This window comes from Lepeophtheirus salmonis, chromosome 6, assembly GCF_016086655.4.
Source record: "Lepeophtheirus salmonis chromosome 6, UVic_Lsal_1.4, whole genome shotgun sequence".
In the NCBI taxonomy this organism is placed as follows: domain Eukaryota; kingdom Metazoa; phylum Arthropoda; class Copepoda; order Siphonostomatoida; family Caligidae; genus Lepeophtheirus; species Lepeophtheirus salmonis.
In genome coordinates, this window is record NC_052136.2 from 36,849,456 (window position 1) to 36,921,544 (window position 72,089).

The 72,089-nt window shown below is 30.9% G+C and overlaps 1 protein-coding gene across 2 annotated transcripts; it reads left to right on the forward strand.

Annotated features, from left to right (window-relative positions):
• Positions 1 to 27,086: 27,086 nt before the first annotated feature.
• On the forward strand, positions 27,087 to 59,241 carry LOC121119505 (protein couch potato). Of its 2 annotated transcripts, XM_071889294.1 has the most exons (8): positions 27,087 to 28,209; positions 32,828 to 32,905; positions 33,433 to 33,486; positions 35,469 to 35,531; positions 40,025 to 40,166; positions 57,190 to 57,320; positions 57,415 to 57,468; positions 57,547 to 59,241. In XM_071889294.1, the coding sequence occupies exons 1-7, from the start codon at positions 28,144 to 28,146 to the stop codon at positions 57,436 to 57,438; spliced, it is 558 nt and encodes a 185-aa protein (XP_071745395.1). In that variant the 5' UTR covers positions 27,087 to 28,143; the 3' UTR covers positions 57,439 to 57,468; positions 57,547 to 59,241. The 2 variants fall into 2 exon arrangements, with proteins under 2 accessions (XP_071745395.1, XP_040570108.1); XM_040714174.2 differs by lacking the exons at positions 57,190 to 57,320; positions 57,415 to 57,468; positions 57,547 to 59,241 and adding an exon at positions 51,696 to 51,925 and having other exon boundaries at positions 27,094 to 28,209.
• Positions 59,242 to 72,089: the final 12,848 nt, after the last annotated feature.

Genomic DNA, 72,089 nt, shown 5'->3' on the forward strand with positions numbered 1-72,089 from the left:
CCAATCTAAAAAACAAAAATTAAATTAAAAAAATAGATAAGATATAAAGTTGAAAAATGCCCAAATTTTTCATCAATACCCATAGATCCTACAAGTTTTAATTGAAGAACAAAAACAAATTGGGGGTCGTAAGATATAATTTCCTTCTTCTTTTTCCTTTTCTTCCCTTCCTTTCTTTCCCACCCCCACGTAAAGCAGGTCCTTTTAAATGGTACACAAAGGAGAGAGAAAAAAATAAAAAAACAGAAGAGAAGAACACTGAATAATAATAATATAAAAAAACTGTGAATACTTGTGACGACAGGATTTTAACATAGCTGTGTGCGGGCACGCATTTATTCCTTAATCAATTCCGGTATTATTGAACTGTTTCACTTGACTCCCTGGCATTTATTTTGAAAACATTAACAAGGAACCCCAAAATAAGTGTCTCTATCTTCATGTCTTTGTCAGCTCTTGGAGACATTGTTGTGTCTTGACGAGGTTGAAGGATACAAACTATTCAATGCTGGGAATCCAAGACGACCGAGAGAAATAAGAAGAATACGTGGAGGAATGAGACTAAAAGGAGTTATATATAAACAAGTATATTATAGACATTATTTGTACTCGACACTACTCTGACACATACATGAGAGTTACAGCTATTTATAATATTAAGCTAGAAGCTAAAACAGTACTTTACATATACACATATTAAATAATAATAAAGAATAAGAAGAGGAGAAGAAGGAAGGAAAGAAGAACCTTTGTAGTTTCTAAACACCCCCAAGCACCAAAATCATGCAGCTCCTTAACAAGATTCCCCTCCATAAATAAAACCATGTTGATCCACTCCATCTTTAACCAGTCACTGACAAACCATTTAAAAAAAGACGATCCGGGCCCATGGGCCCATCCAGGGGAGAGAACGAGCTCTTCTCCACCATTACACGTTAATAAACAATGGGGTGAACGGAAGAGTAGGAACATCCGAGAACAGGAACTCCTGAGGTTCAAATGAATAACTAATAACCTAACATGATATTTTTCAACTCCATGATTGTTTTTTATGTTTGTATATATTCCCTGTATGTGGCAGGGTTGTATCCAACCTATGAATTTTATCGATCCTAAAAAAAACAAATACCGATATTGTATTTTATAAATTATAATGTGTTTAAATTTGAAGGACTGTTCATTACCAAGAATAATTTTTAATATTTCTGAGTTTAGCCTAATTAAAGTATTTATAATATACACCAAAATCGATAAATCTTTGATTATGATGACGTCATTGAGAGACATTTATGGTCACGTTGGCCCTGGTTGTGTTGTGGGTCAACCGAGGAAGAAAATTTATCCCTCTGTTTCATCCCACGGGCTCCCAACCAGTCAAATTTGAAGACGAAAGTGGTTGATGCCATCAATAAAAATTGGGACAACTAGAATTATCACGAAGTTAAAAAAAAGTTATTGTCCCATGTTCACTTCATTTTCGGCCCGATGCTTTTACTTATGAGTCAAAGGATTGGAATCCCGGTAGAAAGAAAAAGGAAACCCAAGATGGAAAAGTAAAACGTCCCTTGTTAAAAGAAAATGCTGTTCCTTCCATTTACCCTAACATATCCAGCTATATATCCCCTCCAGCTCTCTTGACGTTAAGGACACCATCCGCATCTACAGCTACTTAAGCTTATCGCTTTGAAAAGGAGAGATAAAAAATAGAATCGACTTGTGAAGCTTTTTTCAAGGATGAACACATCTGCGTTTGAAACTATCTGCTCCTTATTGAAAGGTAATTCATCAATCCAATTACTACCTCTGCTCATATCCACCATTTTGTTTAAATTTAATTAGTGATGCAGAAACGTTAGAGTTGAATATCAAGTTTGTCTTTCTTCATTTTAGAAGGGAAAATTTCTCTACCCAGTGGATTTCAAGTTTATCAAATCAAACCCAAAACTATAGATATTCTCTAATTTCATGAGGGTGAAAATAGACTCCTCGTGGTTGAAAAATGAATTATTAGTAAAGAAAATCTGAGTTTCAGAGCTTTTCTTCAGAGCTCATTGTATCTACATACATATCCTCTCAAGCACCTAGTTAATAAATATGGAATACGGTAAATTCAAAAACATTATATTTCTTTTGAAAAGCATTCAAGCATAGAATGAAGAATTTCTGATTAAAGAGGCAAAGTGTCACTTTACTTCCTTATGAGAACAAGATGAAGTTGGAATTTACGATTGATCAATGCAATTTGGTTCTCTGAGCCAGAAAATATATGATATGTTTATTATTTTATTAGGTTCAATTACAAGGGGCTACATCTCGAGCAGAATGCAGCCACATTTTGAGGTCCCAAAAGTAGGGGGCCTGGGTCTTAGCGGTGCGATGACACGGAGCTCCGTCTTTGAGTGAAATTTTATCTGGCCCAAGGTAGCACATTTTATTCAGAAGTTCAACGTAAGCATCTGCATTGAGCCACTCCTTCCTCTCCGCAAAAATGAGAAGGCCCTTGCGCTGGGGACTGGTTTTTTTGTCCTGTATACATGTCCGACAAAAGCTGAGACATTGTCTAAATGTTAGGTTGTGGTGTAGTGCTTATTTCGCGTATTCACATTGGCATCAACCCTAGAATTTTTTTCTTCAGTAAAGAGCAAAACTTTGCCAAAATTTTTGTAGACCTTGAGAAAATTGTGAATATTCTTTGCTCTTGCCTACCATTTCAGCTTTTTCAATCAGAGATAATACGTCTTGTTGATAAAATGTTTCCTCTGTGATTTTGCACCAATTTCATTCCGGATTGAAAATAATACAATTTCTACCCCAAGATAAGATCAACCCTGTATATTCAATTTAAGGTAATGAAAATATCTTAATGCTATGGAGAAAATTTTGTTGCAATTGGTGGTTAAATAAAGTGTTTTGTTTAGAATAAGTTCTTACATAAATTAGGAACTTTTTTACTCAGATAATGAGTATATTATGGAATGATTCAATCTTTTTATACAAAAATAGAATAGAATATTACATCATAGTTGATTTTTTTTTCATTTTTTCACAAATATATATAGAGTATTTCAAATATATGTATTCTTGGGGATGAATTTTTCTGGAGATGAGCTTTCCTAGAAATGAACTTACCTTGTGATCAACTTGTCTAAAGTAAAAAAAGTAAGGTGAACTTTTCTGTTAACAAAAATTGTTTTATGAAAGTAATTTTGTTTCCAATTCGAGGCTGTCCTTATCGTTTAAGGCGGACCTGCTTCATCCCTATTTTATTTGTTATTGTTATAACATTAAAAAAGGTCAGTTTGACATTTAAAATACCACCTTTTATATGTACAATGTTATCTTTATTTTTGTTAAATGTGGACTATTTTTGCAGAGCTCCTAAGAGAGACAGTTGGAAAAGAGTAAATAAATCATTGGAGCCCGTTAATAAATGTGTGTGTGACTCAAAGATCAACTCAAATCTACATTTGCAAAAAAAAAAACAAAAAAAAAAAACATCTCAACTCATTACGTTTTTATTTTGGATTTGCAATGCTGAATACTTTAACATTTGTATTCATTTTATTTATATATTTTTGCAAATTCTTAACCATTCTAAATATTTATTATATACATACATAAGTCTTACTTATATAATTGCATGAAAAAGTACAATCTAAATGGACGTGATTAAGCATGGTATTTCGACATAGAATGTCGTGATGATTTTATAACAAAAAAAAAATATACAACATAAAAAAAATGTTTATTTATATAAATCAAAAATTATTATGTAACTTTGCCATTTTTCATGTTTGAGTCATGTTTGGCAATTTTCTAACATAATAGATATATGTGCCATTAACACAATAGCAAAAATTGCAAAATGATCTTTTTTCAAAATTAAGTATGAATAACATTTGTATTCTTTGGCGAATTATCGCCCATTTCTTTCAACAAATTATTACTTTTTTACTTTTTGAAAGTATTTATACATTTCAAGTAGCTCAAAATGATTGCCATAATAAAAGAAATTGATTAATCTTATTTCGAAGGCTATATCGTGGCCAATATAGGTTATTTAAACCAAATTCTCGAAAATGATATTTCAGATCTGTAACTCTATCCAGCTATAAGTTCTGAGCTCCTTTTCATGACAAATTTATCGAAAATTGTCTTGAATACCCTTGCATTTTGGATTGTAGTTCAAAGACTAAGGGGCATCCGTAGGGGGTGGGCTGGAGGGGCTAAGCCCCCACCCCCAATATATAATCCTGTGTACGCCCCTGAGACCACTCATCTGATGGATGCATCTAATGCATTTTTTTGATAGCTATAGGGTCAATCTAGATGAATGTACTCTAGGGATCCCACTATCCAATCAAAGTCTGTCAGGATCTTAAATTTTAAACACTATGAGGATATACCAATTTCTGTCAAAGTAAATATCCGTGATATTTTTTTTTGTGATACAAAAATTGCTTTGAGCTTAGATTTATCAAATTTCGTAATGTTTTCAGTCTTAATTATCGTTTAAAATTCTATTGAGTTTTACCGCAATACTTGCGCCATGCATCTGCATACCTGTCGTGCCGGACATTTAAGAGTCTCTATTGATTTATGTAAAAAAATATATAATATTTAAATAATTTTTTGTTGCTGGTAAAAAAAATAAACATAGTTGATCTTGAACCTATTGTTTGACCTTAAATATCTCAAACATCATATCCTCTGATTTTTATTATAAAATTGTTATCCGAAGCAAATCAAATCAATATCTCTCTTTAGGGAATGGTTCCGCTATCGAATGGTGGCAACCTCATCTATTTTCACTTATAAATCTGAGGAGGATGTGCTCCTTTTGCAGTTCAGCAATCGAAACCTCGAGGCATCTATTTCATGATTTTCCAAGAGTCTCCCACATTGCAGCTTTGGCCTTTCAGATTGCTCCAAGAAGTGTAAGGGACTCCAATCTCATTAGATGAGTGGCTAGTAATGTCTTCTCCAAATCATAAAAACCACTTTAAACGAGAATCAGTTATAATTAAAGTTTTAGTAGTGGCCAGGTCTTACAATTCTAACATACCTATGAGGCTCGAGACTCATAGGGAAGTCAATCTCCATTTTATACACTTTTAGGGAAGACGGCTCTCGATGAGTTCGTATAAAGCTTAACGACGGACAACATAGTTCTCTAGGGATTCGAGACGGCTCTTATTTGCTACTATTTAATTAAATAAATAAATAAGATTCCCGCTGTGTGATGTCATGTTGATCCATACTACGTCATATATGTAGTATATGACGTAGTCCATACTGAATGATATATTGGAGAAAAGGAAAAGAATGAGCGAGGATTTAAAGGAAAAAGAGGAAACACGCCTTCAAAAAAAGATGCTTACCTGTTTTTATCAATAATGTAATAATTACGATCTTGGACTGAATAAATCAATATGCACTCTAAAAAAAATAAAAAATATAAATATAAATCTCACTGCAGAAGAAAAGATTGCAGTGGTAGGTCTATAGGCTTGGGATATATGATAATTTTAATTAATTGATACAAATAAAATTTTACATTTATTGGTTTTTAGAGATTTAATGTATATAAAGTTAAGCAAATATTGTGTTTGACACCTAATTTACGTGTAATATTCATTCACTTAAATGGTTATTGTTACCCAAAAGCAATGCTCTAATTAAAAAATTAAAAAAGCTATGTGGTTTTTCTCAAAAGTAAGCCTGGAATTCATTTGTATTTTGAATCTAATTACCTTAAATTTATATTAATAAACCTTAAAGATTGAGAATTTCTCTTTCTTTTAATTTTTGTTCAAGGTTCATTTTGTGTTGAATCCAATATATATTTTGTATCATATTCACTCATTAGTGAGGTAACTAGGTTTTTTTTTTTTCATTCCTCTTATATTTAACGAGGTGTGATGGTACTGGAACCGGATGCATGCTTCAACATACGAAATAATTTATCAATTTTTAATGGTACGGAAGAGCAATTATATGGGGCGTGGATTACAAATAAGTGCCCCTTATAGTTTTGATCATTCAATATTGAACTACTTATTATGAATGTATTGTTATTAGTGTTGGATTCGGCATTAAAAAAAAAACAAGACTACAGTCAATACTCAAATATTATACGTTCTAGCTATTATTTACTATTTTCTTAGTTTTAATATTCTTCAATCATTGCTGGGAGTGAATAAATTAAAAAAGATAGCTTGTAACGTAGATTGAAGAACCAACTAATCCGTCCAAGGGACCAATAAATGAGGAAAAAGACCGGACCGATTAGAAAAAAGAATGAAAGACAAGAAAAAAGACTGATTACTACTGTTGTGTCGGTCTTTATTTATTTGGTATAATCCAGTTCAGTCTTATGACCAGTCCTTAAGAACTGAAATTTAACTACGCCCTCACTTCAACATCAATCCCCCTCTCTATTTGTATTCAATTATGCCAGAAATGTGTAACATAGATTAATTAAAACATATTTACCCCAAAAATGTACAATTTATCCCTTCAAAAAAGTGTGAAGAAGGTCGAAATACTGACGAATGTATAAAAAATGAATAAGAATGCAAGATAAAGGGAGGAACAACATAGCGTCAGGCTATAGACGTAGTAGAATGGTGGGCGTGCTTTCATTCTTAAGACCAAATTTTAAAGTTTCATTGGAAATACAGTTACCCGTTATCTCAATTTAGAGTAATGAGGAAAGGGGATTTGGTCGTCGAAAATAAACATTCCCAAAAATGGTTTAACTGAATATTTTGTTCTATTAAACTAACTACAATTTAGCTCCTAAGTTTTTTTTTTGGTACAATTTATGAAAATTAGTTAATTCCATAATTTATGATTATGATTTAATTTATTTATCTATATTTTTAAATTCATTTCCATAGTTTGAAATTAGCATAATTCTTTGAAATTCTGCTAATATTGATACTAGAGGGCTTAAATTGATGTATTAGATTTGATGGAATGCAAGAATTTTAAATTGGTGTGGTTTTTTTTTACCTCAACTAATCAATATTTCTTTTTTTCCGGAAACTCCAACATTTCCAAGACCATTCTAAAATTGCCAACAACTAACTATCTAATATACTTACATATACTCCGTGATTATAAAATAAGATGCGTTTCCTATTAACGTTTGCATCTTTTTGTATGAAACAACTATCCCTCTAAAATCTTGTATAAAAAGACACAATATTTTATTTTAGCAATAAGCTCAGAAAATCACGTGACGCCACCATATTTTCACTTCAGTAACTGTAAGGTCAATGCCAAAAAAACAAGTTTCTGAAAGATCATGTCAAGGATTGGATTAAGGAAGTTTCAGCTAGGAGCTGATATCAAGACTCTACACTATATCACAATGCAAAGAAAACGTTGACGGGGTTGACATTTTTTTTTTTTACTTTATTGGGCGTAGTGTTTGGCTTTCAAGCTCATTGGACCTCAACCCCAATGACTTCTTTTGTTTGGGCTGCAAATGAGCGACACTCAAAAATATCCTCTAGAATAATACAAAATACGAGATGATGCCCAGGGTCCAGGAGGAATTCCAAAATCTGCCAAAGGAGACTGTCATCAAGATTTGCTCCCCTTTACTAATATTTTTTTTTGATTCAGCTTTCATTTGGTTTCGTTTTTTTTTAATCTTGTTGTTTCTACAATATAAGCTGTACCTTGTACGATGTGGTTATGTGAACCAAGATAATACACAAAAATCGAAAAATGAGTTCGATTTGATAAAATAACTGTTTATTTTTAAATCAAAGTAGTATATATCTGGCTAAAAATGAATTATTTATAGCCAGATCTACTATACAACTTTATAAATATCCACGCAACCGTATGAGGAACCATACTGGAATAAATGTGATTGAAGAAGGGCTATAATGGTTATAAAAGTATAATCAGTTGAAAATATTTCCTATTTATTGTTATAAACATAAGTCCAAACTTTAAATCCGATATTCCAATCCTGGTATTTCTAAATATGTATACTTAATCCTTTGTGTTTATATGTGTAAGCTGAATTGCGTCATATATTTAATCAATCACAATGGAAATATTTAAAAATATATTTGAACATCCAATTCCTCTAAAAACTCAACTTATAGCCATTACATTTTAATGTTGTAATAATATTACATACATTGATGTAGAGGAGGGATTCTCAAACTTTTTACATTGTTTACCAACCAGATGATATAAATAGAATAAAAGTTTTATCCCCATCATTTAAAAGATTTAAAATTTGAGAACGTTTAACTTTTTTTATAATGACCTTTTTAGTCGTATCAGTCCAGATCACTCAAATTGGCAGTTTCAATAGAGCTGAAATTTTGTAAGAAGGACTATGAAGCCACAAAAATGGTTAAAAATATTTTTAATCATTTAATTAATAACTAATGCCCAACAAATTTGGGACAAGATATTTTTAAGACTTTTTTTGGCTACCTTTTTTAGAAATATAAACCTCTTTAATTACATTTTTTATAAGTTTTTAAAATTTTTTTAAATTAAATTAAATATTACTATTCAATCTTTCTCCTTTTAAAGAACACGCAGAAACGAATCAAACCCTGTCCCCTAACAATTATGATTACTGCAACACATTTTGTAATGCGACAAAAGAAATATTATATGAAGGTAAAAGTACTTCTGCTTGATATCAATGAATTGAATTTTTTGTGTATTTTTTGTTTATATTCATGTGTTCCATTACTTGAGTAGGTATAGATATGAATATTGAATATTTTACATAGTTGGAACGGATATTACGTCACTGTTTATAACCACAAGGCAAATCGACAATTTAAATGTGTATTGAAATGATGGTTCATTCATCCATACCAACGAAAATAAGAGGTTGTAAATGCTTTTTTTAATCGGGTTGTTTATTTAGTAAATTCAGAGCCACTGCGCTATCTTGCGGCTATAAATGTTTTGTTAGTGTGTTCATGCCATGTTAGAGTATGAACTTTATATACTAAATCAGGATCTATGTACCATCTTGGTACTATAAATATTTTTTGTGTCTACTCTTACTCTATTGAGATATGACCGTTTTCTACTGGATAGTTTGTTGGTTGAATAGACTCAGGATTTAAGCCCCATCTTGCGGCTAAAAACGTTTCCTTAGTTTGTTAATATTATATTTAATAAAAAATACAATTTTCTAAGTAAAGGGTATTCTTAAAATAAAATAAGACAGTATTTAAAAAAATTAAGAAATATTACTAAAAAGGCTAGCCGAAAATATATCTTTTTTCTTCTCAAAAAAGTTAACTTCGAAATGTTGAGAAAATGTTTAAAAAAAAAAAAAGGCAAAGGAAATACTCAATTATCATTTAACTATCAAAAACTATCATAATACCATCAAATAAAAATTTGATACTTAATTCTCATGAATAAAAGAAACTTATGTGGAAATGAGATAAGCTTGAGTCTTTAAGGAGGATCAAGAATTCTTATTACGACGGTCAAATGTAAAATTTTTTAATAAGTACTATTTTTAGTTGACAGTATTATGATAGTTTTTGATAAGGCACGGTAATTTAGTATTTACACTAGTCATAATTATTACGCATAATTTGGATCCCCTCGATATGTCGTCAATAAAAGTTAAATAATATTTTTAATCACATTTTCTCAGGAATCATTTTTACCCTTACTGCCATTTCGACAATTTTCACGTGATTTGTAACAAAATAGGAGCTTACCGCCTGCAAGATTTTTTTTAAATAACAGGGATAATTTGTTTGGGAGGTATTATTAGGTATTCAGGACTAAACAAAACGGGACTATAGTTTTTAATCCTAAATAAGGACGCACATAGTACCATTGGTATCTCTATGTGTAAAGGTGTTTTTTTTTTGTCAATGTATCGACAAATATATTAATTTTATTCTGTATAATATCCGTTGTTGCGCAGATTATATAAAAATACATTCAGTTGAATTAAAAATAGATAAGGAACAACAAACCCAATAAAATATATTTTGAAATTAATGATTAAACAACTTTAAAAGGAAACCTGAAATTTTTTTTTAGTAATTTATTAGAGAAAATAGTAAAAATATTTGGTTGTTTATTGCAAATTACTAAAAATTGTATGCAATAGTATCATCTACAGTTGTTTTGTTCAATTCAATATGAATTTGAAGTACTCAAATCTATATTAACAAAGTAAAGTGTATTTGTATGAATGTATGTTTGAAGGAAATACAGTTATTTTTTATCTAAGAAATTAGACTGTAGTCATATTAATGAATATTGCAGGAGTTTTGCATATAGCATCGAGTGTGTATACAGGATATACTGTATATATTGTTATTCTTCATGTATATATACATATTTTTGGATGTAAGAAATAACAATTAAGTCATATTCATAAAATCTCACGGGGTTTTTGTAGGTTGCATATAGCGTGTGTAGCTAAAGGTCATCCAGGCAGGGCTCTAGAGACTAAAGTAAGTCATAACGTCATATCAGGGTGTTTTTTTCCACGATTTCATTTTCATTCTTGAGGAGAGAACATCCAAGTATGGAGAGGGTACGTGTCGTGTGCTCATGAAAAGTGGTGAATAACACAGAATATTTCTTGAGTAGTTATCTTCTATATGTTTTAGTAAAGTTTGTCGGTTGAACCAAGGTTAATGGAAATACAAGGTTAGGTTATCATATAATCGGGGTTGCTAGATTTTCAATTTGATGTATCGTACCGACTATTCTGACAAAACACGCCAACAGTCATAGTCTTTGACGTAATTATTAAAAACCGTGGTGTAAGACAAACATCAGTCATACACGCGCTATACTTTAACCTTGTATTTTTATTAACTTTGGGTTGGATGACACCTAATAACACTGGGCAATGCAGGGTACTAATATTAAGTGTATAATAAATATGAATAATGAAACTTAAATTATTAAAAATAAATTAATTCACTTCACTCTCAGAGGGAGCCCAGTGTCCCATGATTTTCTTGGTAGAGGGCATGAGTTATGACTTTTTTATAAACCTAAATAATGTTGGTATACTCCTTGATACCTAAAAAAATCACTATTATTCAAAAATTACATTCAGATACCTTATGGGTTTGAAAGGGTTAATTTATTTAGGTTGCACCGCCAAACTACATATTGCCACACCACCTTCCGCGTTTTTTTTTTGTGTTTTTTTAGTTTACTGTTGCTCAAATAAAATAGAAAGTTATTGATTTTTTTATATTTGAGAAATAAGTGATGAATAACAATTAATGCATGGGTTCTCTTCCGGAGGATGTTTCCTTCAGGTGTTGATTCCTTAAGGGGACACTAAGATGTCTTATTGAAATGTGATAGAAACATACATATATATTTGTACTAAAAAGCTACCACAATCATTTATTATATGTCACCCGTCAACACAAAAATAAGCTAGAATGTTTTTTTTAAAAAATAGAGTCTGGATAATACTTATAACCCAAGGCGAAGAACTGTCGTTTATTTCTATCAACAAGGGCTTTACTTATTAATCCTTTGGAAATGCCGCTATTTGCATTTAAATTACCAAAAGTCACTCGTCACAAAATAAAGAGAAATTATAAATTAATTTTGAAAGACAATATCGGGTCGAAATTAAGTCACATAACTTAAATAAAACTCCAGGAATTTAAATACAAAGCTTAAAATTGTCCAAATATGTGATTGTACAAAAATATGATGTAAATTTTTTTTAGACATTTTTCCTTTTCTTGAGGTTTGTTCACTCCTCAACCCATATGCGGTACAGTAACATAGAAATTGTTCCCTTTATTTGAAGGTGCATTCTCAGTTTAATGCACGAGATTTAAAGTCTTCTAATGACGTCATGCCTGTATTGTAACTATTATGTTACTATTGTTAGCACAAATAAAAAACAGGAAACATTTTCTTCCTAAACAAATTACAACACCATCATCATGCCTTTATCTGAAATCTTTTTTGAACACTGCACCCTCTTTGTGAAACTTTCTCAAGGTTCAGTGAATACGATGAACTTTCCACGAGTGAAATCTCCTCCCACGATAAATAGTCATTACTCAAGTATAAAATTATTTGTAGTTGGCAATCTGAACAGTTCTTTTTACTATCCAATGCTGTAGTCATTATCCTTTCATTCTTGAGGAGGGAACATATAAGTATAAAGTGCGTGTTCTCATGCATGAGAAAGAGTAATCCTGAATAGGATTTTCTTCATAGCAAAGCTGTTATCATTAATATTTTATTCTTGAAGAAAGAGAAATAAGTATAAAGTGATCCCTAGTGTGTGAAAGACAAAAGTATCTCTGAGGATTTGTGATGGGGTTATAAATATAAGTCCTTGTTGGACTTAGAGTAAGATCAAAGATACGGTGTGGGGTTTGTGTTTATATTTGATCCTTTAGCTGCTCGTAGCTAATCTAATTAAACGTAATGACAGTTGGGCTCCTACCCTTCTAAACATGATTCAAATTGTCAGGGTGACCACATGTATTTTTGGTTTCTTCTTTTTTTTTTACTTAACGACGTTTCATATTATTTAAATATCTGGTATAGATGGAAAAACGCAGAGAAAAATAACGGTTTTTAGTTTAGAAAAGGAAAAACAGTTATGGTTCTTTTTTTTAAATTTTTTGTTCATTCTTTAATAGATCGTTGTAGTGTTAACATCGGTTCACAAATTTGAATAAAAATCCTATGACTATCTCATTTAATATGTCAATGAAATATCGGACTGTATTTATGTACGTCAGAAAAAAAGAAAAAGTGTATATTCTCCTTTTTATTATTTTGGTTCAAGATTGCTTTTGATTTGACGCATCACATATACGTATTGTATCGTATCAGGCGGAATTATTTCGTGAGACTTTCATTTCGTACGTTCGTTGTAAATACTACTTAGTATAGATCTGGGTCCTTTTTCTATCCTATTTCAATATTAGATGTATTTAATCAATGAATATGTGGCAATTGATATAAAAAATTAGGAGTTACTCCAAAGTTTTGATAGAACGAAGGCAAGTACCGTTTAGTCAACTACCGTTGTAGGTAAACTTGTACCAACGTAGTTTTGTTATCAACAAATTACTAATGCTTCCCTGTCTCTCAGGAGTCAATTATCTTGTGATATTTTGAGATGACTGTATCTATGAACGAACTGGGTTATCTATGACGAATATCCATCTTCCTATTAGTGGGAAAATGTCAGACCCGGGACTGAATAAGTAGTATTCACTTCATTATTATCGAAGGGTAACATGTATATGGCGAAAATTTTTAAACCTCATCGAACCATCAATATTCCTCTTCTGTTCTCAACGATTTTTGTACAAAGTTACAAAAATAAATATGCTCAGTTTGTAATAGGTGTAGTCAAAATTAATCCATTGTTTTTCAAAAAGTGTCTTTAGTAATGTGTATCTCACGTTGTATAAGTGCAATCGGTTTACACGTGATGCCATTAGAAAGATAAGATTTCGTTCTAAAAAACCTTTTTAGAATGTTTTGTGATGTTTGACATAGTATAGTTTGAGCGCGCGTCAAAAATGTACGCCATCAAAGAGAAAATACGACATATTTTACAGTTTTTCTTCAATAAAGGCGAGCCCGTAAGGTTAAACCGCTGAAAATGGAAATAGTATTTATGGTCCCGATACTGTAACAGTTATTCATACTCAATTTGTAAAATAAAAAATAATGGATTTTTTCTTTCTATACCTTATATAATTTAATTTGAAGAATAATGTTCTAGGACCTATGTTTTTTTATAATGTTAGTATATTGAAATTTTCTCTTTTTCTTGATTTTTGCTCGAAATTGTTTTTTTGTTGACGCAGAACATAATTTATGTTTTTATATACAGAAATTTTAACAAAATTTAAAGAAATTCATTTTTTACACAAATTTCGTCAAATCAAAAGAAATCACATATTTATGATATATTTTTTTTCTTTCAAAAAACCACATATTTTACAAATCTCTATCATTATGATTTTTGTATATCTCTACACCTTACAGACATAAATACATACATCTAATGATGGATCAACGTTTTCATGCATAGAACAAACCATTTATAATCTAATTATTGTACATAAAAATAATTAAGGATCTCAATTAACGACGTATTTAATATCTATAATAGTTCCATTGTATTTTCATTGTTTGAAAACATTCATTCTTTTTTGTGGGGATTGATATATGGAGTTCGAAAGTAGCACAGTAGACTGCTCCGTTTTTGGGATAGTATTTGAATCCCCCTGCACAAAGACCTTTTCTACTCGGTACATTGAAAAACTCACCTTGGCAAAGTTTGAGGCCGCTCAGACACTTTTTGCGTGATACAGGGCATTTTAATTTGAAGGAAGTGGGATTTGTTGTTAAAATAGGCCTTTTTTAGGACTCTCATAGCGTGTTCCAAAAAGAATAATGCTTTTTTTAAAGGTAGGAAACTGTTTTATCTAGAAAAATGTTTCTTTTTTTTCTTCAACAATGGTTAAATTTTGCAATGTTAAGTTTTGTTTTTGTTTCGATTAAAAAAGGGAGAAAACTATTGAACATATGTTATACTCCTTAAATGATTAAATATACGTTTTTACTCATAAACTAAAATCCATATTAATAAAGCAAAGGTTTTATGCATGAAAATGTTGTATAATGTAGAGGAACTACTGTATAAAATGAACTTCATAAAATAAAATAAAAAATGAACGTGACATTAGATGAGGTTTAGTTTCGAGCTAAAATACTCTTGTGTTGTATGGAACCTTGTTTAAGACTGAAGACTGCTCTCTCTTCCAGTTCAGTCTCGGTCCGGACGAGTACAGTATTGTATATCCGTCCTAAAACTTATAAAGTTCGGTTCTTGGTGATCGAACTCAACTTTATTTCTTCTTACATTTTTAATCATTTTTTCGTATTAAAATGTGATACATATATGCCACGTTGAATATAAGGCCTGCTATTTTGCAAAAGTCAGTTTTTAAAAGCTCTTTGTGCAAGATAAAAAATATACACACATCATGTGTATCATAATTCTTGATATGTTTAGCTAAAATAGAATCATATTTTATGGTTAGATTTAAAAAAAAATTGAATACTTACTGTGAGATAGTACAAAATTCAGAGTTCCATTTCGATATTCGTAAATACTTTTCACTGATAACTTGATCATCATTTGGTGTGGATGACTCAAAACATTTTTATATTTATTTCTATATATGACATCAGTACCAACATCCTCCATTAATTTAATGATGGTTCCTCGGGAACCAATATGTTTACCCTTGTATTTCTCCATAAATTTTTTGAACGTAGATGATTAGCAATGGATAAGGTTATATTACATGCAATAATCATCGTTGTGAGATCAAAATTAAAGTCTGACTTGATGTATTTATCGTCAAATTGATTTTATAGATGAATATCCATACTCTTGTTATGAGATGAGGATAATGAGTGGCGTGTAATTCTAGACAGGGGACTAAAGGCACATTTATATCGACAAATCCGACAAACCATCTGTTTCTCATCCGCTAAGTATTTTCCAAATTCCTGGGCCTCCATTTTCATAAATCCAGACAGAAGGCGACGTCATTTTGGGGATTTTATTCAGTTCTCTATCGACTATCACTATCTCATATTATATTAATATTGAATAATAAAGGCGGGAATGATAACGTTCATGATTGATAGAAGAGGATGTATATTATTTAATCAATGATGCCATAAGTAATTCTTCTTTTCTCCTCGCACGCTTTTGTATTCTTACCAAAATTATCACCCTTAGTTATAGGGTTTGCTTGTGTGTGTTTGTGTATTTCCATACTGTTGGACCTAGGAGGCTGAAATTTCGCATGGATGCCTCATATGAACCTTATCAGATTAAAATAGGTACCCCGATTTTTTTGGATTTTTTTTTTTTTTTTGGGGGGTAAGTCGTATAAATGGGACTTTTTCTATACCAGAGACGCAAAAGTTTTTTTTTTTTTGGAGCTCAAGGAGATTGGATAAGGGGTTAATTCATAAATCAAAAAGTGATTGCCGTTGCAAAAACAACTATATTAATAGCAACGTTTTCAAGATTTTTCAAATCATAAAAGTTATGGGCAAAATAAAAAATCGGTGAAAATTTGAGGATTTTCAATGGAATATTGGATTCGTAAATGAAATAAATTTGAAGAAATTTATCTCAACATTCGTTTGCATATCAAGTTAACACATAAAAATAAAAATTTGACCGAAATATTTGTCATTTTCTGAATAATTTTCAATTTTATTCACTGCATGTCAATTTTCAATTTTTAAAAAGAATTCCCATAACACGATGTATTTTGAACATAACATGTTTGATTCTAACATTTAGCTATAGTATTTTCAATTTCTGGAACATTTTACAAAAAAATTATTGCAACATTTGCAAAAATGCACTAATTGTGAGGTAATTTTTTCAATGATATTAATCTCTACAACTTTTTTTTTTTTTACATAAAAAATATTGGTAGGGTTGTGTTTCAACTTTAATATGTCAATAAATGGGATTAAATACTTCTTAACGCAATTAGTAGAAAGCAGTTTTCCGTAATTCTTTTCACGAATTTTTATTATTTTTTTGCAAAAATAAAAGAATGACTTTTCACATTGACAAATTTTTCATGGATATATGTTGCTATATTATTTGAAGTTTATAACACAATTTTTTTCCTCAAATTTATAATTTACATACAATTATTAATATACAAGAGCCATATTTAAATTATTATAATACTCGCCAGCACTTGAGATTTTTAACATTAAGAAGAAATAAAATTGACCATTGTCTATGTAATTTCCCGCTCCCTCCTTGGCCCTAGCATCGCGGGTTACCCTGTGAAGGCTTTATATATATTAGTTTAAAAAGAGCGAAGCTAAATGCCCATTTGGTGCTTGTGTCATTGTCATTACACCAATATTTTTTTTCCGGTTCCAAAATATTTTTTCGGTATTTCGATAATATTAAATACTTTTTTAACTTAAAATATAAATAAAAATGCCATAAAGGGGAATTCACCAGCACTTACTGCAAATTGGTAATTAACTTTATTCTTTGTTTCAAAAAATTTGTCTTGCCTAAAAATAAGGTTATTTGTGAAATTCTGGCTCATAGAGTTACAAGAAATTATGTATGTCAAAATTGTCAAAGATTAGCCAAAATTCTTGGTTACGCTGAAGGTTATAACATTAGACGTAGAGAAATCAAGTTTGAGTTATTCTTGGATTCATATAACTTTGTGTCAAATTTTTACACGCCCGAGTCGGATCAGACACGAGTTTTTAATACTCAAATACTATGTAGTACTTTGAAATATATAACCTGCAGGCTTGTAAAAATAAAAGACACCAAAAAATGATATGGTAACACTGACAAATTGAAGAATATTTCAGAGGAGAGAATTTAGCTATCATGACATTTTAATGAATTAGTTGTGAGGGAAAGAAAATTACCACAAACTCCCATCCGTATCCAGCAAGGACAAGGCCAGGCATTACTCCGTTCTCGATCATCAACTCTATTTCGAGTCTAACAAAAGACTTGGACTTATTCAGCGTTACTCTGCGTCGTTCATGTACTTGTGGTTAATTTACACATAGGTGTTCTTTTTTGAAGAATGGAAGAATAGTGATAACTGCTTTGGAAGTTAATGCACTGTTCAGTTTATAACTACAAAAAGTCTCGCGCTCATCCAATGTCTTCTCAATCTTTCACGAGCACACGCAATAGTAGTTACTTTATACTTAGATCCTACAAGGATGTTCTCAAGATGTTCTCAAGAATGAAAGAATAATGATTGTAGCTTTAGAAAAAAAAACCTACCACAAAAAAATCTCGAAAACTACGGTGATATTGTATACAACTCTAGTCTTAGGTATCAACTTTTTTTTAATGTCCTATTTACATACACAAAGAAACGTTGTCATTTTTTACCCTTCCAAATCCTTAGATGGCTTCATTTCCTAATCTACCTACCACATCCTAAAGTCAACTAAATTAAAAATAGTGACAATGGCTTCCTTCCGTATATGAGGATTTTGGACCAAAAATAAAATATTACGAATCATTGTTATAGCGTTTCCCTGATCATATACCAGTGTATAGTTATAAAAAGTCCACATAAGATATACAAAAATATCATAGGAGTCAAAGGAGATGGATTTAGAAACCCTATCTTGGACCTATATTTCATCAACTCTTCTGCAACATAAGTCTTTCTAAGGATCCTTTAGATATTTGTGTATGATAAGAAATGCCATACACAATCAAATAAATATATACATTCATATGTTTGTAACTTTCGGTTACGAAATATCTGCTGATCGAGATCAGTGATCACTATATAAACTATAGTGATCCTTGCTTCCTAACTGTTTGAATATTTAATCAATGGATGCATAATTGATAAAAGCGTTGATATCTTGCCGGTAAACAATATATACGCTATTTCTTAATATCGCTCAGACACTTTTAATATGTAAGCAAATAAATGGTTTTTTCTACTTCAATTAATAATTAATAGGGATATACTGATGCGGCACGAATCAGCCTTTTTTGAAGTATTGGAATCCTTTTAATACTCCCGATTCCACGGACACCCATGTATAGTTATTCATATATACATTATTAACAAAAAAAAATTATATATATATACGATAGACTATCTTATAATTAAACTTTAAGGTCTGTACCTAAAGAGGCTCAGGATAAAATTATTTTTCTTCAATTTTTATTTTATCATGTAAGAAGTTCAATAATAATAGTAGATCTGAACAATAAAATTTATCTCATGACATGTCTTTCTAATGAGATTACACTTATTATTGTCATTGCAAGTCATAAAACACGAAAATGACTCTTATGTCCTTCAACAGATCCAGGTTTGGTCTTTAAAGCCTTAAAAAATCCCGCCTTTAGGATCTTTCACGATTCATTTCATGCTGTGAAGGAATCATCTATATAGGAATCAACGATTGATCAATAACATTAAAGCATTTCAAAAATGAATAATAATCTTTATAATATAGATTAAAATCTTTTGCTTGTACAAATCTCACGTAAAGATAAATTAAAACGTAAGATCCCTTTAAATACCTCTCTCAATGCATTTGATGTGGGTCTCAAAATGCTCCCTAAGGGAGTCAGAATTTTGTGAAAAATGAAGCAATTGAATTATGAAAAAATCTTTGTAGCAGTAGTCCCCAGCCTAAGGGTTCTCAAGTCTCACGCATACAGGGCAAGAACCATATATAACTATGATTGATATATTTATGACTTTTCTTACCAAACCCTGACTCATAAAAAGTACATTATTTTGTTTTTGTTTATGTAATTCTTTTATACATAACAAGGAATCGTCAATGAAGATGGTATTGGAATCTAAATAGGCTGAAATTTTGGTATCGGTACACCACGAATAATTATCTTTATATTTATTCCCTGTTTCTAATTTATTACTTTATATAATTAAATTATCATCATGAATCTTTTAAAAAAATAAAAATATTTATATGTATATTATATAATCAATATGTATCAGATTGAAAATGAATTGTAAAAATCTATGAACTATGATGATGTAATAACATATATTTTCCATTTTTGCAATAAACAAATTGTAATAATATTTATATATAAACTCATTACTTCTTAATTTTTTCATTTATGTACAGATAAGTAATAATCCTTTGAATTCTAATCCTCCTCTTTAGCCTCGAAATCTGAACTTCTTTTCATAATAAGACCGTAGTAGATAAATATATTATCAGCTCGATTTCCATCCGATTTAGTCTGAGTCTTTAACTCAATTCAATATACTCAAAGCGTCTTTTGCCTCCGAATGTTTTATTAGGTGTAATGTTGGTTTCTTAATAAACATGCGTCTTTTAAAACAAGAATCATAATTAATAAAGTTATACTAAGAATATGGAATGATACGAGTTAGATGTTGAATATTCTTATAGATTGAGAATACAAGTCCCAAGAAAATCCAGCATTCCTTGAAGATCATTTTTCTTATCTCAATCCTGCTCTCTGAATCGTATTGTGATTCAATTAGCTTCATAATATCCGTGTCCTCTGTAATCACAGTTTTATTTTTCTCTTCATACTAGTAAGCAAAAACATGGACTACCTATATTTTTCTCAAATATAGTCATTCGAACCTTTTGACCAAGAGAGAAAATGCTGTGCATACGTTGGTCCTCAATATAAAAATAATCTTGAACAAAAAACAAAAATAGGAGAAAATCCTCATTAATTTTTTGCTTCATATGGATATATATAAATATATACAAGCCGTGTTTTATAGGCATATTTGTCTCAATTGTATGCTTTGTATACAGATTTACGAGATGAGTTATGATATCCAATAATTTTGGATATCATTTAAAATCTTCATTTCATTTTTTCAGAATTATATTGGGATTTTAAATTAAATCGATCTAATTTTCATTTTTTTATTGTGACAATCAATTTTGGGTGCTTTAAGTAGAATTTTCCGGGACCTCCAATGGGTTAATACAATTTTTTGATAGAAATTGACAATAATTTGACAAGGAATACAAATTTAACCCATCTCAATTTTTGGGAAAAAACATTCTTGCTATTGGCTTTGCTGAAAGCTCAAAATCGATATATATACATATATATATAATAATGAATGTGACTTAAGATTAAGTTTTGCATCCAGCGTGGTTAGCTGAAGCTCAGCACGTCACATTTAAAAAGAAAAGGGGAGAACGAAATATGATATAATTATTAAAACAGTATTTATCGACGCCTAATAACTCCAAATAATGCAAGGTAGTTGCATATAAATGTAAAAATGAAGAAGTTATTGTTGCATTTAACAGTGACTGAGTGATATTGAGACATATTGTACGAGGTGTTCAATTTTCGTGGGCAAGGTGCATTTGGTATGGTCGATTTTTTTAAATATTAGTACACTCCCCATGAACATATACTTACTGTTTCAGCTATATAATATGTTTAGATTGTTTGTGAGTGGCATACCGGTAAGAAGTATTTTGCGTCTTTACATCAAATTGTTTTAAAAATGAAATTGAGTGCTTAAAATGTTGACAATGGCATAGGATGAAACTTCTCTGAGTAAAAAAAAATGTTTACAAGAGGTAAAAACTCTTCCAAGATGGCCTGGAGGATGTCAATGACGAGCTTCGCTCTGAACACCGAATCACCTCAACAAATGATGAAAACGTTGAAGCAGTGAAGAAAATTGTTTTGAAAACCATCACTATCAGGGAAGTTGCTGAGGATATTGTCATATTGGTTGGCTATTGTCATATTTTTTTTAACTTTTTGGGCATGAGATGAGTGTCAGTGAAGTTTTTTCCGAAGCTACTTAATTTTGACCAAAAGAATCGTCGCATGACCATCGTTCATGAGCTGTTGACAGACGTCAATAATGATCCTGATTTGCTCAAAAGGGTCATAACTATTGTGGAATCATGAATATATGGTTATAATATCGAAACTAAAGGCAAATCGTACCAATGGAAGAGCCCAGGTGAGCCAGGACCAAAAAAATGTACGCCAAGTTCGAGTAAATGTTAAAGTTTTGATCATTGTTTTTTTTCGACTACCGTGGTGTGGTACATCAAGACTTCCTACCATATGGTCCTACGGTCAATCAAGTGTATTATCTTAAAGTTATGTACCACTTGCGAGAAGCAAAACGAAGAAAACGGGTGGAATTTTGGAAAAACAGTTCATGGCTTTTGCATCAAGATAATGTTCTGTTCACAATTTTTTGCTTGTGAGATATTTTTTGGGCAAAAACAACAACACAATCATGCCTCCGCCCCCATATTTACCTGAGTTGTCCCCATGTGACTTTTTCTTGTTCCCAAAACTGAAGAAACCTGTGAAAGGACAGAGATTAACAACGATTGAGGAGATAAAGACTGAATCAGTGAAAGAGTTCAAGGCTATACCGAAATGTGCTTATGAGAAGTGCTTCCAGGATTAATAAAAGAGTTGGCACAAGTGTATTGTATCTGAGGGGGGATTACTTTGAAGGTGTGAACATAAATATTGATGAATAAATAAATATTTTTTACTACAAAAAAAAAAAAAAAGAAAAGCCCCCTTACTTTTTGAACACAGCTCGTATATATATGCAGCAAGTTTAAACTCTTTATTGAGGAATGATTATAATCATCCAATATAATTACAAGCACTTAAAAATGATTATTGTATTGGCGACCCATGTCTTATAAATATTAATTGATAATAGAATGGATATTGAACGCATTAACTCGCGTCACATATTGCATCATAATTGAAAGAGACGCCATCTAGCGGGGGTTTATATTTTTATAAGATATTATAATACACCAATTTAAAAAAAAAAAAAAAACACTTGAAGAAACGTAATCAAATGCCTGTATAAAAAGAAAAAAAAACTTAACACCTGTATTAAATACTACTTGATGATGTCGGAGGAACAGTCTGGCACGTGTCTTCGAGGGGGGGTACACCCTTGTCATTCCAATTTGTCAAAATAAAAAAAAATCAATTCAATTTTTTTTTTGTACTAAAAAAAAAAAAATGTGAAAAATGAAATGATTCTATCTTTACAATTAATTTTGTTTTTGCGACAAAAAAAAGGAGGATAATTGGTGATATATATATATTATTCTTGGAAATATAATAGTTTATTTTTTATCCACAATATGAAAAAATGGCCTTTTAAGGATGTGATAAAAAATATATAATACCTATTAATGTCTTATATATGTATAATTAAGCTTGATGTTTCAAAGAAAAATTTAGATCTCCACGTTAAAGGTTTAATTACTTTTATTAGCAAGCCCCATTTTGACATCCAAATTAGTGATGTCAAGAACTGCTAAATGGAGAAAAACAGATTACCCCCCCAAACTGTTTTTCAAAATACGTTAAAGAACTAGTTCGTGAACTGGGAATTATAACTTTCCAACCAAAATGAATTAAGTGTGATCATTTGTCTAGTCTGTGCTCACCTTCCTTCAGACAAGATGGAACCCGCTCAAACACCCATTACTTATAAGCGGCCCGTTGATTCTTGCCACACTAAGCAAAACATAAAATTTTATTTATAAAAATAGCGTAAAATAACTAATTACTTAACTGACACAGATTTTTTGCAACCCCTATGAGAATGCCACCCTAGGCGAGCACCAAGCTTGCCTTGAACAATATGAACATGCCAGCTTCTACTCCTTAACCATGTTACTGTTATTACATATGTAGACATGGGGTTCGAATAAACTGGGGTTTTAACCTAATCGAAGAACCGGGTAAGATATGAATCGCTAAAATTTAGATGATGATTAGGGTATGGCGGGGAGAACGATAATTCACGCCTGAACCGGCCAAGCGCAATATTGTCACAAAAGTGTTGTACGATATATCCGTTAATAACCGGTAGCTGTTTGTGCAAAGAACTGCAATGAATCCGGAACTTCAATTTCAGGATTTGTTACAATACTTATTCAAATACACAGCAGAATTGTATCATTCTCTTTATTCTGAATAGGGATTTTTTGTCCCCTCCAATATGGCCAACATCAACTATTCTGACGTTGCATGAAAATGGTCCCTATACCCTAAAAATTAGGATAAATACTCAACTACCGTTTTACTAATATAATACGTTCAACTAAAAGAGCATCCTTCCAGAATGCACGACTACATTCTGTCTACACAAATCTCTCATCAGAATCCCGGATCATTGCTAAAGGCTTGAACACTATCTCACTTCCACATAAGTTTCTTTTATCCATGCACATTAAACATTATACTATCAGTTGGATGGAGTATGATAGCACATACAATTCCTTGAAATGAAAGGAACAAAATTAAAATTTTATAACAACAGAGGAAGGGGACTCTCTAACAACTTGTTAAGTCTCTTCTATTATACTGCAATCCAATCCTGCAGCAGTTATTATCATGGTGTGTATTTGATATTGTCATACATACAAAATATTTTGATTTGACGTCATGTTTTTAGAGAAAAAGGGGAAAGGAGTAGATTAAGGTTGAGAGAGGACGACACACTTGTGTCGAGATTAAAATGTACATATTATTTTATTTGATATTTGTACATAGCCCATAGGACAGAAGTCAGTATACCTCAACTTGATCACGCAATACTCTGTGTAAATGCGAACATATGTGGGCAATAAATATAAAATAAAATCAGAAAGATTTTTCTTAAAATGAATTCTGGACTAACACTTGAATGGTCGCAATTTTTTCATACTTTAAATGACTAGAGTCTCGGAAGTGACACGCATCAATTAAAACTCGAGATTTTTAATAAGATGTGATTATTTTTTGTGACACAAATCATGATAATATATTATCCAATTTTAGTTTAAAGAGTTTAGTTTCGATTAGAACCAAGAAAAAATGGGCCTTAAAAATAAAATTATGTCTAATATGACATTTAAACCATATCAGTGTTAACCCTCCATTAGTGAATTGGGATGTTACAACTCAAGATTTATAAAACTGTTTCTTATCCTTTTGAATCTGCGTTTTATCTATCGCAAAATACTTTGCTGTATACTCCTAAAACATTAAATCTGTTATTATATGCAATTTATTATTTATCTTGATAATTCCTTTTTTAGGATTTATTCATAAATTTAGCCATTTTTAATCGAGATTATTATTAATTTAACTTGAAATTTTGCTAAAAAGTTGTTCCTCTGTTTTCTATTTTTGTTCTGGGATTCTTTTTTCAATACAAGAACTGAGACGTACAACTAATGTTGAGTTAGTCCTTATATTGGATTGAAGAATGCAGCCTCATGTCGGGCCAGTCAGGTTTAGTACTGTATATCAGTCTTAAAACTTATGAAGGTTTGTCCTTGATAACGTCACTCAACTTTATATTTTTTGATAGGTTCTAGTATTGACAGACCAAAGGTCTGACGGTCTTTAGGACCAATCTCAGGGACTGATAGGGCTAAATATATAAGAACTGACGCAGCACTACGTGCTACGGTAGCTTAAAAATGTACTATTGTTGCCATTATTATATATTAATACATATAATACACGCAACCTCATCAAAGCAGTTGTATACTAATTTGATTCCCAAATTCACTAAAAATAATGTATTTTTCATATAAAAAAATATGAAAAAATAGTAAATTTAATGACTTTTTTATTAGAAAAATAACAAATCATATCTTATTAAACTCCCAAACTTATGTTGGTGAAATTATATTGAAATATGGATTTTTTTTTTGATATTACATACTTATTTTTTAGTATTTTAATTGAGTGCAAAATGAACAATTAAAATGTAAAGAATATTATATATATTAAAGAAATAGTACAAAATTTAAAAAGACACTATCCTTAAAATTGAATGTCATGAAATGATGTACGTTTTTTTTTTTTTTTTTTTTCTATTCTTCGGGGGGTTCTCTTTTACTCAGTTCACTAACTAATATTTTCTATTCTTCGACAAATAATTATTGTTGATTTGTATCAATAACGAATATTCTGATAAATCATTTAAAAGTATCGCCGCAAATTGCACTTCTTAAACTAGCAAAAATTCATCGTCATACAATTGATAGAGTTTCTTTGAGAGACCATAAAAAGTCAAAATTAAGTCTCATATATCGATGGAAGTATTTTAACTGTTTAACATTATAGTTGGATATCTCTACTGCTCCTAAAAATTTGAATTCAATGCTTATATTCACCCAAATATATCCATTAAACATTGGCCTTTCTGTATTTAATATTTTCTCCTTTTCTTCATGATTCTTATTAAAGATTGTTTATAGTCTAAATTATAACTTGTGTTGGATCGAACTAAAAAAAAACTACTGTCCGGTCCTTATACAATTTGTCAGTCTTATGACGGGTCCTCTTTGGTCTTTTATGGTAACTACAACTGTTGAAATGACGTAGTTACTAAATGCTCAACATAACCTCTTTCATAGAGACTAGATACCTGAAGTTTAATGTAGGTAGGAATTATTATTATACATTCGACCAATGTTAATTATTTTCTTCATTTTTATATTCTTTAATCCGAGCTAGGAATGAAGAAAATAAAGCGATAGGTAGGACCAACTAATCGATGATGAATGGTGAAACCGATTAGAAAAAAAAACAACTATATATTTCACATTTAAAAAATAAAAGTCAGTCCGCCTGTGATGATAGGATGTTTGCTGTTGCATGATTTATGACATAATATCGATTCAATCTCTGCCTGGCTCCTTTCTTCACCGAATCGTAGTTATTTATGATTCTCCTACTCGTAAAGGTAATTAAATATTAAAGGATTATGATTTGTTTTGATGGATGAATGGATCTAAGAGGTTCTTTTTCCTTCTATTTCAAATCGATTCTAATTGACATTTAAAAAAAATATAATACATAGAGAAAAAATTAGAGAAAAATTAATCCCGGAGTCGCTGTCTTTATTATTTTTTTTTTTTTAATATATAGCTAAGCCCTCTCCTTCAGTTCGTTTGGAATGAAAGAACATATATGCTATTATTATATACCTTGTTCTAATGACTTAAACGAAGGAGGGAAAGGCAGATTTTAGGAGAGTGAGAGAATTGTAACTTGAAAATCATGTCTAAACAACAATATGTAAGGTTTTGATGATATGAAAAAAAGGGCCAGCTCTTTCTCCTACGTACACAGTCTGATGGATCCTTCAGTTACTTACTATGTATATAGTATACATAGTTTATAACTGCTCTCTTTATTGATCTGCCGACTGACTTTACCTTCTTTTCCCCAAGTGCCATGAAGTTTTTCCGGGCTGAGTGTGGGGGGAAGTAGGGAAGATGTGGGGGGTAGAGAAGAGAAAAAAGGTTTCATGGATTCTCAAAACCTTCTTCTTCTTCAGGTAAAGGCTCTCCCTTTCAAGCGCAAGGAGAAAGCTTCTTTTTCATGCGTGCGCGGGCCTCTTTTTACTTTTCAGGAGGACCCGTTCTATTTTTTATTATTCCTTCCTCCTTCCTTCCTTCCTTTACAAACTTCCCATGAATTCTGTCAGTAGCGGTTTAGCGGTTTCCATTAGAGGGACTCTGTGAATCCACACAACGTACACATCTACACTCTCAAGCTTCACATACACGCATATAGACACATATAATCAGACAACATCAACACACACGCTTGCTTCGTTCTCTCTTTCTCTCTTCCACTTAGTCAACACTCCGTTTTTTGCGTTGTTCCAGAAAGGAAGAAGGCAAGAATAAAAATTAGAAGATCTCTCTCTCTCTCTCTCTGTTTCTATCTCTACACATTGATATATGATAATTGATATTGTGTTGAATCATATATTTAAAATTTACTCGGCCGTTCATTTGACATTTTTAGCTAGCCTTGTCGTTTAATCGAGTAAATTCCACACCACAACACTCTTTTACCTATATACACTCCCCCAATGCCCCTTTTCTCCAATTCCCTGGAAGAAAAATAATAGCGCAGCAGCAACAATCCGATCCTCAATCAAAGGCAAAGTCTTCTGAACACACACAAATTAAAAGAGAACGAATAAAACGTTCCAAGGACGAGCTCTTGATGATTTTGTGAATTACAGATTGCATTCACGGTGGCAGTGACGGAAGAATTGAGCCTTTACGCCAGTTGTTCGGCCTCAAAAACAACGACAACGGCGACGGCCTCTAGTGGAGGAGTCAACAATCATCACAACCTCCCAACCCATCCTAATCAACAAATAGTAGCAATAACAGCAACACAACAACCCCAAACTCTTAAACGCCTTTGGTTCGCAAGTGGTGACTATTCAGCTGCACATAGTCCTCCAAAGGTCATCAACCACATCCATCCAGGAGGAGTAGGTCTAATTTCAGGGCAATTGTCGACTTCACCCGATACCTCTGATCATAAAAAACTTCGACTTAACTCTAGTCACCATCAGCACATTCAACAACAACATCTTCACACTTCACCGTCAACCATTGGAGGGGGGTGGAGTAATTCTGAATAATAATTCCAGAGCAAGTACGACGCCTTCCTCATCCTCTTCTTGCAAAAACAATCACAAGGAAACCACCACTAACAACAGCAGCAATATGGAGTCATCAGGGAACTTGTCACAAAGTATAGACTCTGTCAGCACCGTCAACGGAGAGGAAGAGGTATGTACAAAAAACTTGATTAATTAGGTATTTAAATAGGGGGTTGGGGTTCAAGGGCCTATTGTTTGTTTGTTTGTTTTTACTGGTAGGATTGTATACATACATATATACACATAAAGAAGGGGAAAAACTGCATGATTTCGTACCGTATGTCTCATAACTCTACGTACCTACCTAACGGTACATAATATAATTATGACTGTACCCTTTTTCCTCTCTCATTTAATCTTTCTCTCCTTCATTTCCGTTGACTGTGTTATAATAGCACTTTACAATAATAATACAACTTTACCTAACTACAAAGAAAAAGAAGCCTTAAAGATTTCTCATTGCAGCAGCAGTCAGCAGCTGTTTTCCGGTGAAAATGTGCCCTGTTTTATATGGATGATATAAGTATCCATAAATTAGGATTTGAATCAAAGGAATTATATGTTATATACAAGAAATTCTTTCTGTCAAGGGGTTCCAGGATTATTATTACTTATTCCCTTCTCTAATTATTTATTTTGATTATTATGAATAATAATCAATAATAAATTACCTGTGAGAGATACAAATTATACCTGAAAAGGGAAAAGTTTTAGTCTATATATGTTATTTTTATAATATTAATCAATAAGTATCAAAGTTATTTTTTTTCTTTTTAAAGTAAAAAAAAGAAAAGAAAGAAAGATTAAATATCAAAGAAAAGCAGGTGCCTTTACCTTCATTTACCTATTATTATTATTGTGTTATTAGATATAGGTATATGACTGTATTTACCATGTACTTATATTATATACATACATTCACTTCCGTTCGAAACGAAATATTTATACATAATATAATTCGTTAAAAAGTAGTAGAATGTAAAATAAAAAAATTATCGCCATTTAAAACCCACGACCACATGTTATATTTTTGTTTTGTTTCACTATAGAAAAAAAAAACAAAAAAAACGGTGATGGTTTGTACGTAATAATTTTTACGTATACACTAGGCTGAGAGAATATGACTTTATTTAAATGGATCTTACAAGTCTTTTAAAAGGACTTGTACTTTTTTATTACGACGAGCAGAGGTAGATTTGAAATTGTTTGGATTTGAGCAGTATTGAGTGAAAAAAAATCTTACGTGTCGTATTTTTGATGTAGAAAAAAGTATGAATTTTTCATTATAAGATATTTTGGCCTCTATCAAGGTTTATTAAATGAATAGCTTTCACTTCTATCATTCTTACTTTAGTACAAATTTAGCTTAACTTGTAAAAGCTATAAGAAGATTTAAAAAAAATTGTAAAATAACAATTTGAAGGGTTTATTGTAAAAAAATTGGGAAATCTTAAGTCGTGTTAAGGTGCTGCAAAAGATTCCCAACAATTATTAAATAATAAATACTCGCTATTTGCAAAGGACTTTGATCCTTTTCCTTCCGTTTTCTTTTCGGAGGAAAGGTTGCGATATACAATCAAACTAACGACGTGAATTATGTATATTATTATTCCAATCATTGTCCCATTTGAATCATCATGGGTGAATAACTCTATATCTCTTTAACATTGTTTTCAGCTGTCAATTTTGTTCCTTCTTTTTATTCCCTATCAGTGTTATGAACAAATTTGAATGGGTTGAATTAAAACTAGCTCATGTTATTAAACAATAATTTTACAATTATGAAGTATTCGTCCAGAATGTTCTAATTACAAACTTATTTTGAGGGCTGTTCTATTGCTTTTTTGGAGGTTTGGTTGGGAGTTATAATACAGTCCAATGATAGTTGAATTTGAATAATCATGAAAGAATACCTTTCTATCTATTTCTCTTCTCTCTCCCTTCCTTCATGTCTTTCTTTTTTTTTTACTCACCTGACTCTGGTTTTGTATATAAAATGTACAATGTATTTGAAAGAATATGTCATAAATTAATTTCCTTATAAAATAGATACAAAAGCAACAATTCAGGTATATTTATTGATTATTATTTTACATAGGGCTGTCTTGTCTCTTCTATCTCACAATATTTAAAAAAATAAGGATACCTTCTTAGTTAAATAAAAATGACTTCAAACACGTCATGATTAGTCAAATTGTTACATTTATTGTACTACGCAACCTTTCCTACGAAAATACACAGAAAAAAGGTTCAAAATCAGCTGGTAGTTCGTCTATTATTCCCAACTATTGAACTATTATTCAATCATTATTGTAGGGAATTGTTAACAGCTTAAAAGAAGCTCTTTCTAACACAACCAATCCGCGTTCAGAGCATTAATTAGAACAAAAACAGAAAGAACATCTACCGCTGACAACAAAATACACTGTATGTAAAGTAAAACAGTGTACTTCCTTTATAATATATGTAGCCTGTCAACACATACGCAAGCTAGAATGATTTTCTCAAAATTAAGTGTGGATGATATTTGTATTCTTCGAGTTCTATCAACAAATTGTTCTATAACTCCTTGGATGTTCCGCAAATTGCACTTAAAGTAGCCCCAATGGATTTTTCTTCCTTGAAAATGTGCCACATCAGTGGCAAATTAAGTCTCTAAAATAAAATAAAAGCTTTAAACTATATCCTAAATTATTGGGCATCTAAATTATTCCCACAAATTTGAGTAATAAGCCTATAATTGTCTCAAACATCTCCATGAAATATTATGATTGATGTACATATACATACATATTTGAAGTAAAACAATATATTGGGATTTTTCTCATTTTCTTAATTTTTTTGAAGATCGTTTTTATGTTGAGCCCCACATTGCAAACCGTCTTTTCTCTTCTACTTACCCAGATGTAACAATATCAATATGAGGAACGATAAGTTGTAAAATCAAAATGACTTCTCACGCCATTGTTTGTACAAAAGAACACAATGATTTGTACATCTATTATAACAACCAAACCAGCAACCAACGGATGTTTGTAATTATTTTTTTATAGACTAAGAGGGAAAGATGACGTAGGGTGTTGTTGTTGTATCGTCATTATTAGCCATGAAAAATATTGTCTAAAGAATGGCAGGAGAGGGGGGGGGAGGGGAAATCAAATAATCCAACTGGAAAATCATTCTCGGTTGTTGATCCTCATGTTGATATACAAAAAAAAAGAAGATATTTAAGTAGAATATTATTACCTTACTACAATTTTTCTCTAAAATTATCTACGAGTGTCTTTAATTTACCGGAATAATTCGAAATAACAAACAAACACACATTTTAAATAAATAAAGGGCGTATTACGTCATAAGTCTCTACAATCTAATAATGTTTTATGATAGTATTGTGTCCACTGGAACCATTATCGACAGCACGTCTTAAATAAGAGTCAATTCAAATTTTCAATTTGAAAAACCTGCGTCGACTTCATCATAATATTTTATTGGTTGATCTCCTGAGTTTATCTTATCAAATGACGTTTTGTGTGCACTGACCACGCTGTCATTAAGGGATTTTCTAATGAATGACCATTTCTAATGAGGTGCTTCTTTTCTAATCTTTGAGAAGACAGACTAGTCCTACTTATGCCAGGGGCTTGTAACAAATTGCACAATCTCACAGTTACTGATCATTATTTGCACAAACTGCACACCAGTGGGGCAGTGACTATAATACACAAACACACACTAAATGGAATAGTTATATAATACAACTAATAAAGAGAGGGGATGGAGACAGAATTGAAACAGCTGTTGACTGTACCCATCAATTTTAATTCATTTATTATTTTTCCTTCATTGATTTGTTTTGATTGTTTAACTTTTTTGACATCATAAATAATCATATGCAATCAAGTAAAAGGACTCAAGTGAACTCAATTCTGTCTCAAGCCCCTCTCTTCAGTAGTCCTTGCAAATAAATTCCAATACCACTCGTACACGTGCAAAATAAATTAATAATTAGGACCACCGACCCTAACCATAGCCTATGCATGATGCCGAATAATAATTTGAATAGTGACAAGGGTAATAAATGAGGCAATGGCCGGGTCTAGCGGGAACGGCCTGGGCAAAGATAAACGTTCTGGGATCTTTTTTTATTTATTTATGCAAATCAAAAGTATTTTATTGAATCGAAATTAATAAATGGACATGACTGGCCTAGAACCACTACAACCCATGGTGTAGCAGAGGGCCCCGCAATCCATTTGACCCCTCATATAATTTATTTTCCCGTAGAATTTCTTCTCTACAAAAATAAGATTCGAAATCAAATTTATCTTTGTCCCAGGTATGCGGTAAAATTATCCCTGACCTCAGGTATTATCCTTATTACCCCTGGATTGGGATGTCGACCCCTGTAATCCTTTTTGGTTTACGGCCTCGTAATAATTACACTGGAAAAAATTGCCAGTTATTTTGTTTCTCCTTCTTCCCCTATGCTAATTCAATGACTTGATTCGGTTTGGTTCGACTCAAGTCGACTCATCACTAATATATGATGTACGTATAAATAAAGACATATCTGCCGTTGTTCTTGTTCAAAAATAACGATAAAGTCACTCAAGGGTGACCAGGTACACACATTCACACAAAGAGTCATCTCCATTTTCCACTTGAAAGACAATCATACAAATATTATGTATCTAAATATAAACATTATATAATTAATCCCATGATGATTTATCTTTTTTAAATAGGTTCGTACATTATTTGTCAGTGGCCTTCCCATGGATACTAAACCTCGCGAACTCTATTTACTCTTCAGAGCCTATGAGGTAATATTATTCATAGATATACATAAGTTAGGGTGGTTTGTTTATCAACTTTTTTAGAATTTCAATTACAAATAGTGCAAAAAAGTTGTCATGGAGTAAGTTTATAACCTGTAAAAGGTCATTGTACTACAATGTCATATTTAGGACGTAAGCCTCGAATAAAGTTATAATAAGGAGGAGTAGGTCCATATATAGTCAATAAATATACAAAAACAGCACTATTTTATATTTAACAATCATATAATTTGTTCCCATTTATCAAACTTTGCGCAACTTGAAGAAAAAACTACTACTTCGCTCTAACCCTATTCGAAATACAAAGAAAAACAAAGCACCCTAATATATTTACATTCAACATTGTGTAGTTTGCAAGGACAGTTGTCTTTGGATACATACACATGTATGTTTTTAAGGCTGTAACACTTGTGGTTTAACACATCAAAAAAATTAATGATTTAAAAAGAAAATGGATAGATCGTTTCAAAAAATATGAATAATATATATGTTATTTTTATCTTTTTATATAGGGCTATGAAGGATCTCTTCTAAAGGTTACGAGTAAAAATGGTAAAACTTCATCTGTAAGTCCTCACGTTTTTATTCTATATTTATTTTAAGCATAATTTAAATACCTACGTCATACAACAAGTGTACTTAAATGTTTTCAAGTATTTAAAAAGAATAGAAAATTAGTTTATGCCCTTTTTGTGTTATTCGGGTTATTGGTAGCTTTGTGGGACGGGGATATTCACATATTTAAACTGTACTATATACTATTGGTATTTGAACCGGTACGAGCAAGCCCATTACGTTATAAAAATATTGAAACGCCAATGACGTCACCTCAAAATTTCTAAAATAAACTCCCCTTCATAAAAATGTATATTATTGCAAATGACAAAATAATTATCAAAATTGTCATTTATTAAAAGAAAATTTACTTAAATCTGAACTATGAACACATCCCTTCCCTTGCACCACCAATCCTGCATATACCCCGGTAAGTTCATGTGAATTGCCATTTAAAAAAAAAAAATCACCAAAGTATCAAAAATACCCATATTAGTTTCGTGAAAATATTAGTCTGTATTACATATTTTCTGTTCATGGACGAATTATTATCGTTAATTTCAATCTACCTAGATGATTCTGATCCATCCTTTATTGCACAAGCAATTAGCAGGATTTCATTGGTACATTGTGCTAATTTAACCACCTTTCTTGATAGTCAAATGAAGTTTTTAATTCAACCTTCTCAAAATAAATTGGGTGATGGCTCAAAGGAGATGAAGATATCATCTCCTGGGCCACACTAATGAACCATGAGCTTAAATTGCACAGTAAATAATATAAACATGATAAAATTCACTTACATTTGAATATTTTTTTAAATATATGATCAAAAGAGGGAACACTGAAATCGGTCATTGGATCTATTTTACTAATAAATAATTTAGCGTGGAGTTTATGTTGGTTGATGTAAATGACTGTGATGAAATAAGGAAAATATTTCCTAGGATCCGTAGCAATTGATTCGCCCCCTTCCAAGGCTACAGTGTGTTGCCATAAAAACACAATTGAGGTAACTTATAACAACAGCAGACTGCCTGTTGAGAATCCTTGATTTAAATTATAGTTAATTTTCTTGTCTATCTCAATGGATCCCAGAATTTTGAACACAAAGCCTATAATTGACCGCAATATCAACATCGTTATCAATTTTCCCGTATATTTGAGACTAGGATTGAAAAAAAATAAAAAAAAAAAAAAAAAAAAATTTTATAACATTTTTAACTTATAAAATAAATTTAGATAATATTTTTATTTATTAAAGGCCAAATATACCAAATTATTTTCCATAATATATATTTCTAGCAATTGGCCAGCCACTTACTTCGTGATACGCCTATTGTATTTATATATGATGTAGAAATGGGGGATTTTTATTTTCTGGATTTGTATTCAAAATTGTTTTAATTATAACTCACCACAAATTACACATTTTCACAATTTCATACTTAAAAAAAAAAAAAAAAAAGATTATGTTCGTATCTTGCAAAATAGCGCATTTTATTAAGGAGTCCTCCATATTTTGAAAATAAATAATAATTAGCGGGAATTGAGCACTATGTTGATCTGTATCAGCAGATATATTGTCCTTTTCTCAAAGTTACCAACATATACTTTCCCCACCTATAACTAACTGAACTATGTTTATAAAGTATGTACTGAGAGTAATAATAGGGCCCCATTTTGAATTTCCCCTATTATACAAGTGGCGTTACGATTAACAATGATTTATTATCTATATATAAACTACTTTAATCATTTGTTGCCTCTTGATAGTAGTAGAAAAAGTGAATGATTTGCAAACTTTGATCACATCTGTTGTTCCGCCCTTGGAAGGCGGAAAAAGGTGTGGGGGGGGGTTGAATCACCTTGTTGTATGTGTGTATAATCAAAATATGTGATTGTCATAAATGTATCTATAATAAATAAGTACATATTATAGCCTATATATACAATATGTAATAACTTTATTTTATTTTAAATGTCATTTCAGCCTGTTGGATTCGTCACATTCAATACACGAGCAGGTGCTGATGCAGCCAAGCAAGACTTACAGGTAGAGTAAAGTATATTGTAATAACGTAATTATACATAATATTCAAAGAAAAGCGATAAAAGAGAGGATTTTGTAATATTATTTTTTTTCCCCTTCCTTTTTATTTCATTATCGATCATCTTACGTAGATTTATAATAATTATTATATTTTATATATGAACATTAGACTGTTCCGTTTTCGGGTCAGTACTTTTTTCCCCCATATAAAGTTTTAAGACAATTAAAATACTGACTTTAGCAGAGTTAAAGGCCTGTCATGCAATTTTTGGATTAGAGCATGCCATATTAATTTGGGAAAATATGATTTTTGGGTCGAAATTGGCCATTTTTTCATCTTCAGATTTTGTGGTCAGGAAATCACACTATGGAAGGACATTTTTTATACTATAAAACATATTAGACAGTCATATTTTTGGGTTAAATTTCCACTTCCCCCTGCATAAAGGATTTTTCTTCTCAGGAACAATCAAAAAACAAAATTTTGCAATATCGAAAACTGTTGTAAGCATTTTCATTTTAAATAAAAATTAGCGATTGAAAAGTCATTCTACTGTCCAAAATATAGTACTTCTGAGTAAATAAATATACTTCATATATTTTTAAGTCTTTGGTTTATCAGAGAATATATTTTGGTTCAACTTGTTTTTAATATTTTATGGGTTTATTTGTAATTTACCTATTTTATCAAAAATCAATAAATAGGGAAATCACAAATAATTGAGCACCTTTTAAATTATTTGAACCAAGGTTTATAATAAATCAAATTTCCCCCATTCAAATGGGCCTCTACTACGCCAAAACGGCTTTGACCATACAAAAGTGACACAACAAGCCATTGAGCAGATATTAAAACCCTTAAAAATTAGGCTTTAAAATATACTTTAGCTTATAACCTAGTTACTAAGTTATATAAACAGTACAATAATTGCTTCATAACATCATATTTGGTACGGTACAAGTAACTTACCAATTCTCAAATTGAAGTAACTTGTACCACGTCAAAAATAATTTGAGAAGCCGTAAACTTTGACAGATTAAGAATTTTGATTGTTGTGAAGAGAAAAGATTTTAGAGCAAAGATAAGGAATATTTACTCAAAAACGGGACGATGTAAATTGTTTGAAGAAAGTTAAACAATCCCTACAATGTATGTTTGTAAATTTATGTATGATTGTACTGTTACAACATACTAATAATTTGATTAAAGGAACCACATCTATTATTCATATTATGGATGAGAAATGAAGTCAAAAAACTCTGGTATATAATAATAATAATAAACGATAGAGTTTTCTTCCTTGGACCCCTCCCTGGAATTCATTAAATATTTTATGATTAGTATGTTTTAAATGTCGTACATAAATGAAAACAAGCTTGGAAGAAACATGAAATAAAGAAAAAAAAATATCATCATTATATATTTACGTATGATATTTTGAATGTCAAAATAAATATTTAATTAGATAGAAATCAATAATATTAGGTACATATATCTTCTTTTTCTTTTTTTTTCATGCTATTTTCTAAAGACATGGTATTATTACATACACAGGGTGGACTTGTAAAATAAATAATCCTATTGAGGATAGAGTTGTTCAGTATAGCGGTACTAACGGCTGTTAAAATCAAATCGGTGTATTTTTCGAAAATCTTTATATTTTCACTGACCACATTTTCGACAGATTTACGGGAAAATGGACTTGAATTGTAGATATGAATGTTGCAAAAGAGGCTATTTGGTGTATCTACCTCCATGTTTGTTGGCATGTTATTCATTGTCTCCATGATGGAGATCATCAGAGAATCTTTGATGGTATGATATTCTCGATTTTTTTAAAGTTCAACGTAGCCCCAGCAAAAAAATCCAGTAGATTAAGATCTGGAGTGCTGGTGGCCATATTTCTTTCACTCAGGCACTTCATTGACCTGTTTGGGACATGACAAGGTGCTGATTCTTGTTGCCTGATCCAAGGTCGATGCTTTGAAAGATTTGTGACCTCTCGATTTGAAATCTCCATGTTGTTCTGAACTTAAATCATCGTCATGGGTCAACATGGATCCTCCTCTGTAAATTCAATCTTCTTTATATCTGGAACAGCTGTCACCATGATGCCCAAAACTTCACTTGATATTTTTGACACAACATTATTTTTGCTGTTAAAACAAGAGACACCATCAGACAGTTGTATCATGAAAAAATTGCCAGTGGATCCAAGCGACGATTTGATCTTAATTGCCTGTATAGTGGTATGGAGGTACTGACGCATTTAGAGCGGTGCTATATGGAATGGGTATTCAAAATGCTCTCCCATTTCTGACCTATACCCCACACCTATCAAAAATTATGTATACATAGATTCCTATAAGTGTATGTGAATTGCCCTTCACGGCATTTTGCTCTCTATTTTTTTTGTCGAAAAAATATAGGAAATATTGCATGAAGTCAACTGTATACCATATCAATATTACATGCAAAAAAAAAAAATATGTAAAATGAGCTCCCTATACATAAATTACAGTGTTGAGTCTGTTAGGGAAGACATCGCCGCATACAAGTACTGATAGCCTATTCCTAAATTAGGAATAGGCTGTCAGTTCATTCAATTTGATAGGCTCCTTACAGGTCTTGTCCTCTGGGTGCGGAAACAAGAGTTAGTGTTGGGATTCTGCCCACATATTCTATAAAATGTAATTTATCTATATATTTTTCTAATCTAATATTGATATGATATCCGGTAGTACTGGTAGGTATACCGGTTCCAGAACAAAATTGTCCTTTACAAGTTTTCAAACAACCAGAATTAAAACTGCATTTTATAAAATAAAACTTCATCAAGAATCTCCCACTCGAAACACTAACGCTTCATACACCTAGTGTTGCGTCAGTCCTTACTTATTTGGTTCGGGTCAGTCCAGTATTAAGACCGATCCTTGGGACTCTTAGTACTAAAACTGATTAAACAACGAAAAAATAATGTTGAGTGACGTTATCAAGAACGGTAATTTATAAGTTTTTAGAACTGATATGCGTTACTGAACAAGACAAGAGCTAGACTGAACTGAAAGGGGGTGCAAGGGGCCTTTTTAAGTGCAAGTAAACTGGCCCACAAAGACATTTTTAGTCGAAAAAGTATTGGATATATTCGGAACACGTACACATATATTAGTATTGTGAGAAGACTAATCACGTAGTATTCATATGACGTTTTAGGGTACTAACTGTAGAAAAAAAAAGTTATATACGTTCCACCATGTACATTGTATATCGTCCATACTACTTATACTCTATACCTATGTACATAAGACACAATAATTATACCATTAAATACATCTTTTCTACGTATTGATGTGAAGTAATATTTTAATAATGAAGAAATATTTATGTATGTTTGATATAGAATTAAGAGGATCTTTATATAAATGAAATTCGATACTCTTATATTAGTAGTTGTATATTTCCAACTCTAAATTATAACTACTTCTTAAAGAATATAAGAATGAAGAAGCACGCAACTCCTTCTGCTCTACTAAACACACACACATACTTGTCTTTAATGTACCTATACACCTATATTTATATATATTTCGGTTACAAGTTGTAACTCAAAATTGAGATGAATAATTTAGATTAGTACTTGTGATGAATAAGGTATTCCAAATACCTTTTAGCTCTTCGTTTAGGCCTACTCAGTTTTTTTTTGTAGCCTGAAATGAAATAAACTGACCCATTTTTTTAAATATTTTAATGCAAATGAGTACAAAAGAAGGGGAAATGAAGGCATTCGGCGTGTAAAAATTAAATCATCGCCTTAACATGAGTAGTCTGTTCAGCAAATTGTATCTTCACACGATTAGAAATGGTGGGTTTTCACTTCTCTACTGATAACACTTTTAACCTAATGAACAAGATAGATAGTGAGCTAGTGAGTTGGTTCCTGGGATTGCACGTAACAAACAGATGGCCAGAGGTGTCTCTGGTCACCTCTTGTCCTCCTCCAGACAAGACATCGGGTATATTGTTAAATAGCCTTTCGTGTAGGGAGTGTAAAATTATTGTAGCAGGATTTTGAGCCCCCTTTTGGAAATAAGGTATTAATTGAATATTCCTTGGTTTGTCGGATAATTTAAAGGTATAATTTGTGATTATTTTTAAAACAATTTCTAGGGCTGTATTGATCCTTAAAATCAGTTTCGTCTCACGTTTGGTCCGTTCCGTGTTGTAAATCCTTGAAAAAGCCCCAAATTATCAAACTCTAAGTATCGTTCTTGCAGGATAATAGTTTGCTATTGTTCATAATTTAGGCCTAATTCCCCTGTTTATTATTCCAATTTTACGTTTGACTCGGACTCGTTCTGAAGAATTCAAAATCTTTGGAGCATTACGAGTAATTAAAATGACTCATGTAGTAATTAAATTAGCCATTTATCCCACGAAGAAACTACAACTTGTACACGACATATATTATTTAATAATACCTATTTATTTTTTATAGCAAGGGGTTCGTTTTGATCCGGATTCCCCACAAACCATTCGTCTAGAGTTCGCTAAGAGTAATACCAAAGTTAGTAAACCAAAGCAGGCCCCTCCAGCGCCGACCTTATCTCAACCTCCACTCGTACATCCTTTGACTGGACGTAAGTATATCATTCTTTATATCTTTTCTGTTTCATGTATTATATAAATTATGATTAAATCAAGAGAGTTAATTAATTAATTATGTATATATAATATAAAAGCATTTTTTGTAAATTACATACTTATCTACTTTTAAGGGAAGGGGTCCCCCAGGGCGCGTCTGTTTTTTTCAAAATCCATTTAAGGATTTGTTTTAAAAAAAAGGTAATTTAAAAAAAAAAATCTATTTTCATCGGAAAAATCCTTATGTAAATTAAGAAAATAATTTTTAACAGCTTTAAAAATAAGATACAGGGGCCTTTCACACAGCTTAAATATACATATTTTTTTTCATATTACTTTAAAAAATATATATATATCAATTCATATATTTAATTTACACTTTGTGGACTACCCACTTTTTCTAATCAAGTACGGATCCAAAACCATGGCCCCAATGCCCTTCTTTAAATTCAGCAATAAAACCTATGTTTTTATGATATTAAATCTATATAATTAATTGATTAATTAATTTTTAGATACATATATATTAAAAAAAAGGTATTAATACTAAATTACTTTCATATAAATGTTTCTTACAATTTGTTTCAAAAACGCATGAAAAAAAAAACCTCGTTTTTTTATTTGTGTTTTTCGAAATTTTACCTTTTGTTTGTTGTATGATAATATTTTATTTGGTCACACAATTTTTGTTTTTTCATTTGCGTGTGTCTTTTACGGTGTTTCTTTTTCCATCTGCACGTTTAAAGTCATAAAATAGTTGATTTTTTAAAATATATTATTATTGATTCACAATAGTCACACCATTCATATTTGAAAGTCAACCCATTTCAATCATATACATATATAGTCTAAATATTGCAATAATCTTTCGACAAGTTTTTTTATTCAACAACATAATATGTGGCCCGTCAACTTTAAAGCAAGTCAGAAGGATTTTGTGCAAAATTGAGTGGCTATTAAATTTTTTGTATTCTTTGAGGAATAATTATAGTTAATTTATATTAATAAATTATCTGCTAAATCTTTTGGAAGTGTTTCTAACAAGGAGAATTTTACCACGAGTCTTCCAGGGCTAAAATAAATTTTTGAAATTTAAATTCAATTTTGAATTATTTTTCAAGAAAAAAAGGATCAAATCCTTGTTTTTTTAGGAATTTTTATGTGGCATCCTTTTTTAATAGTCAAGGTGGTATTTATGTTAAAAAAAGATTTCAATGACCTTAATTAAAATGATTTGAAAGAGTTACTTTTTAATTACTTTTTATTCCGAAAAATATACACTGTGCGACACCCATAGTTTTTAGAATTAGCCAAAAAAAACTGGTCGTAAATTGGACTTAAAGTAACAAGCCTGTAAATATTACATATTTAAAAATTGACAGATTTTATTTAAAGATGCCGTAATATCGGGCCCTGATGTATCTTCTAATAAATCAAATAGAAGCTATAAAGCTTATAGTGTACATTCGTGGGTATCTCAACTTATCCCCGAAATTTGAAGACACAGCCTTGAATCGATGGAAATATGTCCATGAAATATTCGGCTTTATCTATTTCATAAATATATGGACATAACTATTTCCCGGTTCATCCTAATGTGATTTGTATTTCGGTCCATACCGTGGTTAAACTGTATAACGAAATAAGACCCATTTTTTGGGGGCAAGTTGAATTTTACACTAATGAAATTAATTCGGTCTTACAAAAACTATAACTACCTAAGGCCAATATAGTATTCCCAAACCAGAACCTTACATTAATATTACTATGAATGACCAAAAAGTATATTGGACATATTATCTCCTTGTCTTGAGTTTTGTTTATTAAAATTCAAGATCGAGCAAGGGCGTTAATACAGACTAAATTATCGTTATGTTATCAATAAAGCAAATTTTATTTGTATTTATATTGTAAATCATATACAACCAAAACAGTATATTTAAAAAAATGGGGGATCATATACAGGAAACACTGTATAAAGTTATTGTACATCGCAAGCGTTTAGTTCAACTCATATTTAAAAAATAAAAATAAAAAGGGAAGTACTTTATATAGAATTTTAAAAAACATGAATGTGACTTTAGATTATGTTTAGCAACAAGCTAAACATAATCCCTGGCTCATCAACTCAATGAGAACGTCATAGTATTGAGTAAGTAGCTGCAAGTGAGCGTGTATATAAAAAACGTAGAGTAAGACCAAGGATCTCTTGGGGAGTTATCTTCCATATTATTAAAGCAAAATTTGTATGTTCGTTGACGCCTAATAACTAGTCTTACAATAAAATGTAGTCAAAGAGTAAAAAGCAATTTAAGCTTTATAATCAATTATCATATTATAATAATTTATATCAACATCTTTGAAATTTGTTTTATCTACTTTATCCTAGATTTTATAAAGAAAATTCTTTCTTTTATTTAAAAATTCCACTCTAAGGGTATTTTGAGACAGTCTATTGCAGGATTTCTGAAATAGCGAGGCATATTGATATATTCATAAAGAACTCTCTGATGTAGCCTTAATTTTGTACTCCTTTTCAGCCTTTCCCCCAAAAATGTACCTTATTTGTTCGTTATCAAAAAGTATATGCTTTAAGCTTGTACACTGTACACGAGTATGGTTTCACGAGTGCACCCCTTCCTAGAAACAAAGTTGAATGATTCGCTTTGTACCTCTGTAATATGCCTACTCTATTCTGCTCTACATAAGTACGTAGTTAGTTTGTTGCAGTATTATCAGACAAAGTTCGAATAACAAGAACCGGAAAGAAACTTTTACTTTGTTTAAGATTTTTGATAATTATCTAATAATATAAAAACAAGGAGAACAGAAAAAGAAAGAAAAAAAATTCTTTTCTTTTTTCAAATAGTAACAAAGAACCGTTAATTTTTGTTATTATTTTATATATTATGTATAAATGTGAATTTCCACACACATTTTACGAAATAGTCGTATGCTTCCTTACGTTTTATATATTATATTGTATAAGTACAAAGTACAGCTATGCGTTATATTTAGGTTCATTTACATACTCTCAACACACACAGAAATAAATAAATATATATATATATTTGCTGTGGCACATGCAGTCACAAATGAATGACTAATGGCAAATATATGTATTATTTGGTGTACGTTTATTTAAGCAAAGTTATTTTTAGTGAGTATCATCACAGCCACATTCATTCTGAGCGATATTTTCATTTAATAAACATTACAATTAGAGATCTACCGATAGCAAAATGTGGACCGATTCTGATACTATCTTTATAAACAATTCCAATGTCGATACTTCAATAATATTATATATATATCGGAATTATATTCACAAACAACAAATCGATCTATTTTTTTTTAATGTTTAACTTTTATTAATGAAGGCTTGACAAGAAAAGATTTAAATATATCAATCTTAATTATGGTTACAATTAGGGATAAATAATTTGAAATTAAAATCATATAAGAATTAGTTCCTTTCCCTGCTCAGGAGTTAACTTATTCCTGTTGGGCACATATATATTGCCTGCATGGCAATCGGCTGAAATTTTGCTATCGGTACATCTCGAATTGTAATGTTTATTGTATGAAAATGTCGATGAAATTAACCTTGTTGAAATGAAGGTCGCCCTGATAATTCCTCCCCTAAATGAGCGTTGCTTAGAAACCCCCACCTGAAGATAACTTCTGTCATATGTATGGACATGGTATGATTGTAATGTATGTATGGACTATGATTTATATCTCAGCATTCCATTGTCCAGGGATTTCTTTGGTTTTAAATTTATGGAAAATTATATGTGTCATTTAATTATATCCACCAAAAATTAGCTTCTGTATCGCTTACTATTTAAATAATTATTGTTATGGGTTGGATCAGATTACATATCTCAAAATATGAGGTCTTGCAGTCTCTATGAAACCAACATGCCCACTATTAGTGACCATTATTGAACGAATATATAATTGGTAGGACTAAAGATACTCTTTATAAAGGGGAGACATGCCGGTTAAAACAATAATAAATCAAAAAAACAACAACATGGGTCTTCAATATGTTTACTAGTTCACAGACCCTTGTTCAAAAAATTATTAGAATGTAAGGAGAATAAAATGGTACTTTTTAGCAACAAAATCCCATCCCTCAAATTATCGCAAGTCCAAAGAACTCATGGAGCAAGTAGGCAATTTTATACCTATGTGTACTATGTACTTTTATCTCCATTGCTTAGCGCGTTGCCTCTTTCCTGAAAGTCTCTTTAGGTAAGACTAGCTATTATTTCCTTTTAAAATATAGAAAATTACTTAAACGTCAGAGTATTTATTATTTACTAAAGGAAATCCTGCTTAAAGGCGGTTTTTTTGGGGAAATGAGAAACCCTAGTAGGGACGATAACTGCTGTGGTGTCGCTTTGACTACATGCACACCAGGGTTTCTCATTTAACAGGAAATTGTATATTAGTGGGATCCCGAGCAATACATTTTAAAATTTTGTTTGTTTAAGTCTCCCTCTACTTAGTTTATAGAATGATTATAAGTTAAACTATCATGGCATTACCTTGCTAACACAAAGATACCACATGCATTTTGGTGTCAGCTATCGATTCCTTCTTCTCCCTTCATACGTCGTGGATATTTCATAATTTATTCGTTTGGATAAATATACAAAGTAATGGGTTATTCTATACTTATGCTTCGTTTCCAAAAGAACAAGAATACAATTTCTTGTTGATCCCTCCTTGTTTATGTAATATATATATTGGCCATTTTATCTTTTCTATTAAGAAATTTTGGCTATTTCTTCATGTAAATAATAATATAAATACACTTTGAATAAGATATTACAAAGTAATATTATAATACAATATTGAATAAAATACTAGATTCAGAGAACACAAATGGGATACCAGACTCACTTTTGATAAAAATCATCCCAGTTTGTGTTGAGGGATTACATATATCTTATAGAGTCTTATGAATATACCCGTAGTTGCATAAATACGCGGACTATTTGTGGCAAATAATTAAATGTGTAATAAAATTAGTATGACGTATTTTTTTGAAAATTATATAATAGATAATTTCTTCTGGTATAAAATTTAATATAATTACTGAATATAACCCCCATCAACTGCTATGACACCCTCCAAGCGCCTGTGGAAGGCCTTGCACACATTGATGATGTAATAGTCTTCCATGGCTACCCATTGCTCATTGACACTGGTCTTCCATGAGTCCAAATTCGGGTGGCGGGTAGCACAGGCCTTCTTCTCAATTTGCCACCACACACTGTAGTCAAGGGGATTCAAATCAGGTGATTGAGGTGGCCAAATGTTTTTGTGAAGGCCTCCTTCACCTCATCCACATTGATTCTTCGTGGTCTGCCGGTCTAAACACCCTCCTTCAGATCTTTTCCCTCCTTGACAAGCTTCTGGACCTTGAACACAGTAGTCCTGGATAGTCCAGTGTCATTGATTATCTCCTTGACAGACCTACTGGCGCGGAGGAGAGTGGCAACCATATAACGTTTGCCCTCATCATTCATCGTAAACGACTTTGTTTGATGGTCAGTCAACACAAATCAAGCAAGAATGATTCTTCTTGTTTTTGAATCCTGATTACATTTGTACTACAAATTATGCTTATTTAGCCTTTTGTTGTGTCCTAAATTACACTTCAAGTAGCCAAAACTCATCATCATAATGAAATAATAATAAATTCGAGGGCTAAGTGACAAATTGTCATAACTCAAAAAACTACGAATATTATTGATATTGTCTAAATGTCATCCTAAATATCTAATATTTAATGCCCATACTTAAAAATTTAAATAAAGTATTTACATCTCACCCCTCCAAAATTATATATATTATTTTAAAGGGACAATATAAGTTTTTAAATATCAAATAAAGGTTTTAAACAATAGCTAAAATCCTTGAGCAGCTTAACTCATCCCAGTAATTGGAATAGAACGTCTATAATTGACTCAAATATGTACAATGTCTATCAAATATTGACCTGCATATAGTGATTTAAAATTATGATTCAAGACTATTTTGATGTTGACGCTCCACATATTACGAAGCCATATAACATTTTGTGACTTTAATGTCAAAGCTACTAAATATGATTTGAATGTATCATGTTGTTTCAAGCTGTAACCCATGTTGCGTATATGTATCTATGTAATCCAACCAGCCAGCCAGCCATAGTTGTATGTACAAATACACTTTCTCCTAGTACATACATTTATTTAATGTTAAATAATTATTAGATACTTAGATACTCACTCACTCACTCACTCTGTCGTTGTTTTCTAATTCTTTCTACTTCTTTCTATAGCGATTATGTATAGTTACCGTTTATAGCATTATACGTACTAATAATACACTACTGATACCGTTACAAACTTATTTTGTGGTTGTTGTCGTAAAATTATTATTTAACTTAATTTTTAACTTGCTCTTTGAGTACAAATAGATGTAAAAATGGTATAAATCCTCGAGAACATACATACGTTAAAGACCAACATAGAGCCTTTTCACAATGTCATAGGATACGCCATTTTGGAAGCTCAAACTTGACATTTGTACTATACATATAAAAGGAACAAGTTTCCAAATTAATCTTTATGAAAGACTTTTTGATGTACAAGGAATGAGTACTATTGGAGTAAATCAAATAATCTTTATCATATGGCTCAATCTTAAATATTGATTTTGTTTTTGACCGATTAGGGTCGAGTAAAAGTAGGATAATAATTTAAAAAAAAAAGAAGTCTTATATTGTAATTGTTAAATCATTGCCTTCCCTATGGAAATAAGATTGTATAACGATATAATAAAATATCTTTAATATATATTTGGTTTTGATATATGATCAAACTGGGCATTAGAAGGATATATTTCTTTTAGACAGAAAGGTTTACTTCTTTTTACTTTTTGGTCTCATTTTGACATCCAAAAGTTCACTATTTTCCTTAAAATAAATGAAAAAATGTTTTTATTCTATTAAAAATTATTTGTTAAGGCCTTTGCCAAAATGAAGGACATCAGGGACTTCTGCAGGATTATAGTTTTTGGTAATTTTTGGAAAAAAATTAACAAAAACTACAGTTGTTCACAAAAAAATAATTTTTTTTGGAAAATAATTTCAAAAAAATATTTGAAATATTAAATTTTTGGAAGAAAAATTTCAAAAATTGTTATTCACAGAAAATTAATTTTTTTGTAAAAAAATTGAAAAATTAAATTTTTTAAATGCACAAAAATTCCGTAATTTTTCGAGAAGGGAGACCACAGCCCTTCAGGCCACCCCTTGTGGACGTCCCTGGACATTAACAATATTGAAGCAACACGAAAATGCTCTATATCGATTATTGTCCCCAACATGGCGTCGCTTTGGTGTATGATGATGCAATTTGTTACTTCCGGGAAAATATTCATTAAAATTATTAATAAATTGTACTTTTATATAATTTACTAAATATGACAGCTGACTACAAAATAGTATGTAACTTCTTCTGTTAGTGAAGTAACGCAGTGAAATGAGTCTCAATATAAAATCCCTTAAAACCGAACCAAACTATTTTTTTGCCTCGGACCGAGTCTCAATACTAATATGTACGTACATTCAAATAATTTGATTTAAAGTACAGAGCTACATATTATATACTTAGATTAATCTCCAGAGAAAACATTTTTTTTTTTTTTTTTTCAATGAATGATTTTATTATAGACCTACATTATATATGTATACAAAAATCTCCTGGCCACTTTTTCTATTGGCACATGTACGATTATATATGTTATATAAGTACATAATTCTACAAAATCATGGCTTCTTTTAGAAAATGTAAAAGTACTGGAAAATAATAATAATAAAAATTGTCAAAGCGTGAATTTTTGTACCGTAGTAGGTACATACATATATGTATGTATATGTGTTAGAGAAATCGTGACATCATTCTCAAGTAAAAGTTATTTGTTTTACCTTCATAGTGTAATTACATGAACATTGAACAAATATAAATGATTTATATATTATATTATATAAATACATTTATATATAGGGAGAGAGAAAAGATACGACAGAGAGACATTCTTCGTTCAATTTTGTCGAAGGCAATGTAGTCGAAATAGTACATAATATTTACAGGTGCAGAAGTAAATTTTTCTACTCATAAAAAATAAAACTTTTGGTTCAAAAACTCAAGACTCTTGGGGGAAAAATGTTGGGAAAATTGAAGAGGGTGCATCTAATCCGATATAGCCTCTATTAGAAGATATGATAGCTGCAATACTGATCTTAAAGCTGGTACAGGGTTTGTACAGACCTTGGAGATGGAGGACTTCTGGTCATCCGCATTTTGATGTGGGGTGGGATTTGTATGCCCTCGATGGAACCCACCAAAGGTAATCAAGGGATTCAAGTTGAAGGAAGCAACATGTCCTTGGCCCAAAAATCAGTAAAGTTTTGGACACAGAACTCCACTTTTGAAGCACTGTACGTCCCATTGCTAAGGTTCTTGGCGGGGGATTTGAAGACGGTCCTCACATTGACCCCGACGATGGCAGTGATGTTTTTTTTTAAAAACTACAAATCCCCTTTTTATCTCTTGTTCGCTCATTTTGGTGACCGGCTCAAAACAAAAGCTACATCAAAAAAGTTTATATATGAAGCATCTTATTCAAGAAATGTATGAAAATTCTTTTTAAACCAAGTGAAAAAATTTGCTCCTGCACCCTGTATACAATGAAATTTTGTTGGTTTAGTGTGCATATATTTAATTATATGTAGACGAAGCCATATAAAATACGTATTTAACATTGTTTTTATAAATTCTTGTTTTTCTATAGAGGGAGGAAGAATTGCTGAGAAGAAGTAGAACTTATATATTATGAAATAATATATAAGTCTTACTTCTTCTTACGTTAAGAACCTTATGTTTGATGAAGCATTTCGCAACGTTTATTAAACTTAACGGATAAACTGATATATAAGGCAAAATATCCCATATCTGCATCGTATAGATATTAAAGATCGGTCGGATCCACATTTTCTCGAATCCGGATATATTAGGATCTTAAGACGTAAATACTCGAGTAAAGTTCGAGTACCCGCGAAACTTTCAGATCCAGATACGAAACCAAAATTAAACGGATACTTGTCTCAAATTTTAAAAGCATTTTACTCAAAGTTTGGACGTAAACAAAATAGATCTAGATTAAGGTTACATTTTGAGTGGCTACTGATGTCGAAACATTAAATAACCTAATTTTATTGATATTAGAACATAACTATTGGTTATTATTAGAATGATTGTGATCATAACATTAGGCATGCCGTTAATTTTATTGCTTCTTGCAACCACTCCTCCGACAAGAAACAGAAAAAGCCCCGAAATAAGTTAGTAGTCAACCATAGAAATAATAGTTGATAATTAGTATCCCATCAATCAATATTAATAACACGAATGATTGGAAAACATGATACTTTGACAATTGAAAACTAAAGACAGTTTACGTTTTTGTGTTTTTGAACTAGGTTACGCCATGTGGATTAACCATAAGATGTAACTGTGAACCCTATATACAGGCTCTATGCTACATACAAAACCCCTGCAAAACTAATTAATTAATATGACTACATTGATTTTTCTAGATCAAAAATGCCTTTAGTTCAAGCATACATACAGATAAACTTTGCTTAATTAAGATAGACGGCTCTTCATTTTAAAAATTCAAGCGTATTAGAGAGTAAGGAGACTATAGTTTATTGAATCATCTTTTTCAGTAGATATGTCATCTTTCAAAGTTGTCAATATATACTTTTCTTTTTGATTTACACTCCTGAGGATTTAAACAATTTTCGCATCCCTATTAATTATATACAATATACAGATTTACAGCGCATTTGCACCTATTATTTCAAAGATAAAATATATACACATCATTTCAATCCCAGGGCAAAAATTTGTTGACTTGTGTATTCTGTTCTTTATTTACTCGTTTTGGGTCCACATTTTTTTTTCTTTCTCTAACTGCTTTCAAGTCTTTCATAGTTTGTATACAAAGCATCATAAATATATACAACGTATCTTTATCCATCCTTGGCACTCTATATACATTCTACACAATGAATACCAAGATGATAAATATTTGGGATTCCATGGACACATTGATCTATTTTCTGCTTGTCACTGTATTTAATAATAATTAGTTTTTTATATCCATTAATACATTGGGATTTACTCCTTGACAAAAAAAAACGTGGTTTTTTTAAATGTATGCGAAAACAAAAGTATAGTAACATTTAAGTCTCAATACGACATATGTACAATTCACAGATATTCATAAAGCAATACCCTCAGCAGTCCAGATTACGTGGATCCATCAAACTGTTTTAGATTGTTTGCAGGACCAATTTTATCATAAACGCGGGGATCTTTTCTTTTCTTCCTTAAATTTAATTTGGAATCTTTTTTTTAAGAAAATAATTTCGAATCCTTTCAGGATACCTATTATGTTTTTCATATTTTAAAATCTTTCTGGGATTCTGCTTTTATTAATCAAGTGTCTTGATTGTCGGCACTACGAACCGAATTGTGTACGTTTTTCCCCTCGTTATGAACCTTCTTACATAAACGACTGATTTGATTAATATATGGCATTGGCGGAGTGGAACAACTTTCAAGGGGGAAACCATCTCCAAGTTTTACTGGCCATACGCTACAGATTTACAAAATTAACTATGTTGTGAAAAAGTTCTAACTTGGATAAGCAATTTGTACACGTTACAAGGAAAAAATGAGATTAATAATTATACATTAAGGATGTATAGTGTTTAAGATGAGTCTCATGCAATAATAGAATATTCAATGAATGATCGAAACATAAATATTGTCATTTTTGGCTCTTTTATTAAATTACTAAAATATAAGTATTCCCTTGCACATTATAAAGTTCAAATGTCCATAGTAATATTCTCATATATAATTTTAATAAGTAAAAATGAAATTATAGTATCAATTAATCGTTAGTAATGAGAATTACCAATGTTAAAATTAAATAATGGATTTAAGAAGAATAAATTGCAACTTGTACTACGTGCTTATACACGTTGCAACTCGTACACAACATATATAATATATATATATAAGATTTTAGGGTAATTATTCAATACATATTTTTTAAAGATAATTTAATATCTTTTCTTCAATCTGTGTTTTCTTCATAAAAAGAATTTTGATACTTGAAAATAAATTCCCATTTCTTTAATAAAAATAAATAGTTGTTTATCTTCTTCAAAAATTGGCACCTCTCAAAACATTTACCCAAGGAGAAGAGTTGGACCCCCTGGACTTGTTTAATTGAATTATATTAAAAATGAAAAATGTTTCCATTTTTACGCAAAACAGATTGAATTTAGACTAAACAGGGTATTGCTCGATTTAAAAAAAAAACCATACCAAAAACTTGATTGATATCATATTTATTCATGTTATTATTATTATTTTTTGTTAAAGGCTCCCCCAATTCCTACTACGAGTACTTACATACTAGGTCCCATCTCTCTAATTGGAAGGAAATCATCGTAAAGTGACTTGACCTATTATAATGATTATGGCAAAAAAAGGATAGGAAAATATAATTTGACTCGTCAAAAGTTATAGTTTTTCCAAGTCTTTGCGCTCATTTTGTAAACTAAAAGGATACTGAATACTAATAATATTATCCATGACAACATCAGCAGCAGGTGTTTAAATAATATATACTAGGGTTTCTTATTTCCCGGGAAATTGTCTTTGTGTAAGATCCTCAGTAAATAATAAATACTGCCAAGTATAAGTATTTATTTATATACTTTAAAAAGACATACGTAATTTTGAGCTAGTCTTATTCATAATATATTAGCAATTCTCCTATTCTTTATATTCAATAATTACCATTAAAGGTGGCTTAACACATCAATTATGCGTGTACATACAATTTATTTCTAAGACATTTGCGTATTATACAAAATCTTCAAACTTCAAAAACTATTCCTCAAATTATGGGATTTAAAATGTTTTTTGTATTGGGAAGAGAAAACCCCCCGATAGTAGTTGCCATGCCTCCAATACCGCCTTAACTAATTTAAATCAAATTGACGCTCTATATATTTATCAACTGTCGATGTTTCTGCTTTTTATCAGTGTTGTAAGCGTTGGTTGGTTGAATTCAAATTAGTATTTGTTAAGCTATGGACAGTTTCAAATAATTATTATATTGTTGGCACGTATATTCATTCCAGCTACAACTGACTTTGGGCATTTTCCCCTGTTTCTTTTCGGAGAAAAGGTTACAAGATACATAAATTCATCTTATTATTTTCAATCCTATAAATAAGACACATTTTAAATTATAAAAATGTTTCATTTTAACCCATTATGGCCGAAATTGAAAAATTATTTACACATTTCAACATCTATTGAAATAATATTTTTTTTTTAAATAAAAAATTGATCTATATGTCTCAAAATTTGTATACATATTCCTTTACTAAGCTTATAGTAGAAGAGAAACTAAACATACAGTATACTTGTAAAAAATGATGGATACGCTATTACCAACGATTTCTATGGAAATGAAATTTTTTTATTAGGAAATTGATCTATAATTGCCCAATTTTGTACACATATGCCTTGATTCCTTAAGTATAAAATTTAATTATAAAGAATACCTATGTCTTAAAACAAAGTACATATACGTTATTGAAGTGCTCGATATATTTTAATTAAATCCAATGAACAATATTATTTCCTTACTTATTTTTACCAGTTCAGTCCAGTCTTAAAACCGGTCCTCTCCGTCCTTAAGACTGTCGATCAATGGGATATTATTAAAATAATACCAATCAATTTAAAAAAAATATATTTATGGTGTAATTTAACGTGTAAACTAGTTTGAGCACTAAGGGTGTTTAAATATCCCATTCGCCACTAATGGTTTAGGAGGGAGCGTTGTTGCAAAGATTTGAAAAAAATATATATATATATTTTAACACGTATTATGCAATAAAGATGTAGTAACCTACCTTTAAAAATAAAGTAATGAACAAGCTAATTTTTAGTGAATTGTATATAATTAATGAAATTTATCATATGAAATAATTAAATAAGGGATTTGTTCCTATTTGTTGTGAAATCTCCAAAAATCCCGGGTAAACAAGATCCCGAGAGAGAGAGAAGCTTTAATATATACTTTACACATCATATATATAATATATCACTAGAATGTCCTTATGAAACATGATATCTTATAATATTGCAAAAAAAAAAAAAAAAAAAAAAAAAAAAAATTAATAAATTCCCTTCGATTTGTATAAATACGTATGTATTCATTTTTGTATTTAATATTTTTTCCCCCTTACCTAATAATTTCCACCCTATTTTCTTACATTACTACATAAATACCTTGGGATATTATAACTTTGTTATTTACTGACAAATACATACAGTTTGTGATGTAACTCTACTCATCAAAATTGGCACACATTTTTAGTTAGTCGTTTTCACTTCTTTCCTGTTTGATTGTTTTTTTAAACACATACGTGCAATCACCATGACTGTCATATAAAACACTAGCACAAACCACATCTTGTGCACACGAAATCACTCTGTGGATGACCAATATTTATACTAGAATCAGTGTTGTGTCGCCCTTATTAATAACCAGTACAACTTTTGTCGAGTTGAGCTCAGTCCAGTCCCTTGGCGGAGTATTGTTACTCAAAATCCAATAGTTTTCGCTAGCTTTGAACATATGAAGTTTCTTATAACTAAACCTATAACACTCTTGAAATTGCTTGAAATCAACAATGTCGTAAAGACAATTTAGTTTTTAACATAATCTAAAATATTCATTTTTTAAATGTCTTATTTTTTTGGTCTTTTGAATAGCGTTTGATTGAAAATAAAAGGAGGATGGTTAAATTTCATATTCAACCTATTTGTATTTACAAATTCATAAAAGAGACAAGCTTCACCATTATACATATTTTGTATTGTTTAAAAAATGCGTAGAATAAATAGAACTTATCTGAATATACATACCACTTTTAAAATTGTTATTTTGTTCCAAAACCCTCTTTGGACAAAATTTTATGTGTTACGTCTTGGGAAATTTTCCTTCACGAACTAATTTCTTCCTCGAGCAATTTTCCTAGTACCGAATTAATATTATTCAGTTGTATTTAAGAACTGTTCTTGGACTGGACTGGAGAGAAGAAATTAGGGCGATACTACACTAAATACAATTTAGATTGTTCCGTTATCGGGTTAATATCAATTAGTTCCCCTCCCCTGCAACAATACTTTTTCTGTTGTGGACAATAAAAAACTGACTTGCCAAGTTTTAAACCTCACAAATCATTTTTTACATATTACAAGCCATTTTAATTCGACTTAAATGGGACTTTGGGTCCAAAATGACCATTTTAAGCCTTTTTTTTACCTTCCATAATTATTTGCAGTTTTTATGTTTAATCATAAAATAATGTTTCTCCTGTTTGTTCAACAACTATCACTCCAACTAGGGTTAAATTTTAATATATTTCAAAGTTTGAGGCATCTTTCTTTATTTTAAATGATACCTTTTTAATTTGAAAAAAGTAGAGTTTTTGTGTCGATAAATAAGTTTATGAAAGATAATATTTCTCTTTTTTTTTCAACGACCATCATTTCATCTATGAAGTGTCAAATTTTAATACATAAATTGCTTCTCTTTTTCTCTGATAGAACAGGGGAACCCCAAATCATTGAGCAATTCTCTAATTATTAAAAACGATGAGTAAAACTTTTTTTAATGATTAAGCAAAAGTTATGATAAGTACAATTTGTGACTCATTGAATCACAATACATATTTCGGACGATACAGGAGGTTAAAAATGGTCAATTTCCGATTTTTGATATTTTGTAAAAAATATACTAAAATATCTTCTTTTAAAAAAATAAATCTAAAACGGTTCCTTATACTAAAATACCCTGAAAGATCTCAAACTTAGGCTAAGTCATTTTTTAATTATTTCCATAAGGAGAGAAGAAGTGCAGGAGGGAAAAAATATTACACCAAAAAAGGGACAGACTAATATTGTACACACACACAAATCATCCAACCCTATGCCAAAAAATTACTTTTTTGAAGGTGGCCACAAACTCTACACAATATACTATGTAATGGTTTTGTTATGTGGGTATATAAAAAAATAAATGTGTGGGAAAATAAAGCAAAACAAAATGGAGGGGTTGAACTTTACATATATAAAAGTTTTCTACGGTTTTCTCTGGTTTTTCTCCATGAGTTGCATTTTATATGAACATTTTTTTCACCATGATAATTACATCTGTGGTGCATCATCATCAAAACAACCTCAAAAAAGTTAAAGAAAATAATGAAAATCCCGATTTATTTATTTACCTACATCCCAATATTTTTTCATAGACATCATTTGGTCCTGGTATGGTCCTTTTAAATAAAATCTATCAATCACTCCTTCGTTATTGTTACGATACAAATTGGCTACTTTTAGGGCTATTTGCAACACCCAAATGGTTAATAAGAATAATCCTTGTTACTAGAAATGTGGGATAATTTATATAGGAATACAAAGAAAATCCACGCTGAATTTTGAGGCTTGCTTTTGCATTGACGGGTCGCAGATGTCTTTCGATAATTAATCCAAGCACCACAAATCCACACTACACCATGTATCTCTCATTTTTATTAATTTAAAAAAATAATAAATAAAAAGAGATCTTTTATTTATAAAATAAAACCATTTATTAGACTATTTGAACCAAGTTCTCGCACAGCTCAAAAATCCATTTTGAATAATTAAATTATTCATCTGCATAGTACCTATACTAATTTACATACACCAAGGGATACTCTATACATTGAAGGTGCACTCTTTTTCCTCCTTAACTTTTTTGACCAACTTAAGGCTGTTTTGTGCTATAAAAATAATGATTTTTTTAATTTTCCAATGCTGTTATCATTATTTATTAATTATGAGAACGGATTATCTAAGTATAATGTAGATGTAGTCATGAATACTGATTATATTTGGGGGATTTACATGTGAAAGTTCTTATTGACTCTGTGTACCTAGGATTGAGGATTGACGTCGGAGCCATTCCAGTCTATGTCTTTAATTGATACGGAGTGGGATTTGTTTGTTTCCACGAATTCCAACTTTTAGACAACTAATCCCCAAAAAATATCAAATTGTCAGAGTTATCAAGTTTTTTTTTTTTACATACGTACATTTTGTACAACTCCATGAGAAGTTATGAAATGAAAGAGGGGTTGGAATTGAAAACATTAAGAAATTAAAATATTATTTTTGATTCATCCATCTTTTTTTCATTAGCAAAAAAATACTCAATATATTTTTGATTTATACTTTATAACATCCATTACACGACTGTTTTAATTCAACAATTTCTTTCCTTTTATTATTATTTAAATTGTGGAATTTCTACTTTCCAGAAGTTTAGTCCAAACAGAGACAAATACAGAATTTAGACATAGAATAAAAGTTGTTTATAATTTTAAGCTACATCGAGTGAGTATGTTTAACTATTATCAAACCAAATTCCTGGGCTCAGGAAAGAACGTTTTTTTAAGGGTATGGGTAAAGGCTTTGAAATTGTACAAAAATTAATAACTAAAAAAAAAAGAAAAAGATGTACTGACGGAAAAAGGGAAAACGGATATTGAAAACGGTCTAGATCGGTCCAAATGTAAAATTTGATCTAATTTCTCCAATTATTTAATTGTCAAAGACAAGTATGAAACCGCTGCCCGCAGGGCTTAGCTTTCAGAGTTATTTTAGTAATAGAAAAAATAGTCTTAAGCTGGTCATAAAAAAATAACGTAGAAAAATAGTCTACACTTATAGATTATTCTTTGTACAAACATTCACCTATCTGTACCAATGTGCTTTAATGTAATTTTTTTATATCCATATTTTACAGAAGCTTTGAGTCCAGCTTTTATTCACGGTGCTGATTTGTGGCCTCATCCCTTTTCTTACGCTGGAGCGGAGCATCAACTTCAATTGCATCAACAAGCCCTATTACATCCGGCCTTACAACAACAATTGCCAGTCAGATCCTTTATTTAAAATATATATATATATATATATAAACATATGTTTTATATATATATATCTTTAAATTATGGCTTTTTTATGTGATTAGGTCTATTTGTTATTTAAATATTAAATGGAAATATCAAGATGCATAGCGAATATCGTAAGTTTTCAATAATTTTTTATACTACAAATATATTTTGTCATCATTGGTCAACAATTTATTTTTTTATTTTTTCAGAGGGGAAACCTAAAATGGCGATCTTCATACAACAAAGATTTGATGATAACTTTATAATCATCCGTCGTTTCAAGACTACTTTTTCCCTTCATAAATGACAAATTGTTCGTCCCTCCAATAATATATACATAATCATATCTATACATACATGGATACCAATCAAAAGTTGTGTACTCTTGAATGTATATTTGCTTATACTTAATTATCATTATTTTTTTCCCTTCAAATTATATAATTTTTTTTTTTTATATTTACTTTTATTCTATTCTAAAAAGAGAAATAGAAATTTTAATCAATTACTTTTGAGCTTTAAATTGATATATAAAAACATTGACGAATGTCCATACTTTATATATAGATACATTTTTTTTTCCTAAAAACCCTATATTTAGGATTATTTTTATTTAAACCATCCGAAAGGAGAATTACTTCCCAAAGTCTCTGAAAAGTAATCGTGCTTTAATATAATGAAAGATAATTTGCTTTAAGATACGTAAATAATGCTTTATCAATACAAACCTTTTTGGCTTTATCCGAAAAGGAAGCCTGGAGTCTTATAGGGTACTTGTTACTATTATTTTATTTTTTGTTATTGTGTGTTTTAGTGCATGATAATCTTATTACATTTATATGAATAAGAGATATATTTCCCCCCCATTCGATCTGTATACAAATTAGAAAAAGCTGCTATAACCAAAGAGATATTGATGAGATCTGTTAAAGTTTTAAAAATATATAATTCTTTGTTAGTTGCTAATTAAAGACTTGAGTGAAAATAAAGTATGCCTTTGTATTCATTTGTTTCTATAAGACAATCAGCCTTGATGAAAAATTATAGAATAAAATTTAATTTTTGAGCAACAAAAAATTTTCATTTTTGTAATATTTGTCCAGAGTTGTGCAATATACTTTTTTTAAAGTTTGGACAATCTAACAAAGAAGAACATGAGCTCATCGAATTTAAATATTATTATTATTATTGGTTTGATTTAATTTGTAGTTGTGGTTTCCTTTCCTACAAAGTTTTACACTTTTAAGGGACGTTTCTGTAAAGAAAAAATATATAAAAACCATCAAAATCTTTTAATTAATGTTGAGAAGCCCTGCTTTTATACAACTAAAATTTTTTCCCTACTTTTGTAAATATCAAAGTCTAATCATTGAACGAATGAAAAAAAAAAACAGCATATCCTTAATTATAATTTTTGTACTTAAGTTATTTTATTCTTCTGAATGATGTGATATGATGTATGATAAAAAGAAAAAAAAATCTCAAATTGTTGTAATTATTTGCATTTATCATTTGTCTCTGTTAATATTCATATTAAATCATTTTAGTTTCATTTTTCTTCTGAATCGTCAATAATATTTCCGTCCAAGATGAATATTCTTTATAGATTAAAAATGGAAATATCAAACTTTCTTGTAGTCCTTTTAAAATAAAGTACATAAAATATTAAAAATTAAAAAAAAAGTAGATCCTATTAATTAAAAAGATTTTTTTTTGTAAAATAACAGCATAATATTATTATAATTAATAAAATATTGAAACATAATTTCTGAATTTTTTTTTTTTTAAATTGTCATTTATTATCAATTTCATATAATTTGCGCTAATTTATCATCATATTATATATTTTTTTTCCAACCATTAGACTAAATAAATGTTTTCATATATATATACAATAAAATAAATATGTGTTTTATTAAGTCGTTTCATTCACTGGCTTTATGTAAGACTTGGTTACTTTCCCTGGGATGTTTATACACTCCAGAGACTAAATGACATAATAATTGAACGTGACACCATGACATATTTGATATTTCTACTACATAAATGGATAAATTTCCCAAAAACCTTTACTAAACTTTATCTAATGGCTTTCAAAATACAAAAAAAAAAAATAATAATAATAACTACACTGAATGTTACTTGAAGTTAATTTTAAACAGTGATGATTGACATAAATCAAAGTAATATGTACTAAAAATTGCAGTCTTTTTCAAAAAATTTTTAATAATTCGATTACAGACGATAAAAATAAAATAATTAGAGACAAATTCTTTCCATTGGGATAGTTATTTAACAACACAGAAGTAAGATTGTAAACGATGTCATAACGTATTTGTAATACATTTGAGTGTAAGATATATAATTTATTAGAAATGGTCTAAGAAGCCCCAAAACTGGTAGAAACATAACTAAATTACGAACAACTTGATTTTTATGGAATCAAGCAAGATTACTCAAAACCAATTAGTCATATTTTTCAATATTAAATATTGAATGTTTTCTATTCAATATGTCTTCTTTACGAGCAATCAAAGACATCGCCTCAACAAGTCGGCAAACAGATGCTGAGAATAGGAATTCTCTGCAGTTTTTGGATGATAACCAAAATTAGTTAAAAAAATAATCTCGCAAATCACTCCAATGAAACAAAGGCTTTAATTTTAATTTAATATTAAATAATTTAAACATTATAAAAGTCACTTACATTTGAATATTTTTATTCATTCATATTCTAAATAATGAATTTAATTTGCTTCTGAATTTCGAACTTTTAAAAAAAGTTTTGTACCAATCATAATACTCCAATAAAAGTTCGCATGAGAGAGTTTAATCCAATATTTATTTTTCACCATATCCATCTCAGAGAAGACAAACTTGTGTTCTTTATAACTATAAGTATAGGATAAAACCAGGGAACCATGAAATCACTCGTTTTACAAGTGAATAATTTAGGCTCATGATAATGTTTTTTGATGCAAAGGCGTTTGATGAAAAAGAAGGATATTACCTATCACCTGTCGAAACAATTAGCGACAATTGATTCACTCTTACCGAGATTATTGCGTAGTAGATGCCAGTCTTGTCACTAAAACATCAAATGTACTTATTTTTATTTCATGATTAATATTGAATAATTTTTTCAGGGGGATTTGGCTTGCGGGTTGCCTATTGAGAATTTCTACTCTATGATCTATTTTTCTAATCCTACTTTTTTAAATCACCAAGAAAGAAGGTATATACATAATATAATGGTAAAAAAAGTATTCAACTTTATTATTGCAGTAGCTGAGCACAATGATGAAACTTGGCATTGGTGTTAGGTGGCTATAGTTAGGCCCCTTAGAGGCGACTAAACCAGCCTCACTACCGTTACTCCAATAGGCCCCAAAATTGGTAGTTAGCCAATTCTAAACAAATCTGGTTGTATTATTTAAGAACTGTTGGGAATTGGTCACAACATGAATAGGGAAAAGAAACAGAAATATCGATAGCTGACATAAAAATACAGTGTACATTATTTTGGATGGATAGTCATCGTAGGTGTCTGTAAAATATCACAGGCGCCTACAACTTTTATAATGGCCTATACAACGTCTTTTTTGAAGAATGGCCAACTGGGCATCTTTCATCAAGGTAAAAATCCGAAATATTTTCGAGTTATGATATAAAATATCTATACAGGGGGAGAGTAGCAGGAGATGAGTCATTATTAGTGATGTAGATCGTGTGTATTTTTTAGGTGGGCTACTTTTGTAGAATGGGGAGTCAGAAAAATGAATTTTCTTTTCCTCAGCTTTTGTCATTATCATTTAACTCCTGAGTAGTGAACAGATTTTCCTACTACATTAAATTATATTCAAAACCTGATTGAACATTCGTGTGTGTTCGTAAAAGACGGAGAGTAACTTTGTAGACTTCTTGCAAAGTCTATGTTGGACTCAGAGTATAATTGAGGATCGATAGTCGAGTAATTCTTGCCAATGTCCTTGGCTATATCCTTCTCCCCCCCTCCTCCTTGTCATAGTTGATAATAGCTGATCTAATGAAACTCCTACTCTTCTCCAAAACATTTCCCAAATTGTAAGGGTGACCATGTTGATTTTTCAATTTATTTATTTTTATCATGCAGACGTTTTTCAGCACTAATTATAAAATATTAATTAATACACTATTTAAGAGAAAAAGATAGGGTTGTCTCTCCTTCAAAACATTCTCAAATTGTCAAGGTTACCATTTTTGTTTTTTTTTAACATGCCCAAAATACACACTATTTTCATCACTAGTCATTACCAGTCAAACAGAAAAAATACAGGGTGCGTGGACAAAATCTGCCGCTTCAAAAAACAACAATTACAACTGCTTCTATCTCACTGAATTTCTCCTTGATGCAGGTCATGAGAGACTGCTTGGTGTTATGGGAGGAGCGGTTGGTCATGTTTTCCACGTAGGAGCAGACAAAGTAGTCCAACGGGTTCAAATCCGGTGATGAGGGTGGCCAAGAGGAGAAGGGTACGAACGCCAAAGCATTGCTTTTCAGCCATTCTTGCGTCCGATTAGCTTTGTGGGCCGGAGCCAAGTCCTGCTGCCCCATCCACGGCCTGTCTCGAAGATGTGGGGTGGCATGACATGACCCTCACTTGACACGACCCCAAAGACCATGACAGTGGCTGGAAACTTGGTCTTCATGATCCTGGGAACGTCCTGGACAATCCTGGTCCTCTTCTCCTCCTTCTTCTTCCTGTCAACAACGTCCATCAGATCCGATGACTCCTCCAGCTGCTTCCTGAGACTTCTGACCGTTCTAACTGGCATTGAAAGAAGGCAAGAGATGTCAGCATTGCTTAATTTCATGTGATCACTAAGCATAATCTGAATAGCAGCGCACCTACGATCTCTCTCATTGAACATAATGACTTTTCTTGGGCACTTAAAATGATACTATCGCTACAAGTGCATATAACTGAAGCCTATGACCCGGGAGAAATTTTAACACCAAAAACAGAAAGATCAGACATCAGCTAATGGAGTAATGTTGTCTTTAAAATGCGGCAGATTTTGTCCACGCACACTGTATCTTACCGGCAAGTAAAAAAAACAAAAACAAAAAACCAAGAACGTAGTAATCCAGCCAATTTGAAGAATGTTTACGATAAATCCTACCAAAATCCTATTCCATATTTAGCAGGAAAATATCGTTTGGAATTACTCAAATGTCGATTATCAATTGTTCTGCAAGACCAGAAGGTATATAGACACCTAATTCCCGTACACACCTTCATTGTTACTTTAAGTATTTTATGAGGAAGCACACTAGTTATTATTTTATGCTTAGCTGTTCCCTTTCAAAAATTAAATACTAATAATAGCAGCTTTGGAAAATAAAAAAGCCTATTCAGATTCCCAACTAGAAAAAACCGCTCCCACTTTCTAGGACATATTTTATATACCTCTGTATATAAAAGTGTAAAAATTCATGCATAATCATTCTATTTATGTCTCCAAATGAGACGAAGAGGGGGGGGGGCCGAGTACATAATATTTTTATCTATCCTTTTATGTTGTAATAAAGTATTGTTATGTAATGATATAATGACGGTGGTCGTATGATATGACTTAGCACTTAGTGCGGTTGGATGTGCGTAATATGTTCATAGGAGAGAACAGTTGCAACATTTTTTTTTTTTTGTTTCAGTTATCATAAATACTATAGTCATAAAATTTACATCACAATTGTATAATAAATAATTTTTTTCAGGATTTCTACGAAATATTGGACAGAAACTATTTTTGAGGTACTTACTAACAAAACAAAAAGTACAGACTACTTATAAAAATAATTAAGACCAGACGGAGCTACGGAGCTATTATCCCCTGTTATATAAGAAACTGCTCACAAATAGGTTTGGATGGGTCTAATTATAACTATAAATACTGCTATCTTACCAGAACGATCCTAACTAACTTTGTCAGTCATAAGAATAGTCCTTATCGGGCATTTATGGTGACTACAACATCTTCAATGACGTAGTTCCTAGGTATATTATTTCTGCTGTTGAAGTTTTACTATAAACTCTTTTAAAGAGACATAATACATGAAGTTTAAAGTGGAAGCTGTGTGGCTTGAACGAATAGTACTCAAGTACCATAAATTCTGACTATCGTTCATTATTTCTTTCATTTTTTTTATTTTCTAGGAATGAAGAAATTGAAAAGATAGTCATGCTCTTAGGACTGATGAATGGTTAAAAATAACTAACCGATTTAGAAGAAAACTAAAAAAAAAGACTGATTAGGAATGCAGTGCTAGGACCGATCCAACACGATACCTCCAATTGGCAATGATTAAATTAATAAAAATCATATCCTGAATCATGGAGTTCAGATCTTGACTTGTAGTCAACAAACAAATTAACGCGTCATTCCGCTAAAATATACCACGTTGCAATCCTTATTTTTTCTCCCAACCTTTCATCCCAAAATAAACAAAACAGAAATAAGACCGAAAAAACAGTTGATTGGATGTACATAATATATTCATAGGAGAGACGGGGAACAGTTGTAAGAGGATTATTTTTTTTTTTTACTTTTATAATAAAAACCTGCTGATTTTGGCCTTTTTTCTTTTGAGGGATTCAATTATGATAACGACGTAGAATAAGAAAATAATCTACACATTAACTGATACGTATTTTTTTCCATTTCATAGCCACAAGATGACACAGAGCTCCTGAATGATAATAAACGAACTACAGCTAAAACGTCATTATCTTTATTATATTCCGTTAACTTTTCTTATCATTAGTTGGGCAATTCATCTTCCCAATTAGGGATTTATTATTAAATATTTGCTCGGAATTGTTAACACATAAGCTAATTTGAATTCAAGCAATAGCATGGAAAATGAGAAAAGAATAAATAAATCGACAGTTCCCAACTAAACATAATATGAATTTATTTATTTTAAGATATTTTCCCCCAAGAATTTTAGCCCTCATATATACCATTACATAAAAATATCTTCTATAATATAATTTATAGAATAAAAAAATTTAAAGATTAAAGTACATATGATACCGAGGATCATAAGGAAACAGGTAAACGTATGCTTCACAACGGGAACATCCTTGCAGATTACGCCAGAGAAAAAACTAAGTAATCCAATCTAGATGTGTTTTAACTCTTTCAGGAGTGAGGTGACCCTCCGTCTCTCTGACAGTTTTATAGAATTTTTATCCTACAAGTTGAAATAGGACATTGACTCTATTTATTCAAATTTATTTGCTAGTGTATATTCTTCCTATTTTCTCTAAAAATATGTACACCGTTAACAAAACAAAGCAAAACAAAAAAACCGCTTCGGAACTCATCATAATAGTAAAAAACTATGCTATACATCCAAATTGAAATCAAATCCACTCATTACAAGTTATTCCATCTAAAAAAAATGAAATACAAAGGACTTTAAGTGAAGGAAGATCCATTTTAAGGTCGAAAAAATTAAGGACAAATATATATTTATAGTATAATATATATACCGGTAGTTGCATAAATACGCAGACTATTTGTGGCAAATAATTAAGTGTGTAATAAAATTCGTATTTGAAAATTATATAATAGATAATTTCTTCTGCTATAAAATTTAATATAATTACTGAATATAACCCCCATCAACTGCTATGACACACTCCAAGCGCCCGCAGAAGGCCTTGCACACATTGATGATGTAATGGTCTTCCATGGCTGCCCATTGCTCATTGACGCTGGCCTTCAATGAGTCCAAATCCGGGTGGTGGGTAGCACAGGCCTACTTCTCAATTTGACACCACACACTGTAGTCAAGGGGATTCAAATCAGGTGATAGAGGTGGCCACATGTTTTTGTTCTAAAATGGCATGTTGGCAGCGAGCTAATCCTGAGTCATTCCAGAGGTATGGGCAGGTCTTTCAGATCTGGTCCGTCCTTGACAAGCTTTTGGACCTTGAACACAGTAGTCCTGGATAGTCCAGTGTCCTTCATTATCTCCTTGACAAACCTACCGGCGCGGAGGAGAGTGGCAACCATATGACGTTTGTCCTCGTCATTCATCGTAAACGACTTTGTTTGATGCGAGTAAGAAAAATAAAAACAAAGCCAAAAGATTTACCCAGTTACTTGTGCTGGAATTTTTTATATCTGGTCACGGAACGTCGAGATATATGCGTTTAAAAATTAGTCCACGTATTTATGCAACTACCGGTATATGATGGCGAAATTTCCTGGAGCGAATCTTTTGGTCCCCTAAATTTATATGTGATTCGATAAAGCCGTGTTAAGTAAATAGCTTTACGTGTTATTATTCACAAAATAAGAGCAACTAGAATATGGGCAACCAATAAACAACGTTCAGAACACTAATATGGAGCGAGCGAGAAGTAATAAAGCAACAGGTAACAAAAAATGTAGTTGTTGATGTTTGAGCATACCACTAGTGGAAAAACTATTTGAATTATGGAAGATTTTTTTCAACTCCTTCCAGTTCTTTATGAGAGTCATCCTATTTAAGTATAAAAGGATTTAAAAAGTCGTGATTCAGCAAGGATTCAAGGTCCATCTTTTTCTTATTGTTGGTAGAACAGTTGTTTTACTAACTACTACGTACATGAATATAAACATGATGACAATTACATTTTGATTATTATTTAATTTAATGATGACAAAGGTTTCATATAATGAGTCATTACGTCACATCTTCTGACATAAACATGATTCATCAGCTATTGAAATGATTGTGCTATATTATGCCGTATTTTTGTATACATATATTAGTGTACCTAACATAAGATAGACAAATAAAGTATTGAACAGCAAAAATAAACGAATGCATTAGTCGTAATAACAAACATTGCTACCATAGAATTTTGTAAATAATATTAATATTTTGAAAAAATTTCAAGAAATGAGATTAATAAATAGGTTGATAATCATTTGTAACAGATAAAAAAATATATATCACAAAAAAAAAAAAAAAAACTGGTAATCAACATTAGTAGATAAGATTTTATTTAACAATATAAGACTCATCTTTCATATAGATATACGGGGTGTAGAAACATAACGTCCTTTTTCATAATTCGTGGCAATACGGCTGTAGACGTATTAGCGTAATGGGCTGGATTTCATTCTGGAGGCGGTATACTACCGGGTTTTTTTTTGGATGTGCTTTGGATTTTTGGACAGAATATTTTATAATATGATAGTTGTATATTTTAATTGGCGCGACTAATGAAAATCGGTCAATTAATTCAATTTATAATATCCAAAAATAATTTTTTCAATTCTTTTTCCTAATTTTAAATTTACAAAATAGTTATATTAGATATAAAAAATTAGTATTATTATTATTTTTTATCATTCAAAAACTTTAAATTGGTAAAATTTAGTCCAAATTGACTAATAGAAACTGGGGTTATTCCGGAAAAGTTAACATTTTTAAGACCTTTGCGAAATGGACAAAAACTATGTTTTTTTTTTTACAATTCATCTAAAGTTGGAGAATAAGATATGTTGTTAATTAAATTTCGCATCTTTTTGTATAAAGTAGTTACACCTCTAAAACATCTCCATAAAAAGTTATTTAAAGGGAAACAAAAAATAAGAAATAAAAATAATAAAAAATCACTGAGTATTAATTAGCTTTTTCTCCAGAAAATATTTTTTATTAATTACGTATATTCATTATTAATCATTAAATATATATGAACATAACACAGTAGCATTTAGTCGAATCTTTTACCGTTGTAGTACTTCAAATAAATTAAATAATAAAGAAATACGACAGTGATTCAATCAAATGGAAAAAGTGCTAATAAGTAATATCCTTAATCTATATGTTATCAACTATATTTACTAATATGACATATATAGCATATGAACAGTAACAATCGGGCAACATTTTTGTCCGGATATAATTTTTTTTTATTCATTTTGCATTGATCATCAATAAATAAGCAAATACATATATTATGAATGTCCCTCGAAAAAACCTTTCCCTTGAAAAATTAACTAAAAATCATGAATGATGTGTCAAAAACAGGAACTAATCAAACTTTGGTTGCCTCATAATGGGATGTTTCAAAATTACTTATATATGTACACAAATATCCAAAATTCGTGATTTTCTATAAACTTTGGATATATGAAAAATCCGGATAAAGTCAACTTTTTATCTGAAAAATACATGTTTCCTTTGTCTGGATTTAACTGAATGTTATATTAGAGAACGGGAGAAAAAAATATATAATGAATAGTTGGAGCTACATAAGTCAATGGACAACTTACTCGGGATGAATTATTCTCTTAAACTCTACGTGTGTTGATGAAAATAATGCATATTTTTGGCATGTTAAAAATAACAAAAAATCAACATGCTAATCCTGAAAATTAAAATACTGTTTTGGACGAGAGGGTTTGTTTCAATAGATCAACTACAAGCAGCTGTATTAAGGGAGGGGGGGGCGCGGAGAAGAAAATAAGCAAAGGCAATAATTACTCCATTGTCGATCCGCAATTATACTCTCAGTCCAACAAGGACATACAATTATCTCCGAAAGAAATCTACAAGGTTAATCTCCGTCTTTTATGATCACACGCGAATGTTAATCAAGTTTTAATATAATTGAGTGCAGTTGAAAATGAAGTTCACTACTCAGAAGTTACATAATATTGACGACAGCTGAGGAAAATAAAATTTCTTCTTACTTAGTCAAAAAAAAAAAAAAAAAGGAAGGAAGAAAATGCCATCAACGTGCTTAGGTTCGATACTTGGTTGTTCCTGTAGATGGAAATATACTTCATGTATATGGACTTCAAAGAAATCAGATGGAGTAATTGTAATATGTACTCATACGTAATCAGTGGAGCTCTATCTGACCAATTAAAGCAACATAAAAAAGTCAATGATGTAATACACGCAAAAAAATATTCTATCTTGTTTGGACTATCCTTCTCTTGTGTAATCCTTGAGGTGCCTATGTTGAATTGAATCATTTACGTTAAACAAATTGGAACTCAAACCTCTCAGATAATATTAATTCTCTTTAAATTATGGTGATAAAAGTTCTCCTTCAATAAATGAATTTTTATTCAATTATTATTTGAACTTCTCATTGTAAAAAAACTCCCCTCTAATTTAACTCCTCATTCCTCAAATATAGATAATTTCCTTTTAACTAAATACATAATACTTATTGTCTCCTTATTTATTATATTAGTGTTGAGACTCGTTCCCAGACCGATATTTTTTTCGATTTTGACCAATTTGGAGCTATATTTGAGCCAAGGCCACGGTTTCCGGCCGTGGAACAAAATCAAATTGATGAACGTCGGGGATTGATGTTTTGGATTGCACTCTATAAACTAATCATTTTTAACAATATGAATTTTATTGTGCACTTATATATAATAATTAAATTTGCATAAGACTATCGTCATTGATATAATTAGTTTTTTCTTTACTCGGATCCCTTCTTTAATTATGAGTACTTTAGTCTAAAGAAGCGCCCACTAATAAAAACACCGAAAAAATCATTTTAATATAGTAGAAGTATTTATATTTCATTCAATTCCTAACATATACCTTGTTTGGCAGAGTGCTTAATTATCACAGTTTGATAGTTTATTGACTGGTTATTTCATAAATATTACTTAATTGACACTTTTTGTTATTAATTTTATAGCTAAATTAATGTATTATTTATTAAACATAAGGACTTTTTTTTTGGGTAGTTATTTGTAAAGTCGATATTAAAAAGAAATATTCAAAATATCAATTAATTACTAGGGGTTTGAAGCTACAATAATAACTGTTCAAGGGCTCTTATGCCTGACGATTATTCTCATATTTTATATACAATCCTCTTATTTTATATACAATCCTCTTATTCTTAGAAAATGCAATTTATAGGTTAAAATACGCACTAATTTTAAGGTTTTAATTTGAAGTACGTCTCGGTTTTTTTAATTGTCCTTACGCTAAAATAATTTGTTTGAAGGGTTAAGTATTAAGGTTTCTTTTTCATTTAGAGTATTCGGTTCTAAAAGGTCTAGTTCATGTCTAATATTCGTTGGTTTTCCTTTTTTAGTGAGGAAGAAATGAATAAGAAGATGATAAAACACTTTGGTTCTAGGTTTCTTACCCCTTGAAGGACTACTCCCATCTTTTAACAACCTAGGATTTTACTCCCCCATTGTAATCTAATTCCAGTATTTAAACCCTTATTATGTACAAAAAAAGGTGTGGATCCCTTTCGTTCATCCCTACTTATATATACTATGAACACGTCACACGTATTGTCTTGGAGTGTAATCAGTTTTTAGAGTGATTTAATGTTCATTTTCACATATTTATTAATTTAAATAGTATTATAAGTGCACATTCTTCTTCTTCTAAGCCAGCATTGGACTTCAGCCATCTTAATTTTACCAATACCTGGATCTTCACTATAAAGCAAGGACACTTTTCTATTCTTTTTCTTACGCAATATATTAGGACAGGGAGTACTATAGAGATGGATAATGTACTGTTTTTTGTGTACTACCTTAGTACATCCAAGTTGTTTTTCATTTTTATTTAGTTATTAAAAGTTTCCTGAGGTTTTCAGTTGAGGTGGTCATTCGATTATAATTGAAGGAAAGGGCTTAGTTTTTAATTATTATACCAAGTTCTTTCTGTATCAGACAATTGGTCAACTCCAAGCTCCAGGACCGGATCAACGGCAGCCAGCGTCCCCATAGTGTAGGGGGGGGGGAGAGAATGCTGGAGATTTTCAGCGATTCGTCTGCGGAGGTATGGGGGACGCTGGACCTTTTAAGCACTTTTTGTAGTAAGTGTAGAGTGGTGCTCTAGGGTTTCAGCCAATTCAGTCATTATGATAAATCCGGCCCTTTGATACTTTCCTTTTATTTACTACTACACTTGCGAAGTATCAGCGAATGTTTGCAATGATAACTATTTTTGATGATTGAGTACAGTTCCCTAGTTATTACATGGCTGTGGAGTCAATAAATAAAAGAACAATAAATCCCCGGGACCTGATGGCTTTCCGAGGGAATACTTTAAGAAATATTGTACTTTGTTGGCTCCTCTATTAGAAATAGTTTTAGAGAGGCATTACCAGTAGGAAAAATTTGAAAACAATATTACTGACAGACGATTAATCTTGATACTTAAGTGAGGAAAGGATCCTAGGTGGATCGAGAATCGAAGGCCCCACAATATGCTGAACACTTCCTATAAAATATAAAGTTGACTTCTGGCTAAAAGAATTCAAAAGGTTTTGACATCAATCATACCTCCTTCCCAAAAAGTTTTTATAAAGGCTTGATGTGTAGCAGCCCAAATCTTCAGACGACTTCATGTGAATGAACAGGTTTTATTATTGATTATGAAAGATATAACCAAATCTTTCGCTTGGCGGAACCTTAGAGCAAATATAAAAGCATGGACGCAAGCTTGCTTAGCTTGTCAGAAGAACAAGCCAGTAATACATCCTAGAGCTACCGGCCCAACTCCTTTCCAACAAAAACCGAAAAGATTCTGCTCCATACATGTCGACTTGGTTGGGCCACTTCCACCCTAGAATGGGCTTAGGTTCCTGCTGACACTCATGGATAGGTAAACTCGATGGACTGAAGCCCTTCCCCTTCAGGACATAAAAGCAGAGACTGTCGTCAAGTGAAGTGAAGCTTTACGTTTAGTGAAGAATTGGAAAAGAGGTACATTTGACAATAATATATTTTAATAAAAGACTTATGGCCCGAGAGATAGTTTTTTTTGATTACGTGAAAGGAACGAAGAACAATTCGAGAATTACTGATGGTAGAATATTATATCAAACACTTCTTACGGTTGATTGAGAGAAAGATCGAACGACTACAATTAGAATCCAATACAATAAATGTGTTCCTCGAAGTTTTATGCAGCAGATACAGGGAAGATCAAAGAATGAAACATACACATCACATGTTGAAGAAACCAAAACAAAAAAGTGTCAAACTTTCAAGTCAAAACATGAACTTACTTAAAGTGCAATATTTGCATGGAAGAACTACATAGTGCAGACCACCTTATTAACAGATGCCCATCGCTCTCATATGAGAAATACCAATCATACAAGATTTGCGTATTCTTAAATTAATTAAATGTACAAAAATGAAACAAATTATTGATAATATCTATGAAATTAAGTAGGACTTAAGAACCATTTCTGATGTAGTAGCACATATACCCATTTGGGTGGTCATGTTCTTTGAAGTGTGTTTGTACAGTCTTGTAATATAGGCATATCCACACTATTTTATAATGTATGTACTCCGGTCAACAGCAATAAATTCTTAACTAACTAACTATGTAGAAAAAAAGCAAAGCAACCACACAACAAAACATTCAATCTTTTAATCACCGTACAAATTTAATTATTCATTTAACATAATGACGTAGGTGGTTATGTTACAGACTTCCCTTAACGTCATCAATTGTCACTGCAATTTTTTTCTGTACAAAAAAAGTCCTCCCACGGAACAATTATGATATTTGAGACATATAATGATTAATAAAATTACTCGAGTAGAATATATATTTATGGTATGAAAGTTTTCGGAATTAATTAAAAAGATGACTTTCAATGCACGACTTTTACAATGAATAGGTCTTAAATTAAGAAATTAATTAAGCTACTGAAAGCTTTTAGAAAAAAATTAAAAAAAAACAACA

Excerpts from the sequence above, each read along its gene's own strand:
- LOC121119505 (XM_071889294.1), top strand. The coding sequence starts at position 28,144 with ATGGAGTCATCAGGGAACTTGTCACAAAGTATAGACTCTGTCAGCACC. Across the intron at positions 28,210-32,827 it reads CCGTCAACGGAGAGGAAGAG|GTTCGTACATTATTTGTCAG; the intron begins GTATGTACAAAA and ends TTTTTTAAATAG. Across the intron at positions 35,532-40,024 it reads CAGCCAAGCAAGACTTACAG|CAAGGGGTTCGTTTTGATCC; the intron begins GTAGAGTAAAGT and ends TATTTTTTATAG.